Consider the following 72,089-nt stretch of genomic DNA (forward strand, 5'->3'; position numbering starts at 1 on the left):
CACTGAGGACTCATTTGTCATGTTCTTATTGCCAATGTACACCTTTTCATGTTTGTTTCTACTGGTTTATCTTCTTTTGTGAGAAAGCAATTCAACTTTGCACTCATTTTTAATTGGTTACATTTTTTTGTTTTGATTCATAAATACGTTTGGTGTGTCCCCAAAATAGTTTATTATATGTCAGTTGAGCATGTCTTTCCTAGTCTGTTGTTTACCTATTTATATTTGTAATAGTGCCTTCAGAGTATAACAATTTAAAAACTCTTTGGTAACTATTTTTCAGTAGTTATTCTTTGTGGGACTAAAAGAATTAGCACATATATTCAGGGAACTCAGTATTCCATGGTTCTTAGTATTTGTTATCTATCCTTGAAAATTTCTCCTTGGATGCCATTTAATTTTATTGCTATAGTTATTCTTAAGCTATTTCAGATAACATCAAATGAATTGAAAATTTTTGATCTTTTTTAATCTTGTATTGAAGAATTAATTGGAAATTTTTCCTTGAGTACATCAAAGTTTGTTAACTTAGAAAACCTTATTTTTATGATGTGCAAATTGATAAGTTATCATCATAAATATTCATGTAACAAACCAATCTATTTCTAAGAAGTTGGTTCTCAAATTACATGAATAAGATGGAAATAATGTTTTATGAATATAATGATTAATATACACATATATTCATATAGTATGTATATTAGCATAGTTATAGAAATAACAATAGTTAGCAATGTTTAGGATGCTAGTTAGTGTATTGTACATCCAGAAAAGTATTAGAATATTATTTGGATAAATATGTAATTGGTGTTGTATGACACTTTGTGTAATTAACTAGATATGCTGTCTATATGAAAAATATCTGACAAAAAGTTTTCCTTCATATAAGCCTAATGTCAAAGGAACTAGACTCAACTTCATTTGCTATTGTTTCATTCAGTCAGGTATCACTGATTAAGACTATCCTTTTTCCCACAGCGAATCAAGAAGTAATTTAAAATGGAGTTAAAAACAAAAAAAATCTTAATGAATGGTAAATTAAATTGTTTGAGTATCCCTGCAAATAAACCTACATGACTTTCAGTTCTTCTTACTTGTATGTATGCATAGTAGCATCAAATTTTACATTTCTTTCTCATATTGGCTCAATAGTATACAATAAGCTCTAATTATGATGTTATTTTTAAGTTATCATTTAAAATTATGTAAGTATAATGCAGCTCTCATTTATAATTTTGTGGTTTAAAGAAGTAAAAATATGGTCATAGAAATATCAATGTATAGCGTCTTTTCTCTTTTTGTTTTCTTCTTTAATTGCAATGATTAGTATGTCTCTCCAGTGAGCTGAAGACAGTCACAAATAAACTTATAGTGGCTAGTTGTAACTACTTTGGATTATTAAAGGATGAAACTGTGTTAACATATCAAAGAGTGAACACAAGCTCTGTTCCTGGTAATGACAAAGACATATTCTAGAAATAATAAGCTCAGTATGCAATTTTCTTGCCTTCAGGGACCTAGCTCTTTTTTGTTTGTTTGCTTGTTTTGTTTTGTATTTTTGTTTTTTCAGAGTTCCTCTTCATGGCTTTGTAGCCTTTCCTAGAACTCACTCTGTAGCCCAGGCTGGCCTCGAACTCACAGAGATCTGCCTGCGTCTGCCTCTCGAGTGCTGGGATTAAAGATGTGTGCCACCACTGCCCAGCCAGGAACCTAGCAACTGATGAGAACACTTGCAGAGTCCCAAAGCCAAACATTAAGTAGAGCTTGTATAGTCCTTTGGAGAAGGGGAGGAAGAATTGGAGGAGCCAGAGAGGTCAAGGACACCTTAAGAACACTCTCCACAGAATCAACTGACTGGTGGTCAAGTGGACTTACAGAGAACAGGGAGCCTGTATGGGTCTGACCTAGGTCCACGGCATACATGTTATAGTTTTATAGCTTGATGTTCTTGTGGGCTTCTTAACAGTGGGGGATGGAGGTGTCTCTGGCTCTTTTGCCTGCCTTTGGGATGCTTTTCCTCCTACTAGGTTGCCTTGGTTAATGTGAGAAATATTATCCTGGTCTTACTGTAGCATTTACGCTGTATTTGATTGATGTCCCTGGGAGACCAGCTCTTTTCTGAGGGAAAGTGGAGGGTAATGGAGGTGGAAAAAGGAGGTGGTAGGAAAAGACCAAGGGGAAGGGAGAAAGGGGAAACTGCAGTCAGATTGTAATATATGAGAGAAAAATAAATAAAAAAGAAATATTACCTATTTGAATAACATTATATAATAGTAATCCATTAACTTCTAAACATGGCAACCATAACATCCACAAGGATTTGTGACAGCAGCACAATTTTTCAGTTTAGAAAATCAAAGGACATAAACTTAAAGCAATTTGCACATTTTAACCCCCAACTAGTGAGGCAGTCAGTATTGAAATCAGGAAAAAAGACCACAGTTTGCTTTCTTAGCCATTAAGTAATTTGCCATTCATGTGCCAAAAAGAGCAGACTTTAGATACAATAGGGGCAAATTCAAAGGTGTCTAGATCAGTGAAAAAAACTAATTACAGAGATCAGTCAGGAGAAATTGATATTAGAAGCCAGCTAAAAAAATTGAAATCAAGAAGAAATTTATAGGGCCGGGCGGTGGTGATGCATGCCTTTAATCCGGGTACACAGGAGGCAGAGGCAGGCAGATATCTGTGAGTTCAAGGCCAGCCTGATCTAAAGAATGAGTCCCAGAAAATGTGCCAAAGCTACACAGAGAAACTCTGTCTCAAAAAACCAAAAGAAGGAGAAGAAGAAGAAGAAGAAGAAGAAGAAGAAGAAGAAGAAGAAGAAGAAGAAGAAGAAGAAGAAGAAGAAGAAGAACTTTATATGGTTTTATTATTTAAAAAAAAGAAGATTGAGATTTAGTGAGAAACAGATAACACTGAAAGCTGTGAGAAATTTGATTAGTAAATGAATAAATGAACATGGAAAATATTGATTTGGTGGTAAAGTTGCTACCTTATAGTCTGAGATTTGTATTCCGTAAACAGAGAGGTAAGTTCAAAAAACTAAAAATATTCCAAGAAATAAAAGCAAAAGGCATTTCTTTCTAGAAGCTAACTAGTTAATGATTAAAAGTAGTTTACAGTTATGTGGTAAGACATAAGTGGATGTGCTTGTTTGTGTGTGAGTGAATGTGAGCGTATGTGTGTGTGTGTGTTTCAGTTAATGCGATATCATTTGCATCTAGTGTAACAGGTATCTGCCATAATAGAGAATGTATTGAGTATATAGATTTAATAGTTTACAAGAAAACTTTATCTTTATTAAAGAATGGTTCTGAAAATTATATATGGTAATTGGCTCATATTATTACTTATTTGCCAGAAATTGTCAGCAAATAAAATAAAATACATTCTGAGCTAATGAAAGCATATATGGCAATGAGAAATTTTGTTATTCCTTATTTTAGGAATGCCAAAATTTTTATTTTTTAGAAAATAACTTTTTATTTTCTTAGAAATAAAAAATCTATTTCTATTTTCTTAGAAAAAGAACTCAACATTTTAAACTAAAACAATTTCAAGTTTTGAAGATAAAAGTAAAATGACAATGAGTTCATATTGATTAGTTTGTAAGCACATTGTAAGTGCAGTGATTTGTAGTCTGTTACCTACACATGTATTCATGATGAATTTAAAGAATAAGTTCTGTAATGGATGAAATAGTTAGCTAATTAATCAAAGTACAGGAGTGACAGTACTAGACTGCACAGACACCAAAACTTTAATCTTAGAAAAATGAAGCTGACTTTACTAGGCAGAAGATAAAACAGAAATCCTACCAAGGTTGAGGTCGTCTGAATGACTCTCTCCTGGTGTTGTCAAGCCATTTTCACTCATTTATCATCTCAACCTACAGTTAGTCGTACCTTTCTGCTCTCAGTACCCTTTTTGCTTCACTAATACTGGATGAGTAGTGGTTATCATTACAAAAAATAAATAAATTACTACTTCCCAAGTGATGTAAATATAATCTTGATTTTTTTATTTGTATTTGTGATTTCTCATACTCAAAATGGCATTTCATTGTGTGCAAGATGGTTTCCTAAGCCCTTAACCTCTCAGTGTGAATCTGCATTTTTATGTGTCAAGAAGGCATAATAACACTTACTCTTCTCACAAGGGTGTTTTTAAGATTAATTAGCTAAGTGCTTGGGAGATAGAATGGGTTTATAAATGCTAAGTATTCATAATCATTAAGATACCATCTTAAAATAAAATTAAAAAAGTCAAAGTAGAACCAGACTAATTCAGAATTAAAGTGGAAAATGGGGCAAACTCCTTGTTCATTATGGTAAAAGATGTCCTTGGGTTTACTACCTTAGCATTTTCTATTTCTTCACTGTCCGTTCATCCTCAGTCTCCACACATTTAAGTTATGAAGGTAACATCAACAATTTCAATAACACTATTTATTCGTATGTCACCTTCATAATAGTCTTGCATTCTCTGTTTCACAAGAAATAATGAACATTACTCAGGGGTATATGAAATAGCTAAATAGTGCCATGTCAAACATTTCAAGGACTTCACAGTATAGAATCATATTATATTAAGTATAGTTGATAACAATTAAAGTACCTGTCACAAATGCCAAATAACAGCAGTATTATGTGAATCTATGTTAAGGATGGTGAAAAAAATAAAGGAAAGAATATGATTTTATGTACTTCAGCAAAAAAGATGTACATGTGCCATCATAGAATATTGCAGTACCTAATCTAATATAGTGAAATCAAAGTGTTTGGTTAGAGTATATTTTGCATAATGTTGGAGAAACATGATCTGCAAACTTTAATAATTAATTGGACTCTTGATATTATGACATAATAAACTATCACCAAAATAAATGAACTTAAATTGAATTTCCGAATTTAGACAAACCTGATACGATGTCCAGAACAATTGAGTGTTATGATGAATCAGCATTTTAGAAACAACAGAGACTTCAAATTGCAACAGAAAACTAAGTAGTATGTTGACAATATTATCATTTTCTCAGAATAATTGCTTGGAATAATTTAGTATTTGTTGTAAGGTTACAACATTTGTTATGTCTTAATGAGACACAAAAGAAGAAAACCATGCTCAAACATATATTAGCATGACATTAAGTTTCACTTTTATGTACCGCATAGACCAGGAGGTTTGCTAAATATCAGGGAAAACATATTAAATAAGTTGTTTCTGTGGTTTTGAACAATCACTTCTCTGCATGTTCTGGATTCCATTGATCTGTCACCTTCTTTTAGTGATATTATATCTAATTGAGCATAGTAGTATATGGGAAAAGTCTGCTTCTAAGAAACCATTTATTGTAAAAGAAACAGAAGATTAGTTGTTCTATGAACTTATAGAATATCATACACTTTTGTTACACATTATAAGCCTAGACTTAATTAATTTATCAAGCACTCATATCTTGAAAACTTTCCAAACTTTCCTATTATACATTTTTCCCTTGTCACAGACCTGTGAAATGATTCTCACACCTGTACCACCTGCAGAGTGAATTCTCTGGGTTCAAACCTGCATTGCCTACAGAGTCTTTCTTCTGCTAGTACATACAATGGACAACTGGCAACAGTAGTGATCAGTGTACATAACAACAAAAAGTAAAACAAAAAAAAGCAAGAAAAAGAATTTTAAAAAGCCGTGTGAAGAATATTACACATTTCCATGAATTGGCATAAGGCAAGCATGTTGCGAATGGTGGAGTGTCACAGAACTCACATCATCCAAGATACAGGGGTAGTAGGATTATTACATGATCAAGGCTAGCCTGGTCTACATAGCAAGTTCCAAAGAAGCCAAAACTAAACAGTGAGACTTGAATTTTAAAAAATGTAGTAAGTTCTCAGGAAGCATATCCTCGAAATTACAGATGTGCTAATCACTTATGGGAATGGATTGCAGGAGTTCACAGGCAACACCTTCAGCCTTTCCCTGCTGCCTTGGTGCAGCTTTATTTGATCTGCTTATACCTTTTCTAAAATGTGACTCAAATTTCCCAAAGGCTGGATTTCATAAGTTAATGTGGGTCACTGACACTCTCTGACTTACATGTGGAGAACAGGCCAAGGTGACAAAATTTCAACAAAATGATCCACAACAAGGAAGGAATAATACTCCTCATATGTTACCTGAAAATAGAAGAAAAATTCTGACCAGTTTCAAATAAGGAATTAATGTCACCCCAACAAACTGACATTTCAAAATCCAACATGATGCCATATGCCCTAAACTGCAGCTCTGTCTTTATCCACAGCTGACACTGAACTTCAGCAATTATCAATACTACTTTGACACTTAGATCTGACCCCACTTCATCACAGCTACAAAAAACCTAATCGTTCTGGGCATTCAACTAAAACACCAGCATCCTTTGAAGGTTTGTTTTGTTCTTATTCTATTGGTCTTCTAATTTGAAATACTTTTGCAGTCCCAGAATAGTTGCAAATATTCTATGAAGGCTTATAAACTCTTTATATATTTATTTCATATGGAGGGCAAAGAGGTCTTGTGCACACAGATAAGCACTGGAGAAGCCAGGAACGTTAAACACACAGCCTCAATGGAATGAGAAGGGTAGCTATTATTTCTGGAACGTCAGGAATGATGTAGTTTTTCAACCTGGTGATCCTTTGTTGTCTGATGAGACAGGCTCTGCCCCTATTTCCCAGAATTCTTGTTTTTGTTTATCACAGACCCTTTCTCCATAAATCTTGAGGATTGTTTTTAGGCCATAAAACCCACTGTTATGAGTGATGTCACGTCATTACAATAGCCTAAGTGACTTCTGTGTTATCTTAGGACCAGGCCAATCCTGACTCCCACAGTCAGCATGATTACCTCAGCCATTCTCTTTAGACCCTTTTCTTGAGCGTTGTTTCTAAGTCAACAAGAAATCATCTTGTGAATGAAGCCATATGCACTTTGCAAAGAGCTTCAGTGTAAACATGTATTAAATTGTTGTGCACTGGGGACTGAATTAATTATTATCTAAATGCATTTTTTCAAAATTGTACTATACTTAGATATGACTAAAATAAAATTATCTGCCAGACTGTAGAAGTCTTGGTCCAGTGTTGGTTACAGTAAAATCAGGCTCAACCGAGTTTCATTCTTACCTCACTGTGGTCATTTGTCCCTGCCTGATTTAAAGCCTGCAGGGGAATCACCACACTTTCATCCATCAATACATTTAAGTTCTGACCACACATCCTGAAGCAACTTTCTTTGCTGAGGTTGAAATGCTAATTTGGTTTTCGCAATGGTCGCAGTGCTCCTCTGCTCCAAGCTGAGATACACCATTCAGAGGCTGGGCTGAAACTTGAGTGGCTTTCTTTGGTATGTTACTTCAGTCTGGAGCTTTATCTGTGATGATTCTCAGATTTCACAGCGGCCACTCAGGAATCTTCCTAGGATTATATTGAGAAGCTTAAAGAATGTCAATGTCAGACCCTCTCCACTTCGTATTCCTCCCATCCCTCCTCATTCCTGAAATACGGAGATGCTACTCTGTGCTTCCCTTTGTGTAACGCAAAGTGATGATCTTTGTGGGACTACATGCTATAGTCACTATAGTCTCAGTGCTGACAATGATGGATAAGTATGTTTCAGTGCTCCAACCCAGGAAGCTAACAAAGGGCTTTTAATTCTTGCACTATCTTAGGACAGGAAGAGGATTGTGCACAGCTCTCCATTCCACCAGCTTCCAGGACTCTTCCAGAAAGGGGAAGGATATACCTTCCTTCATGGTGTTTGCCTCTATTCTCTAGGAAACCTGCTTCTTGATATTAGAATAGAAAAGGCAAGAAGTTCTTGCAAATTTTACTTTATTTTAAGACAGTCTGCATTTTCTGTCACTCAGGGCTTTTGTCTCGCTACCAGCCAGGCAGAAACAAAACAACAAAAACACTTACAGGTAACCATCTGAGTTTCCCCCAAGGATTTTTTTTTTTTCTAGCTCGTTTTTTTTTTTTTTTTTTTTCACGTTTTAGTTACTTATTACATGGTGCTATTATTTTTATGTATTGCTTTTCTGTTTAGGTAGAAGGATAGCCAACATTAGACTCAATAATGCCTGGAATTGGAAGGGTTTTTTTTAATATCTAATTTGTTATGATAAGGGAAAGAATACAAAGTGATAAAAATATAGAAAAAGTTGCAGCAGAAAAAAATCATATAAAATTAGATAGTAAAGGAATAAACTGGAAACGGCAAACAAAGGAGAGATGCTATGTTTTCTGGAATTGGAGGAAATTCAAGATGTTCACATGGTCTCATTAAAGTAGATCAGTGAAGGAGCATTTTCTAGATTTGTGTTGCAAATTGCTTTTATGTTTATCTTCCTCAGGGCTAGTTGGGGAAGATATGCTGTTTTATAAATTTCACTTTTGGAAGAAAATCAGCTTGGTAAAACATTTAGTCTTAATATAAGTATAGTGTGATATTTGTAAAAAGATACACACATTTGCAAAAATATACAGATTAAATTTTATGCCTCAATTTTTACCTTGTGGGTACATATGTATAGATGCTCTGTGTCTGTAGATCCATGTGTGCAAGCATGTGCATTCACATGTGCATTAGGAGGCCAGAGGTCAGCCTTAGGCATCTCTCGTGTCCTGCTCACGTTTATTATTTGAGACAGGTTCTCTCACTGGCCTCCAACCTGCCCATTAGGAAAAGCTGTCTGGCAAGCTGGTCCCTGGTGCACACCACTACCACTACTAGTTCAGGCCACCATTCTGGCTTTTTTTTTTTTGTTTGGTTTCAGGTACTTGTGCTTGTACCACAAGTACTTTACTGACTAATCAGTTAACTCACACCAAAGTAGTTACTGACTAATCTGTTAACTCATACCAATGCAGCAACTTTTGTTCCATCACTTGCTCAGTCTTTTGAAACAATATTTCACTTTGTAGCCTAAGCTGGCCTTAAAATCATAGTCATGATATCTCATCTTCTGGTGTTTGTTTTTTACATGAATATAACCTTATGCTTGGTCATAAATAAATTTGTTTTGTAAATTAGGTGTATTTGGCTTTGATTAATTTTTTCTTCTATTTGCGGTGCTAGATATAGAAGCCCACCAACAAAGGAATCGTTGGCTCTCTGTTCTGTTTCCAAGATGTGTCTATTAAAAATCAAGCTACCATAATTGCAGTCAACTTTGCTTGAATCTATGCTGCATTTCTTTTGGAGAATGAACTAATATTGAGATAGTCTGATGAGTTAGCAGGCACATACACAAGATTTTAAAGAAGCTCATGTACATAGTTGTATTTGTTTTCCTTCAATGGTCAGAGAATTGTGTTGCTCATCACCGCAGTCAACATTTAGTGTGGTAGACCTCCTTTTATCACCTTTCAAAGTGATCATGTTGCAATATGATCATATTCTATTACTATGAAGGGACACCATGACCAAGACATCTTTTACAAAAGAAAGCATTTAATTAAGAGTTTGCTTATAGTTTCAGATTGTTAGTCCATTATTATCATGACCAGAAGCAGAAAGACATGACAATCTGTATTAGTCACGGCTCTCTAGAGAAACAGAACTGATAAAATGAATTAGATAGATGATAGATAGATAGATGTAGTGGTAACACCCACGCTACCACCACCCGTTCACCATGTTCGAGCAAGGGGCTGTGGATCAAAAAACAGAGACAAGAGCAGCGGGTCATTCACCTCAGCAGAATGCCAAATGCCATTTATTGAAGGATGGAGGAGGCCTTAAATACAGGCTTACAGCACAATGGGAGACCCCCTGAGGGCAGAAGTTCACTACTGATGTTTTACATTCTTGCATGTAAGCTGTATACACCAAATGCAGGATACACAAACAACCTCCAGTGAGCTTTCAGGAGGAAGGAAACTGGCAGGGAATCAGTATAGGGAGGACATCTGGTGTCAAGGTCAGTAAGCAAGACAACAGCTACCAAAAAAAGGGGGGGGGCCAGGGCCCTACAGATAGATAGATAGATGATAGATAGATAGATAGATAGATAGATAGATAGATAGATAGATAGAAAAATAGATAGATAGATAGATGATAGATAGATGATAGATAGATAGATAGATAGATAGATAGATAGATAGATAGATAGATAGATAAGATAGATGATAAATAATTTAGTAGAGTGGAGTATGGGCTATGGTACACATAATCTAACAATGTCTGTCTCCCAAGGGAGAGTCCAAGGATCCAGTAGCTTTTCAGTCCATGAGGCTGGTTGTCTCAGTTGGTATTTAGTATAGGTTAGAATTCCAATGAGGTAGGTTCCAATGCTAGTGAACTGAGAGCAAGGGCAACCAGGAAAATAGAGATTTTTTTGTTCTTGCCTTTATTAAATGGATCTCATTTTTCTGTCTTTAAGCCAATGAGGTGTTTTTAATGTGCAGTATAAAAATACTGGAAAAATCTCAGCGTATGTTTTCCAAATGTGGTATTATATTTATTTCCTGATGCTATTCCATATACTTGTCCTGAAGTTGAACCAAAGGTCTAATGCATGCTAGGAAAGCACTCTAACATGGAAGTACACTCCTCATCTGTTTTTGTTTGTTTGTTTGTGTAAAAGATGTTTTGTTATAATTATTAATGACCATCAATCATAATATGAGTTTTACAATATCATTTTCCATTATAACTAAAAATTGGTTTGGATTTAGATTGCGATTGATTGAAAACTGTGTGATTTTTGTAAATAAATGACATCCTTTGAATGATTTGATCTATAACCAAATATATCTCTGTGTGTGAAGCAATAATTTTCTCACCCATGCTTTATAGATTTTAATGTACATGCAACACAGTCTGATTAAAATATAAAAATATATAGGGGAAATTTTCTTTTGTGTTTAATATTTATAACTTCAATTCCTAGCATATAAAATACAATTAGTTATTTCACTGAAACTTTTATAAGCTTGCTATACATTGTAGAATATTTTTATTTAATTTTATTTTAGTTTTCAGTATTTTATTTTATGTTTTATAAATTTTAATTAAAATACGATAACATTACTTCTTTCTTCCCTTTACTCTCTCCTGCAAACTCCTCTCATGCCCTGTACTCTCAAAATGATAAATTCTTTTGTTTTTTTTTAAATTACTTGTGTGTGTGTACATACAAATATAGAAATACAATATGCTGAGTCTGTTCTTGTTTGCTTGTATATTATTTTATGATGTATATTGCAGAATCAATAAGTGGGCTCATTCTTGGATTTTTTTGTAGCCATTGTCAGATTTCTACATATATTATCAATGATATTTTTATGTAAAAACAGATATGCTCTTTAAAAAGTCTGAAACCCACTGAAAACCCAACCATTTTCTTAGTTTCCAGTGTAGATCAAAATGGCTATCTGAGGGATAAAATTAGGAAACATACATGCTTTCTTATGGTAACTTTCTCTTTTATTTCATCTTAAAAAGCCTCTTCCATAAGATACATTCTACATTGTTATATTCTCCCTACAGTCAAGTTACATTCCATACTGTTGCATTCCCCATAAATTCTCTATATGGCCATATATCTCTTTTGGACAGTTACATCTCATTTATTCATTCTTTCCTCATTCATTCACTCTTACCTTACTCTCATGCTTCTTCTTCTCTCTTATCTCTCTCTTCTTCTTCTTATCTCTCACTCTTTTCTCTCTGCTCATTTTGCTATGTTATACATACACACAAACACACACACACACACACACACACACACACACACACACACACAAACTCACCACTCATTGCTCTTTACATAGTTTCTACATATCCCTTCCTCAACACATACCCACACACATTTATTCTTACACTCTGCACAGCTCTTTTTCTGCAGTTCTCTCCATAGCTTTTCATAGCTCCCCTTCTCATACTCACACATATATTTACATATTCTCTCATTGCTTCTTCTCATCTCACAGCCAAACTTTGGACAACTATATGTTACATTTTCAGGCTCTGACCCATTTTCATAAGCATATGATGTCAGACAGTTTTTTTCAGTCTAAGTATGTCATATTGACTGACCATTGAGTAATGCTTAGCCATGAATGTGCTCTTTCCCAAACAGAGAATGACATTGAAATTCAGGACTTAACAATAACAGTAGTTGGCTAAACTGTGAGTGGTTAGGGTATGTGCAGTCAATTACTGTGGGGGGTTATGTCTCAAATTAAACAACCTGACTATGATTTAGCAATAAACATCTGGGAACTAGTCTTTATGTATTTTCTTCAGGGGCGGCTTTGTCTATTTTGAATTAGTTCTGAAGTTTAAAATTAGTTGTCTTTGAGACTAAGAATACTGTTAATCTCCTGTGTCAATTAAGAAAAATATTCTAGTATATTTTCTGTTCATCAGAACTATACAGCTTAAACAGAAATCATCTTCCTGAGCATCTATAGGTATAAGTGTTCCCAAAGACGTAAAACACTACCAATGGGCTGTGGAAAGAACCCCACAGAAGTATGTGGTGGCATATGAGGAAGTTACAGACAGAAAACAACCATTTTCCACAGGCAGTGACCCCACGGACTTTGCCAAGTGGGGATCTCTTACAGAGAATTATTCATCAGGTAGATCAACTTGTTGAACCCTAGCTGTCCCCTGCTGTATATCCCCATGGCCTCTGGTAAAGCCATTGCTACCAGCAGCTCTCAATGCATACTGATTTCCGTGACGACTTAATTAATTTACAGTTCTACTAACAGTAGAAGTATTTGACCCCTTCTATTTTTACCAGCACTTGTTATTTTTTATTGATTATCCCAAAATAAGCTAGACACAAAATGATAAATATTTCATGTTTACTCTTATATTTAAAGTAACAGTGAAAGAACATATTAATACAGAAAAAAGACCATACAGGAAGATAGCAGAAATGAGAGAGGTTGGGATGGGAATGAGAGAGTACACTGGGTAGGTAGATGAGAATATGATCAAAGTACACTTACACATAAATGAAAATACTTTATAAAGTTAATTCATACTAGTAACTTTTGAAAAATAATAAGAGAAAATAGAGGTTCATTTTACTGTTACAAGCCATTTAAGTATCGTAGCAATGTTTTTGTTTTTGCTTTGAGGATTTAATATTAATATTTTCTTATTTGATTGTGCAGGAAAATTCAAAATATGCATTCATTACATATTCATCTGGCTACTACCCATTAACTGAAGCTACCCTACCTTCTTTAATACTCAGAGATCCTAATTTTAGTCTGCATAAGAAACAAAGATATCTCCTATTTCAAATCTCAGACTCTTACAATTGGCTTTATCGGATTTTGTTTTCACAGGGAAAAAAATGGCAACTCTTAACTGTAACTAACCAAACTGTTTGTATCCAAGAATGTTCTGGGAAACAGAGGAAAAAAATAAAACAAAATGTGTAGAAAAAGATTTTCTATCTTCACCTCCCTGAGCATTCTGCAGGTCAGGTCAAAAGAAGACTATTGCTAAGAGAGGTCTGTTCCCTGGTCTTTTGTTCATCATAGGAGGAGATTTAGAATAACTCTGGCTCCTGCACCCTCTTCCTGTTAGTACAGAGTTCTTAAAAAGCCTTGAAGTGAGCCTATCTCCCCTCCATCCCTAAGGCAAAAGGAGGAGTTTTGTGCAATTACAAAAACAAGAACTAAAGAGGGTAAAGTTAAATATTCTCTTTAAGTGACACTAAAGTAAATGTCAATCCTGTGACATGTTCCCTGCATTCTTTCTGCCTGTCCTCACTGGAATATCTTCCTTGTTTGGAGAGAAACCTTTAAAATAGGACTTCTGAACACACAAATTGCTCCCTACTTCTACTTACTATCTTCTGGCTCTAACCTGGCACCTCCACTACAGTCCCTTAGCAATAATTGTGGCTGATGGAAAAGAGCTAGCCATGTAAGGGAAGCCAGGGCATGCTCACTCAGTTCTTTAGTCTTGAGGGTGAAGAAGAGTTCTCCTCCATTTTGGTTTTTGGTAGCTGACCTATGGATGAAATTTCGACAATGGTAGGAGTTTGTGTAAAACAATATTTTTATACCTTCCTGTTAGCTGTTAATGTTTCTTTTTTTAAAAAAATGGTACATTAATGAAATGGAAGACAGTCATATTCCTTGATGTCAGTTTGTTTGCTGTAGTGAAGTGGCATGCTTTCTGCTGTAAGTATTTCTTACTTTCACCAGAGTTAGGTGTCATGTCAAGTTAGCAAATCTTGCTTGTGGAATCAGTACCATTAGAGGGCTCTCTGAGGAACTGATAAACTCCTATCATGTCCCCAGAGACCACAAAATATATTCATTTTGCACGGTTAAATGTCTCATAAACTTATTTTTCTCCTAGCATAATAATTAAATAGGTAAACTATACATATTTGCTTAGGTAGCAGTCTTTTCAGTTGTGAAATGAAACACTAATGACTATATTCTAAATATAAGAAATTAGGAAAATAATTATCACTATCAATGAGATTTAAAAGCAAAACATGTGGTCCAGCCTCGTATTTATTAAGATCAAAACATGTTTTATTAATATAGGGTGTTATATATTCATTTTGCCTTAAATAAGACACTGTGAAGGCATGACTTAAAATTACTGCCCATGGTTTCAAAAGAGAATCCTCAATAAACTAGATTTATCTCATGGGCCTCATTAGGAAAAAAAATTAAAAATTAATAGTTTAAAAATTATTAATGCAAATACGTCTTTTGGGGCAGAATGTTAATAAGGGTTGCTTATATTTACAAAATGCCCAATTAATACACATAAATCAAAATATAGTTTATAAAATTATAAATGTATAAATCTCCAAATCTGAAGTAGAATCTTTAATTTTGTTACTAATTCTCAAAGTATGAAACATTGAAACAGCAAGCAACCTTTGTGGGACCCCTTATTAAATATGTAACTAATCTAAGTAGAGTATTGATTTCTACTTTGATGCTCTAGTACATATGCACTGTAGAAATTTATTTGGCAGCTGTAACAAATTACAAAATTCCAATGATTAGGAACAGCACAGAACTGCTTACTTGGGAATTCAGTCTGAACAAATCAATCTCATGAGTTAGAACCAAATGGCTCTTCTTCACTTCTCTAATGATATGGGGTTCTGGATTTATACTGCTTTATCTTATGCGTTAAAATATGGAAACCAAAAGATGGAAGAGAATACATAGAAAATGTGTAGAATATTGTTTGCCAGATGAATGGATTAAGCAGTGTAGGTCAGTGGGTAGAGAAAACTTTAACTATGTCCTGTGAATAAATCTAGAACACAATGTACAGCAAAATGTCTACACAAGGCAAGTGGGCAATGTGCAAGTTGGTATTAGTGGTTCTTACCAAGCACCAAAACAAAAGATGATGTTCATATCTGCTGTGGCACGTTCTGTATATTAAATGTGTTGCTCTGATTGGTTAATAAATAAAACCCTGATTGGCCAGTAGTCAGGCAGGAAGTATAGGCAGGACAAGGAGAGAGGAGAATTCTGGGAAGTGGAAGGCTGAGTCAGAGAGACACTGCCAGACGCCACCATGACAAGCATCATGTGAAGATGCCAATGGGCCACGAGCCACATGGCAAAGTATAGATTAATAGAAATGGATTAATTTAAGATAGAAGAACTAGATAGCAAGAAGCCTGCCATGGCTGTACAGTTTGTAAGCAATATAAGTCTCCATGTGTTTACTCGGTTGGGTCAAAGCGGCTGTGGGACTGGCGGGTAAGAGAGATTTGACCTGACTGTGGACCAGGCAGGACTGAAGAAAATTCCAGCTACACACACATCAGCTGATTTGGTCATAGTCAATATTCCACTATGAAAAAGTTTGTGTAATTTAACTATTATATACAAATACTAAAACATGAAATAACCTCCTTCTATCTCACTATAAAAATCTCTGCCATCACATTTAAGGTCAATCTGAATGAAGAAGTTGTAACCACACTTAAGAGATGTTCTCTCTCCCTCACCAGTCATGGAACACCAACAGACTTTAAGATTAGAAGATGCTAATTTTTGGAAGGATATATTTTCAGTCAAGAATATTTAACTGCATGGATTGCATAGTATTGAAAATAAAACCAAGTCTTATTCAGACATGATAGAGTGAATGGATGCCAAAGCTATCACTCCCTAGTTACAATTGAACCTGAGATTCTTAGAAATTAGTAAGTGTTGAAATTTTGCCATTTTTGTCACTATTTTTTATGTAGTGCACATCCTTTACATAAAGTTTTGAGCTCAATTCTCCCTTATGAATTACAATTTTGGTTTAGATCATAACCTTCTAATGGGAAGTAACACAAAATACAGTGCTTTTCTAGGAGTGAATACTTCAGTATGAGGCACAGCATGACATGCTATAAATTTATTTTTATTGTTATTTCATGGATAATGAACCACACATGCCTCTTTGCAAATAAATAGGTATAATATACAACAAGACTGCCATTTCAGAAACAACTCATGCACAATGTTATAAATTGTTTGAAGGGTAGACTTTTTTTTTTCAGTTTCTAACTGTCAAATAATGATAGAGAAGATTTCAATGAGGTGTGGAGAAAATAAGGAAGGAGTGTTATACTGAAAATTATTTACTGCATAAATTAAATTTGTAATTTTCATTTAGTAGTTTAATAAAAGATATATAAGACTGAGTAATTCTAATGTAATGATGCCTTCTGCAAGTGGCAGTTGAGATACGGTGGGACTACGCCTAGAAAGTGCATTTTTAAAATATTTGCTGTGTTTTAGTAGAATTTACTCTGAAATATCATGAGCATATAAGGGTAAGATATGACAGAAATAGGGAAGGTAAGGAAAGCAGACCTTTACCTGCATCAGATTTATTCTTCTCAGGGTAACTGCTCATCTGGAGTGTGTGACTAAAGATGGCTTCTCTAAATAGATGCAATAAGGTGGGTCTTTTCCACAATGTTTCTTAGAAGACAATTATTTCCTATATTTAAAGCTATCAAAATTTCCCATCTGTATGTCAACAGTTTGCATTATGTGGTGGTTTGAATCAGAAGTGTCTTTCAAACCCTGGGAAGATGGAGTACTTGTTTCTTAGTTGGTGGCTCTGTTGGAGAGGTGGTGCACTCATGCTGGAGGAAGTACATCAGTAGAAGGCTTTGAGAGTTCAAAGCCTCACTTTCTTCCAGTTTATGTTTTCTGTTTTGTTCATGGTTAGGATGTGACCTCTCAGTTTCTTGTTCTGGCTACTTGACCCCATATGCCCCCTACCATTAGGAAGGTTACTTCTGCAACCATAAGGAAAAATAGAGCCACTTTGTGTCATGATGTTTTACAGCAATATAAAAGTAACATACAAACTCCTTTTCTTTTTCTGAGATAAGAGAGATTGAACCCCGGAAGTATGCTATGGCAATGCTCTATCACTGAGCCATATTTTCAGCCTTCTTTTAACTTCTGATTTGGAGAAAGAATTTCAATAATTTGCATAGGGTGTCCTTGAACTCACTCTGTAGCTGAGGAAAGCCTGGAACTTGTGATCATCTTCCATCAGCTTCAGGAGTTCTTACATGCTTGTGTTAGTAAGCCCAGCAAATTCTCATTTTCTAAGTTTGTATTTTATTGATAAGAATTGATGTACAGTATTTATTTGTAGATACTTGTTAATCACTATCTTCATAAAAATATTATCTTGGATATTGCTCTATTACTGTGTGCATGGTGTTCTAACTGCCAAGAAGGTATACCCATGAAATAGAACATCCTCAAATTTTCATAAATAAACATGTTTACCATTTAAATATAACCTTTTATCAATGAAGAATTTATGCTCTATACAACCATTGGACTCTGTGTTATAGCTAATCTCCAAATCTGTGTCTCAAAGAAGACCTTCAGACGCAGTAAATTTCATTGTAAAATTTGTGATATACAATGAATTTTTCAGTGTTCTAGGGCAAAAATCATGTGGGTAAGTAAAAACCAAAATACCCATTGAACACTTGTCATGGAAGGCAAGTGACCAAGTGTTTTTACAATAAATTATGCTATGAAAAAAATAAAATCATTTTTTAAGAAACAAAATCAGTTCTTTGGTAATTTATATCTCTAATTCTTGCACTTCAGGGTCTCTATCAAGTAGAATGCCACAATTTTAAGGTAATCTGGGATAAGAGTAAGACACTAAAGAAATATCTTCTTTTATATTTCTTTGATGAAAACCATTCTAAGTCTAGAGGACTGCCTTATTTTTAAATTTTCATCACTTATTGCATATATATCAGTTAAATAATGCATATTCATAAAAATTGAAGGTAATTTTTGAGATATAAATCATGTATCATTCATTTCATCAATTCAAAATATATAATTCCAATATTTATTATATATCCAGTTATACAATTACCAACATACACAATGTGTGTATTTTTTTCATCCCCTACAGAAACCTAGTACCTGATGACATAATCTTATGAATTCTAAGACTTCACAGCACAGAATCTTTTGTATATATAGATGTGAATACTATGAATGAGCTATAAACATGAATCATCCTGTATGTTACCATTCATTTATTGCTTCTGTCATGTAGCATGATGTTCCCATGATCTGTTCTCTAATGTGCATCATTCCTCATTATTAACAAATTAAATTGGCATTGCATGCTTTTATTCATCAATGTTTGGTCTTAGGGACACCTCAAGATATTACATGAAGATATATGAATGGTGCCGATATAAGTATTTGTAGACAAATATTTGTGTTAAAATATGCTTAAAATTCTATCAAATATGTGTGTTTGTTTGTTATGTATTCAGCTATTAATATATGCATGTGACATATATGACAGGTGAATGATTTTAATCATATAAGAAATATATGTTTATTATAGTTGTATTCAATAAAAATGGTCATACAATGAATGGAGAAACCTCACATATTGTTTATTTCACAAGAGCATATAAAACACTGATACTAATTTTCCTCGAACATTGTACAAGGTTTTTCATCAGAAATCATGTGTCTTGATTGTGTCATATCAAAATTTCTATTTGTTCTACAGTCAGATTTATTAATTTTTCTCTAGAAGAGCTTGTCTGTTTTATTTAAATTATATAATTTTTGGCATACTGTTCTTCATATGACTATGTTACAATTCATTTTATTTCTAAAAAGTTATTTATCATATTCTCTCTTGAATATTAAATCAGTTTTAATCTAATTTTTGGGTTAATATATCAAAAATCACCAATATTATTGTTGGATTTGGGCTCTAAGAGGGACTTTCATCTCCAAATGATTTATTAACTAATTACTGAACATTTTCATCCAGATGGCACCTGGCTTACTTATCCCATTTATGCATTTGTAGGACAGTATCTAAAAGACAGAGAGGAGTCATAGATATTTTGCATCTCTTAGTAAATTGGTATGGTTGCTTTACAAAATTTAAGGTACTTCCCTCAATCCATTATTTACAGGTAAATTTGGGAAAATATAGAAGTACTAAAAGAGATAAAGTTGAGTACATGAAGAACTGACTGCCATAAAACTGGTGGTAGAACCAGCAGGAATTTGAATAAGCACTCTGTATTTACAGCCTTGGACAGGAAGTAAAAATGAGCAGAATGGACCAGAACCAATAGTATGAAGATCAGAAATAGGGTGAGTTTTTAAAGCAGTTTAAATAATAACACAACTTATAAAACCAAAATACACAGAAAAATTATGCTCATTTTACTTCTGTTAGATCTTAGAACTGATATAAATTAAACTATGTCCTTGTACATCTAGGCAAACACCCTACCACTGAGTTATACCTTCATCTAAAACTGATTTATGTCCCTACTTTTGTATTCAAAAGAAAGGATGTATGTTTCAAGAATACAGTTGTAATCAAAGATTAAAGAAATATTAGTTTTGTGTCACTAGAACACAATTATAATTCTATATATAAGAAGAAACTTAAGCTTTAATTAAAAGCAAAATTAAAATAATATTTAAAGATAAAGAACATTAAAAATGAGAATTGCTGGCCACCATAAGAATAATCAGTTTTGATAGTGAATGGGAATGGTATTCTGCTGTCTCAAAATGTCCTGCTCTGGCATGGTGATTATTTAGAATTAGAATTAAAAGATTAGGTGCACAAAGAATAATTTGACTTTCATCCTTTTATTAAGCAGAATGTAATCATGCCATTTGAGGTTCTATAGAAACAGTTTAGTGGTTATGAAATCATACTGCTCTTTTACTAGACCCTTGTTCAGTTCCCAGAATTTACACCATGCAACTCATCACATTCTGTATCTCCAACTTGAGCTAATATGATGTTTCTGGCCTCTACCAGCACCTACACACACACACACACACACACACACACACACACTTATTTTAAATGTTACAGAAAAAAATGCCAAGCAAGAAATATTCTTAGCTGTGCAGTAGTGGTGCATACCTTTAATCCTAGCACTCAGGAGGCTGAGGCAGGGAGATCTCTATGATGATTTGTGGTGATATTGTGTTCCCCAAAATATTGTGCACCCTAATAAACTTATCTGGGTTCAGAGACAGAACAGGCCACAGCTAACCTCACCTGGCCAACTTTTCAGCTGATCTTGTTTCCTCAGACTGGAAGCCTCTGTGTCCTCATATCTGAGGACATGGCTCTCAGCTGAACTGTGCTGCTCAAAACCTAAAAGCTTAACCAGCCAAATGCTTAACCAGGCATATGCTTCTAGTTTCTGGTCCTCATGCCTTATATATCTTTCTGCTTTCTACCACCACTCCCTGGGATGAAAGGCTCGCTTTCTGGGATTAAAGGTGTGTGTCACCATGCCTGGCCGTTTCCAATGTGGCCTTGAATTTACAGAGATCCAGAGGGATTTCTACCTCTGGAGTGCTAGGATTAAAGGTGTGAGTGTCACCATTTTCTAGCCTTTGTATCTAGTGGCTGCTCTGTCTCTGATCCCAGATAAGTTTATTAGGGTGCACAATATTTTGGGGAACACAATATCACCACAGTGATTACTGCACTGGAGACCAGTTATCTCTTGTTCTGTTATTTTTTGAGTGTTTAGTAAGACATTTTAAAGTCTAATTGCTTTCAGTAATATTTTATAATCAATAACAATTCTGTGGATCATGGATTGGGACAGAATTCATATGGGTGACTATTCTATTCCACACAGCAAAGGCCAATACTATGCAGTGGTATTAAGCAGGTACTAACAGTTCCTCGAGGACAGAAAATAGTTTCATTGATGTTTTTATGTATTTTGTTGGATTTATCTAGTCCTATCCAGCTTTTTTTCAGTGTTTATGTATAGTTGCTGCTTGGAGATTTGAGAAGACATTATAAAATATTCTGACTCTCGAGGGATATTGCTTTACTTCCTTAGAATCTTGTAGTGAAAGAACTCATGGAACTGTTCATAACTTTCTCCCTTAGAAATCTTGTGTTGCCGGGTGGTGGTGGCACATGCCTTTAATCCCAGCACTCGGAAGGGAGAGGCAGGTGGATCTCTGTAAGTTTGAGGCCAGCCTGGTCTCCAAAGCGAGTTGCAGGAAAGGTGCAAAGCTACACAGAGAAACCTTGTCTTGAAAAAAAAAATTTGTGTAGAACCTATGACAGTATGAGAGCGAGCCATCAAGAGAGAGGCAAGCAGATGTTCAAGTGGGGGATGAGCCCTCCACACACAGCTGTTCTCTATACTTGGACCTGTTTCATTTCACTGTAATGTTCTTAATCTGCTGAAAATAGAAACCCCTTTATTGAGCAGAAAGCAACACTTAGATATATCAGTTTAGCAAAATGAAACTAGTAGGTTTGCCTCTGGCATCTGTGACCTCTCCAGCCATGGGCAGTTAACAGGGTTTAACAGTATGAGGCACAAGTTCCCTCATATTAAGAAAGCTTTAAATCCAATTAGACGGTGAGTGGTTATCCTCAAGGATTTATGGCTACGAATATGGACAAAAATAAGTAACTATTTGGCACATTGTGCACTTGAGTTGGGAACTGCCAAGTTGGAAACATAAATACCTTCTCCCTTGTTCATATCACTGTAGGTTGTAGTTACAGCAAACAGAACTAGCACTTGTATCATTTATACTGTACATATTACTGATACTTTGTCTAGCACTTGTACTGTTTCTACTGTACATATTACTGATACTTTGTCTAGCACTTGTATTGTTTCTACTGTACATATTACTGATACTTTGTCTAGCACTTGTATCTTTTCTACTGTACATATTACTGATACTTTGTCTAGCACTTGTATCATTTCTACTGTACATATTACTGACACTTTCTGTTATTTAATCTCTCAATCAGTTTCTTTTGGAAACTTCTATTTTTTTCTAGATTCTAACTTAAGGCTTTTCCAGAACTTACCGGCAACTTTCTAAGGAATCTTCTATTTTATTTTGCTCTCTTGTCTTAAGTACAACATTGTATCCCCATTTCACCATATCACCAATTTTTTCAGATTATTTGCTAGTTGTTAATGACCTCAAATCCTCATGCCTTGCACTCACTGAGCACTTTTATATAGATCATGCTTCTTCTCAGAACTGGGGCCAGAGCTCTGTGGTGGGACTCTCCTGTTCTATTCACTGTCATTTGCTCTCATCAGCTGTCATTCCTTTGGCAGCCATCTTGCTCCAGACAGTATAAAATGGCTTCCTCTGCATGGCCAGCAATTAGGTGGAGCTCCCAGTAATGAAAACTGAAACATTGTCCTGGTAAATACCCATACAAAGCTAACTTAACATTTCTTTCACTATTTTCTGTTAAATTCCTATATTTACAAAACTTCAAAATATTCAAATTATACTTAGAAAGGGAGGTAACATTATAAAAGCTTTATGACATTTTTTCTGATATCTGTTTACCCACTATAATTAATATATTTATATAACATAAGCAAAATAATTGCAACCTATTTCATTATAGCTCTGGCTTATGGGTAATGGTAGTGATGGCATAATTTAGATTTTTATGAAATTAAAACTATTTTATTTCTATTTAGAGTTTAACTTCTGGAAAAAATGAAACTAAATAATATGGTATTGAAATCAGTAATTTTTTATGAATCTCCACTTGTAGGACGAGAGGACTTGCTCTATTTTCCAGCTCACTGCATTAACCAAGCACTGCTAAGCTCCAGGCATGAAGCAAGGGAGTGCTGAACACTAAATCACCATCAGAGCAGGATGGATATTATCGAATTTCTGGAGGAAGAATAAATTATAGTCTACGATACATGTTATGGTTGAGTTTAAGGAGATGAATTTTAACTATTTTATGAATTGCCTAGGGACATCCAATAAGTTATCTCTAATATTCAATTTTGATTAATTCTTTTTCTGAAATAGTAACTCTTTTAATTTCCAAAAGCCTTTAGTAAAATTGGCTCCAGCATATTTACATGCTACTAGAATCTATTAGAGCAGTCTTTGGGAGTTGAATTTATATTTTCTATTTTCACTTCTTAGTCAGACTTGTTTTCCAGATTTACTTCACACTAACCCTGCCTGATGTAGTGGCACTCACCTATAATCCCAGTATCAGGTAGCTGAGGCAAGAGAACCAGCCTTAGCTACATTGCCAAGCTAGCCCAGTATAAACGATATTATATAAAAATTAAAACACTTTAAATAAATTAAGTATAATAAAGAGTTCATTTCACTCTCAATTTTTAAAAATAAGTTCGAGGAGTCCAATCAATGAGAGAGAGGAGGGATTCTATGAGCAAGGCACATCGCGATCACTATGGGAAAACGTACAGAGACGGCCAGCCAAACTAGTGGAAAAGCATGAACTGTGGACCAATAGCTGAGGAGCCCCCATGGTACTAGACTAGGCCCTCTGGATACATGAGACAGTTGTTTAACTAAAACTGTTTAGGGGGTCCCCAGGCAGTGGGATCGGGACTTGTCCCTAGTGTATGAGCCCGGTTATTGGAGCCCAGGGCCTATGGTGGGACACTTTGTGTAGCATTGGTGCAGGGAAGAGGGGCCTGGATCTGACTCAACTGAATGTACCAGGCTCTGCTGATTCCCCATGGGAGACCTTGCCTTGGAGGAGGTGGGAATGTGGGATGGGTTGGGGAGGGAAGGTTAGGGGGGTGGGAGGAGGGAGGAGAGGGGAATCTGTGGTTGGTATGTAAAATGAATAGAAAATCTCTTAATAATAAAAAAAGAAAAAAATTCTTGATAAAATTTGCTTTGAAAAGCCATTGATGTTATGAGCAACGGATATAGTGTCCATTGAAAGTTATTTATTGAAAATGCAATAAATAATACATTCAATAAAGTATAATGCTAATTATTCAAAATTAAAGAACATATCTAATTCCTCTGTATCAAAGAATATGCTATGATTTTTAAAGGCTTATAATTGGTGCCCCAGAGCCCAAATTCATCAAGGTAGCATTTGTTTTACACAATGCAGAAACTATACACATTAAGTCAGTCTTAGCTATTCCTCACCTTGTGGAGATTTAGCCACAGCTTAGTGATTAATATGTCTGTAGAGAAGTCAATAGGAGGCCTCTATTAAATCTGATTATTACTATATCAGATAAATGGCTCATTTATCAGCCTGTGTGCACCCTGGCTATGTCTGCATGCATGCTGGAGAAAGATAATTACACTATGCTTGGAACAACAAATTGGTCTCTTTTTGCTAGTTTTATAATTAGGGGGAAAATATCTGGTAAGATGGATAAAAGTTCTCAGGTAAAAGAAATTTTATTCTCAAATCCAATAAAAAAAAGCAGCCCAATAAACAGAGTCTGTGAAGCTTATTGTTATATTCCTTCACAAATAAAAAATTACAACATATACATGCGTGTATATACATATATATTTATAATTAACTTACACTAACATGATTGAAATTATTTATGGGTCATTTTAAAATATCATTTATTGAGGGAGTATACAGTACATTGATGCATCATTTGTTCAAACATAGACAGGCTCAATTTAAAGATTTTATAAGAAATTGTTCTGCTTTGAAATTATTTCATTCATAGTTATGTAGGAATATACATACATATATTTCCGTATTTTTCATCTATTGTGAAAACATCTGTACTTTAAAAATACATTTTATTTTTTTAATAAAGGCTATTGCCAATGCTCTTGATTACTCCCTAGAACTTGATTGTGATATTCTATTACTGAAGATACCACATATTTGAGTCATAATAGCTGAAGAAATAAAGTTAATGTAGACCAGAAGTTTCATCCCTATTCATTGTCTTTCAGAGCTCTGGGAGGTGTTATGCACAATACTGGAGGGGAAAATTAATCATCAGTCTTACCCAAATGTGAGTTCTGCAAGCTATAATAATATCTGGCCTGCTAAGACATACTCACTGGCATAATAATGGTAATGGTATCATGAGAGTAAACAACCACTTTTCTGCTTGAATTTAAGACCTGCTCGATAAGATGAAACTCATACCTGGAACTGTTGTCCTTTTTATAAATGGGTGCTGCATTTTAAGCCACAGCTGTCTGAATCAGCTACTGCAACTCCGCTGCTACCCACAGCAGTTTGGCTACAAGCAGTTAGGCCATGCCCCTTCTTATAAACCATTTTTTCATCTGGCTCCTCCCTCCCACTTTCTGTCAGCTAGTTGCTGACTCAGCCTCCTGATTGCAGATGAGTTTTATTTAATCAAATACATCTTTGCATTGTTAAACAAATGTTCTAGAACTTAAACAAAAATAGCACAGCTTAAAATAATATTCTACAACATGGAACCATCACTAAGACCAAGTTCCTGGAGCTACAAAGATTATAAACTCTAAGGGATAGAACTACTATTATGATTTTGCTAAATGGACATAGAATTAAACCAACTTATAATGACTTATACACACAGATTAGTGCATTTCCTGATCCTCATCAGAGAACCTTTTTTCTCCTTACATTAGATGTCACATAGCATAGAAAATTACAACTGGTCAAGGTGCAGAGGATAAGAGATTATCAAATGCTCATACCTAAATAAGACATCTATATTACATCCCCTCTTCTCAAGGATCAACGAATCATTGCAAAAAAATCAGAAAGGTAAGGACCAAAGAGTGATAGATTAACTACAAGGAAATGGAGTCTCCCACACTCAAAAGGGCAGTTGTATATGTGAGCTCATAGAGCTGTAACATTATGCATAAGGCTTGCAAAAGCTCAAGTCAGATAAAAGTCCCACGAATAACTGCACAGTCATTGACACTTGATAGCTCCTAGGAGAGGGAGAGTCAATTTTCTTTTATGGTATTGTCTTAGGTAGGGCTACTGTTGCTATGATGCAACACCATGACCAAAAGCAACTTGGAGAAGAAAGGGTTTATTTGGCTTACATATGTCAATCATAATCCACTAAAGGAACTCAAGGTGGGAATGGAAACAGGGCAAGAAACTTGAGGCAAGAGCTGATGGAGAGGCCATGGAGGAGTACTGCTTGGTGGTTTACTCATCATGGCTTGCTCAGCTTGCTTTCTTTCAAAACACAGGACTACAAGCCCAGGAGTGGATCCGCCCACAAAAGGTTAGCCTCTCCCACATCAATCACTAAATAAGATAATGCTCTACAGGTCTGCCCACAGCTTGGTCTGAATTAGGCATTTTCTCATTTGAGGTGCCCTTTACTCAAACGACCCTAGCTTGTGTTATGTTGACATAACACTAGCCAGCACAAGTTGACCCTTCTCAACTTGACACACCAACACATCACTTTTCAATGAAAACTTTTTCTTTCTCATTTGTTCTCAACATGGCATATTAATATTATTTTATCAAAATATAAGTCATAAATCACTTTAAAATTGCATAGTCTTTACAGATTCAAACACTTTAAAAGAACAGCCTCTTTAAAATATTATCTCTTTGAATAATCCAAATTCTCTTTAAGAATTCAAACTCTCTCTACTGTGGGCTTCTGTAAAATAAAAAATAAGTTAAATACTTTTTCTTACTTCCAGAGGGAAGAAGCATAGCACAGCTACAATCTTAAACTAAACTCCAACTATGTCCAACAACTCAGTGCTTAATGTCTGGGATCCAATCATGCTCTTATGGGCTCCACCAAAGAACATGTGTCACATATCTGATTCTATACTACAGGAGACAGAATATGAAAAGCCCGACGTGTTGCTAGTGGAATCTGACCTGGAGGTATCCGAGAATGAGGACATCAATCCCTCCGGGCCTACCCCACCGGATATTCTACTAAGCCTGCCTTCTGTGGGCCAGGGAGAAAACAACCCTTGTGTCGAGGGCAGACTTTATGGAGCATACATGTCATGTTCTCACTCATCTAACTGTTACTGGATCTTTTAATCCTCCTACTCTATTTGCTGTTTATGATTTTTTTTCCCTCTCCTGTGGTGGTTTCCGTGAAATTAGAAATAATACTGAGATTGTGACAATGGCAGGAGGTAAAGCTGTTCTGCAGGTCATGGGAAAACCCCAGAAGGGTGGTGGTAGAAAACTGTAGGTGGAGTGACATATAGATGGGGTAAAAGACAAGAGTTGCCCAGAACTAGTTAGAAGACAACTTGACGAATTACAGAGAGATGAAGAAGGACTTAAGCTGAGAGGAAGCTGGCAGTCTGGTACCTTAAACCATTGCTTGTATTGCTGTGCTTTCTGAGAAACCTCAAGTAGATGGCCTCTGGGGTGATTACCTCAGATGTTCTGATAATTATTAACCTGCAAAAGAATAAGCTGGTATGCTTTGGCTTTCTTCCTGGAAACTTCTATGTGCAACTAAATGGCACGGGGTACACTTTGCTGATTTACACAGAGAACTTTTGAAACTATTGTGAAGAACCCAATCAGCTGCTGAATTTTCTCATCCCCTATTTCCTTGTATTATTACAATAAAAGACTGGCGTTGAGCCAGATCGAGAGAAGGCAGAGAAGATGCACGTCTCCAGATCTTACCAGACTCGTCAGTTTGCACCAACTCATGTGTCGGAGTCTTTTTTGCGCCTGCCAGACATCCCTGCCCTTCGAGACCCTTGCGGCTGCTGAGGCTGGTCCCCGCCACTATACCCTCTATAACCTACACAGATTGTCTCCTAGTCTCAGGCTGGCTCCACTCCAAGGGGGATGCTATCCTTGGTGGTTGTCCCATAGTACTAGCATCTGTAAAATGATTGCCTGCTGCAACTAATCTGCACTTTCACCAATAGCCTCTCCTGGACTTTCTTCAGAACATCCAGCCCTCCCTGATAGGAACAAGCCTCAGCTGATCTCTATGACCCCTTCATGCCTTCAAAACCAGTACCACTTCAGTAACTTGCAATACCAAGTTTGGCTGCCCTCACAAGGTACAACCTAGGCTGCCTCTGGAACATAGCTTCTTTCTGCTAACTCTGAGGAAACACTTCCCAGAGTATTTCACCTCACTGACCCTGCTCTCTTCTTCATCCAGCTCTCTCTGCTAATTTCTTAAACTAGTTCTCTACTAATTTCTCAGCTATAGTTGACCAGCATCAATTATTTCAGAGTTTAGAAATTATTGCAGTTGTGTATCTTGTTAATAGCAGCTGATTCTTCATCACTAGCTAACCAGAACTACAGATTCTTAATTCAAGATAAGCAACAACCTCAAAAGGATCTTTAACTGACAGTCAGCCTCCTTCTGCAACTTCACAATCCAGGGCTCCAAATTCTGCATTTGTCTCAATATTCTTTTCTTCCAAGCTTCCACAAAACAGTCCATGAAGATTTGAATATTCAACGGCTTTTTTAGTCTAAAATTCCAAATTCCTTAAACAATCTCCCGCCGAAAAGAACATGCATCTGCCTGTCACAGCAGTACACCCCTATGCAGGTACCAACCCAATATAGGCAGGAAAAAAAATGGCATTTTCCTTAGGAAAATGAAGGTATGATACACTCTTTAGAGAAAAAATAAAATAAAATAAAGACAAAGGCCTGCTGCGATGCTTGCTGGAGATGGAGGAAATACAGAAAGGGTAATACAGGAAGGTGGTTACAAATATATTCTAAGTCTGTGTGACCGTTACAGAAAGAAGAATTATGATTGTCATGAGTGTTTCTGTCATATTTTCTTAAGAATATGTTTGTGTAGTTATTTGTGTTTTTATTCTTCAGTTTCTTCATCCTATATTGTCAATGTCTCTCAAGGGGTATTGCCACCTATTATAAACTATATAATATTGTTGCAATTGTACAGTGGATACTTATATCATATTAGGGGTAATGATCACCTTCTTATTGTTTTTATATGGAAATTAAGGATGACATAAGAAAATATATTTGGGTGTCAAGTTTACCAAAATAACTCTGATGGATATTTTCTGTTATCAACTTGATTACCCCTGGAATTAATTTAAAACTCAGGAAGCTAAAGCACACATTTAGTGGAATTTTCTGGATTGGATCATTTTAGGTAGGGAACCCCAACTTTAATCCAGATACTTTGATGTCAGAAGACCCAACCTATCTTTTAGCCACACCTTCACAGGACAGCCTAAATAAAGGACATGAATGAAAGAAGCTTTTGCTTCCTACATGCAAACGCTCGTTGTCACTGGCAAGTTAATATACCCTGCTGCTGAGACATTTGTTCACTGCTTAGAGTCAATTTCTATGCTATGATATATACTGAAGACTAGATGAGACATCCAGCCTCAGAGATTAAACTGCCTTTTGATTATCGGAATTCAGAAGAAGCCATTGTTGATAGACCACAGCCTCTGTGCCACTCTCATAAATCCTGTAAGCACATTTTCATTCTGTCAATTCTCTTACCCGAAAAACCCTGACTAACAGAGGTCTGATGCTTGCTATGTCAATTACGCTGCACACAGCCAAGAGTATACAGATAACAGAAATTGTACTTGATAATTTTGTTTTTATTTTCAAAAATAAAAGACAGTTCTATCTGGGAGGAGCTGATCATAGAGATAATATGATCAAAACACATTCCATATAATTATCAAAGAGTTAACAAATTAAAGCTGTCTCTTTACTCACTTATGTCATAAAACAGGATACTGTGCTAAATATTTGTTTAAAATGATGAATGTACTTGGTGTTCATGTATCATAGAAGTAACTGAAGTACAGACAAATGACGATTTCATCTTGTGTGACGATTCATTGACTCCGTCTGTAGTGAGCACTATATTTCCTTGTTCATTTCTCTTAGTGAGTTACTACCCAGGCACTATTTTTTTTTTACATTTTTCAAATTAAAGAAAATAAAATATGGAAAACATGCTAAAGTGAAAATGTGATTGCATTAGATATTGGAATCCTAAGAGAACAAAGAGCTGACATTTCACCATAAACAGCAAATTCTGTATGACATAATAAGAATATAATCTAACTGAACCCCATGTAATACATTTTTACAACAGCTGATCATACATTGCCTTTATAGACACTGCTTAAACTCAAAATACTACTACCCAAATTGCTAATATATACTTTACAAATCAGTGTTCTTAAAATATATTAATAATTCAAAGAAACAATTTTAAAAAAAGCAAACTGTCTTACGGAATTCAAACTTTCCTAAAAAAATGAATGGATATCTTACTTTAAAATTATTCTTTATTTACATCAATATATCCCTTATTTTTTCTGACATGCAAAACTGCACAGTTCATGTAGCTTTCAGATTTGCATTTCCTTTATATATTCAATATTTTAAATCTCAGCAAAAATTATTTCAAGACTTTAGTTCATTTTACTTGTATGACTATATATATTTAATCTTTAAAAATAGATTTACTATACATTCTCAATATGATTATAGTTTTCCTTCTCCAGCTCCTCACCCCTGATCCTCTGCAACTACCTATCCACCCTAATCCACAACATTTCTTTTTCTAACTCAGTAGGAAACAGCCATTTAAAAATAATTAAATAAAAAATGATAAAATAAATTGGAATATGACATAACAGAAGAAAGAGCCAAAGAAATGCACAAGAAATGCATACAGACATACCACACACACATTTGTACACCCAGAAACACACAGAAGGTCCATAAAAACAAAATCAAAGAAACAAATACACAAAACAACTGAATAGATGCCATTGAGTCTATTCTGTGTTGGCTGTCTACTGTTGGGCATGAGGCCTACTCCTATGTGTGACTTGTGTACCCAGTGATACTCCATTATAGAACACTATTTCTTTCCTCTTCAATAGTGGCCAAATGGAAGTAACATCTGGGTTAGGAATGGAGGCTGTGTCCACTTCCCTTCTCAGTTCAGGGGTCTCAGCATGCTTACACCTGAGCAGATCCTGTGCATGCTGCCACGGTCTCTGTGAGTTCATCTGTACATCTGCACTGTTGTGTCTAGAAGGCCTTGTTTCTTTTGTGTGTCCCATCACTCCTGGCTCTTACAATATTTCTGCTTTTTCTTCTGTTGGGTCCCCTGATTCCTGAACAGAGGGATTTAATAGAGACATACCATTTAGGACTAACATTCCAAGAGTTCTCATTCTGCAAGTGTATTCCTTTATATATTTAGGTATGCCATGAAATATCAGTTATCTCTAATCAATGAATGGATCAGGAATTAAAATGGATGACAATGGCTTTTAATGAGAGAACATTCATAACTGTATTTTATCCCAGTTAAATTCTATAAATATATTATATATGCCTAGGTCTTACAAGTGTAGATAAATAGCTGCTTATGCGTATAGCACTTGACATTTTGAAGCCAGAATACTAAAACTATCCTTTCTCTGACTCAGAGTTATAATGACAACAATTACAAGCTTTGTGTTATGTATTTTGTTATTCATATAGTTTACATTTTAGGTATTACACATGAAAGTCAAAAATTCTGAAAAAAATTATTAAATGCCCAGTTTTCTCATGCAAATTTTAATATGCAGAAATGTATTATGAGTGATATGATGTTGAAATTGAATCTATGAACAATTTATCTCATACAGTTCTCTTATTCACAAGGATAATTTTCTTTTTCAGACACTTCAATTTCTTTACAACTGTATTTCAATTTTAATCTAAATTGTATAATTTTACTTGTATAAATTCTTAGTACCTTTTCTCCTTTTTTCCATAGTAGACCATCTTATATAACCTAGAATAAATATCTCATTTTTTTGTCATAAAGAGCTGATTATAGTTTTTATCAAGTCGGTAGTCTCATTTTAAATAATGTTACAAGCAAGCAGCCTGCAGTTTTTGGTTTTTTTTTTTCAAAGTTGTATCACTATACTTATTTTGGACTCAAATAAATATTTATACAACTTATCACAGAGAAAACTATTCATTAAATCACTACAATTTAAACATGTTAAATAACCTTAGGAAATATTCCTTAGAGGTTAGTGGCATTTCCAGAACATCTTTTCATTTGTAATTTATAGGAAATACCCTGAATTTTTGTTAATAAGTATCAGAGTTGTGATTATTTTCGACATTGTGTCTCCTTGTTACATTACAGTGGATTTCTGAAACTGAAAGTTCTTGTGATAAGACTTCTGTACTGTGTGACACTGTATTGATAGTCCAGTTTTATAAACCATAATTCTAAAGAAATTATTTGGAGTATTTCAACTTATAAGTTGATAAATTTTGGAGAAGTGTCATAATTTCAGTGTGTGTGTTTGAGAGAGATGCAATTGTGTTTGCTGACATAAACAACAAAGGCAATGGAGGACATAAAGAACACAATTAAAATATCCACACATGGGCACACTGTGTTTTTCTGACTTTGATTCAAGAAGTGTAAAACATTTCTTTTATTTCAGCTTCTACTTAGTACCCAGAATCATCAATAAAACTAATGGATAAATTTAATGTGAAGTAACAATAGACGTCAACGGCATTGGCATCATTAGATCCACATTGCAACGATTGAAGAGAGACGTTACACTGGGGGAAGAAGAAATGTGTCAAGGCTATGCTTATTACAGTTCCAATTAATAAAAATTAAAATTAATTTGAAAAAAGATATATTGAACTGATAGTGGAACAAAAGAGGTCCCCTGCTCTAAACAACAACCTACAAAAGTCTTTTTCCAGGTTCAGACACGAGGAAACATAAAGGCCACTATAGCCATTGTAGAAAGGGAACAGCTGCTTCTCAAGCTGAATCAGAAACTGGAAGAAAGCATTATCTACCTACATTGTGCTCTATTTTACCCATGTAACATATAGGAGTTATACATTGAGTGGGCTTTCACCAAGGTCCCAGAATGCTCCAGAAGACAAGAAATGTATGGGAGGGGTATTCCTAGCAAGGAGGTAATGAATGAACATTGTGTGATGGTGTTAGGTGAAGCCTAAGTTATAGTAGAGATAACAACGTATGGGAGATTGCAGGACAGTGTGATGCCTGTAGAAGAAAGCTACAGGAACAGATAGGAGCAAGGAGCTATAGGTAGTTCAAAGAGAGGAGCTGGAGGATGAAGGATGCTCCAGGCTACTACTAAAGCACAGATCATGACACAGTCAGCTTCAGATTATGGGCATGTAGGTTTTGCTGTTTGCTCCACTGTGTTTTCTGCTTTTAGATTGGGGGTGTTTGGGGGCTGGAGAGATGGCTCTGAGTTTAAGAGCACTGGCTGTTCTTCCAGAGGTCCTGAGTTCTATGGCCTCTCTAGGAGGATGCTTTTGTTAGAGCCACATCCCAAGTAGGGAGAACAGAACTGCATATACATTAAAGTCTGTCCTTAGAAGTATAGTCACTTGTACAAGGTATTCTTTTAATAAAATATGAGTGTAATCCAAGAGTTTCATCAAAGAGTGAGAAATTTGCTTTATTATCTGATATGGAAATGATGATGTCTTTCATTTGGCAAAAAACTTATGATTTAAACTTTATAGATAAAAAATACCACAAAAAATCAAGTACATTTAGGCAAAATACCCATATCCAACAAATAGAATTAAAGAACACTTATCTTTAAAGAACACTAATGCATTCATTAATTCAAATAATTATTTCTTAAGTATTAAGTTACTGGGAAACCCCTAAAGTTTATTTACGAATGCTACATAGTGCTGCATAGCCCGACCCTGCATTAAAAATAGGGGAAAAGAGCAGTGGTGGTTCAGTTTTTTTTGTTTGTTTGTTTTCTTCGAGACAGGGTTTCACTGTGTAGCTTGGAGCCTGTCCTGGAACTCACTCTGTAGACTAGGCTGGCTCTGCTTCTCAAGTGTTGGGATTAATGGCGTGGGCACCACTGCCAGCGTGGTTCACTTCTTTAATCCCAGCACTTGGGAGGCAGAGGCAGGTGGATCTTCATGTTTGAAGCCAGCCTGGGCTACACAGAGAAACTTTGTCTTGGAAAAAAAAAAATAGGGACAAAAATAAAAGTAAATCAAGGAAGACTGAAAGAACGAATCGTCTAAAGAATGCAGTTCTGAACACTTGTAGTATCAACAAAAAGGATGTAGCAGTATGTTTATAATCTTTAAAAAGATTTAAAATGATTATTTAAGACATACACTGGTTCTTGAAAAGAATGATAGAACTTCCTATAACAATGGATCCTGCATCTCTATGAGTTAGCTGTTTATCATCACTAGAAATGTGGAATTCTACCCAAAATGAAAGAAGTCGATATTTATTTTTGCGATTAAAACTAATTTTATTTTCATTGACATTACTTTGGCTCTATTTTATGAGTAATTACTGTATTACATTATTGAAAGAAATAGCCCTGAAGAAAAAAAATGTATATTCTTTTTTCATTTTAAATTTGAATCTTCTATTAGATAGTGTCCAGTTACAGAATATATTTTATATTTCATTTACTAATATTATACATTTATTTTGCTGTCATATATATTAAAGTCATTCTTCATTGTGAGAATTCTGTGGTCATTTTAATGATATGGAGCTAACAGCTGTGTAGCTGCCAATAATAATATATAAAAATCAAAGGCTCAGAATCCCTTCTTGTGGTCCAGCCCTCATTTACAGCTCCATGTGATGACTGAGCACACACACCTTGTCTATTCTTCTTCAGTCACAGTGCTTTTGTTATTTTTTTGCAGGTACAAAAATTAAAAGGGGACAAAAACTTTTATTGTATGGAAAATAAAATTATTTTCATTTAATACTTTCTAATCATGGTTTCCCTTCCCTCATCTTCTTCCAAATACTCCTACCTTCCATCCTCCAAAATTTGTGCCTTCTTTGTCTCTCTCTTAAGAGAATATATGGGCAAACAAAAAGTATAAAAAGAAGAATTAGTCATAATCAACAGACTAACACAGAAAATAAAGAAGAAATACATACATATACTAACACACACATATAAACACAACCATATCTATAAAAAATTTAGAAACCATAATATGCATTTTGATTGCTGTAGGTGTAACTAATCAAAAGAAAATTAAACAATAATTTGAACATTCCAGACTCATATCATCTTCAAGACATTCATACTCATGCTTACTTTTTTTTTTTGGTTTTTCAAGACAGGGTTTCTCTGTGTAGCTTTGTGCCTTTCCTGGGACTCACTTGGTAGCGCAGGCTGGCCTCGAACTCACAGAGATGCACCTGGCTCTGCCTCCCGAGTGCTGGGATTAAAGGCGTGCACCACCACCGCCTGGCTTTACTCATGCTTACTTTTAATAATAATAAAATATAGTTGAATTTAGTGAATTTCTCAAAGCAAACATCTCCTTAATGCTACACAAGAGTACATGAATAAGAACTGTAAATATTAAGTTACTGATAAAAATATTTCATAATTCTGTCAAAATAATTTTTTAAATCTTCTTTGTTTCAGAAAATGCAGGGCATTGAAGAAGCAAAGATACTGCCTCTTGTTTGAAGAACAAGAAGGGAGAAGTAAAAGTCACATAACAAATGGATTCTATAAATACAAACATAAATTGAAGGAAGATCAAAATCTAAGAACAGTATAGACTGTCATATAATTGCTTTACTTTTTATTTCAGAAACTCTACGCCAGGAACTAGAGCTGCAACTGAGTAAGAATAGGTGAAACCAAAGAATCAATTGTATCAGAAAAGGCAATGGTGAGATCTCATCTACTTTTACACTCAAATCAGTAATCAAGGTTATGCTAAGCATCTGAAAATCAAAAGATACATTGGGTTGAGAAGGAAGAGGACATATAGAAACCCCAAGAGATAAAAATGAGGCATGCTGGTGGCAATTAAATAATATTTTAGACAGCAATGGAACATATCAGTCATTTTGAAACTTTGAAGTCATAAAAACAGCTTTTTAATTTCTGTATTAAAATTTAAACTTTATCTCAAGGTTAAGAAAGACATACTGAATTATTATAGATAAGGAAGCATATATAGCAATTAATAAGTATAATTTTTGTCCTGGCTCTGATGGTTTTTGATATATTGTGCTCTTAGAGGAGGGTATGAACAGCTTCTAAGTAGATTAACTAATGATAATTTCTAATATAGTATAAAATGGAATGAAGCACACATAGATTTGAGAGGCTTAAGTTGCTAGGTCCCAAAGATTTGGAAAGTTTCTGTAAGTGCTCTAGGAGAAATAAAATCAAACATATTCCTACTTTTGTAATTTGGACACATTATGATAACCTTCATGAAAAAAAAAATGAACTGTGAAGAAAAATGAAGTTTTAGGATTTAGGGAGAAGAAAGTAATAAATTTAGACTTATAAACTAACCTGAGATCATGGGTTATCTATGCATAAGTGTACAATATATGCACATTTAAATGAAGTCTGAAAAGGTAAGAAAAACAGAGTAAGGTTTCTATTATAATAAAAAGCCAGTTATGTAGCTGGAAGTTTTCCTGTGTCCTGCCCGGACCACAACAGCTTATAAAATAATCATTCAGAGGCTTAATATTAATTACAAACTGTTCGGTCTGTGGCTCAGGCTTCTTGCTAGCTAGCTCTTTCATCTTAAATTAACCCATTTCTATTAATCTATGTTTTGCAACAAGATTTTGTGTTGTTATCTGTGTTTGTTACATCTTGTTCCCACAGCAGCTCTCTGCATCTCCTCTGACTCTGCCTTCTTCTCTTCTCTCTGCTTGGATTCCCTGCCTGGCTCTATTCTGCCTTGCCATAGGTCATAGTAGCTTCTTTACAAACCAATAGTAGCAACACATATTCACAGCATACAGAAGGACCATCCCACAGCATTTCCCCTTTTCTGTCTAATGAAGCAAGAAGGTTTTCATTTTAACATAGTAAAATTACATATATCAAAAGAGCTATCAAGCAAGAATTATAGTTACAATATCCAGTCTATTTGTATGTAGCAAAATTAAAAAAAATACTCTATCATCTATCCTATTTTTGTGAATCTATAAAGTTTTATAAATAATATACCTTTTATCATAACTAAGAGAAATTATAATGATGTAGTCTTCAACTCCATCAAAAATCTCAGAAACATTTAATATTATCTAAGTAAACAGGAAGTACATTGCAGGCAAATTCCAAAACTCTAGAAATGACGGAGACATCTGGCTGCTTAGACAGTTACTGAAAGTTCCTCTGTAATTTTGGGGCATCCGTCTTCAGCCTATAGGCCTAGAGTCTCTGGCATACTTTTCAGTGAAACAGGAAATTTCAAGGACTGCTCCTCCTATATTGACAAAGTTCCTCAGTTGCTTGGCTCTGTGTCCTGTGGAATGTCTGGCAGTTTCTTCCGTGAAGCAGAAACCCTGAAGGATCATCCTGTCTTGTTTTGGCAAAGTTCAGTTGTCACTTTCCTATGGGACCTGCATATCTAGTTTATACAGCATACTGCCAAGCAGTCCAGGCAAGAGCATTTTCTTGCTAAATATTTGGCAAGAATTTCCACATAAACCCTGAGAAAGCTTAAAAGGGGGTTCTAGAACACATAATCAGAGTCAAAAACAGCTTCCCAGTGGGAATTTTGGAACTTGCTTGCAGGATGGAGCCAGGCAGGAAAATCCAAAAGAGGTAGTGAGGAGGGGTAAAGAGAGTGGGGAAGATACCAAACCACCATCCAAGGAACAACACTTAATGTGACGCAGGTAAAGCATCACATGGTGGTACATAGATTAATAATTATGGGTTGAGTTAAGTTATAAGAACTAGCTCTTAAGAAGCTTGAGCCATAGGCCATATAATTTGCAATTAATACTGAGCCTCTGAGTGATTATTTTATAAGCAGCTGTGGACCACGGGTGGGAGAGATTCTTCCTGATGATGTGGCTGGGCAGGACTGGAGAAACTTCTGGCTATACCCAGTGAGACAAGCTCCCAAGAAATTTGTGTAGGGGGTTAGGTCTTTGTCAGCCAGAGTTCTAGCCAGTAAAGAACTGCAACCAAAATTGATCTGTGCCTGACCTTGGTTCTACAAACAAATACTTGGGAATTTGTTCTAGTGCATTCATTTGTAGGGGTAACTAGTCGATTTTGAATTTGTTCTGAGGTCTAAAGTCAGCTAATTGTGTCTAGCTTGTTTTAGAATTGAAGAGAAATTGCTGTTTTCTTTATGTAAGTCTGAATTAATAGTATAAAACAGGCTTAATTGTCTTATAGTCCTTATGGAACAGTAGATCTAATTATGAAACATATTCTTATATATTTTCTACCCATTCAAATTACGCAGCTTCAGAAGAAATCATCTTCTTGATCATCCACAGATATATGTGTGCCCAGCAGATGGAGTATATTCATGAGATAAACGTGGAGGCAGTGGAGGGAAATATCCATAGCTGTCTTAAGGAAGAATTGTGGTAGCATGTAAATTACAGACAGAAACAACTAGAATTCATAGTAGCCTGTGGTCCTGTAAACCTTACTTGACGAATTTCTTCCATCGGAAAGTTATTCATCTGGTGGGTTGACCTTATGAATATCAGCAGTCATCCACTGAATATTCTTCTGGCCTCTAATAAAGCCATTGCTGCCAGCAGCTATCAACAAAATGGAATATTACCCAGCTGATAAAAATCATTTAATTTGCAGGTAAATAGAGTAAGAAAAAAATCATCCTGAGTGAGGTAACCCAGACCTAAAATATAAATATGACCATGGACCAGGAGGAAATCAAATACTACTGTTGTTCTAAAGAACAGTAGTAAAATGTAGCAGTAAAATTACTCCGAATGTTATTCACTATAATGATAGATTAGTACCATGCTCAGCCATCATCAGAGAAGCTTCCTACAATAAGAAATATTGACAAATATAGACTCAGAGCCAGAAAACATTTAGAGAGGGAGAGATCTTGGAACACTCAACCCTAAATAAAATGTGTCCACCAAATCCCTCCTGCCAGGGCTCAGGCAACTCTGCAGAAGAGAAAGCAGAAAGATTATGGATGAAGAACACTAAGTAAACAAGACCTTCAAAACACAGCAATACCCACAGATGTATGAATTCACAGAAACTGTGGCAGCATGTGCAGGACCCACACTGGTCTGTACCACATGGAGTTTCAGCATTTCTAGAAGGGGACACAAGCTTCCATCCCTAACATAGAATCTCTCTCTGATTGATAACTACTCACAGATGAAAAAGTAGTTTTAAACCGTGAAATCCCACTGAGGAAACAGAATGTTCTTAAGGACAGGTAGGCCCCATGCCCATCTGTGGATGACTAGCACAAAACAAACACACAATAGCATCTTTACAATATGTTCTTTCATATTGTTTTGTCAGTTCAAAAACAATATGAAAGAACATACAGGTCCTTTGTGTATACATTATGGCTTCTGCTTTTGTGTTTTTATGGGATACCTCTGTGTGAGAATTTGTGTGTCTAAATCTATATGTGATTTTTGTGCATTAGCTTTGTCTCTTTTACCTCCATTTTTGTCTTATTCTAACTTGTTTGGTTTTGTTTAATCTTACTTTATTATTATTCCTTAGATGCCTATTTTTTGTTTTGTTTTGTTTTGTTTGTTTGTTTGTTTGTTTGTTTTTGAAAGAGAAACAGAAAGGGTGTGGATCTGGATGGAATGGGAGGGATGGTGGGGAGAAACTGGGAGGATTTAGGGGAGGTGAATCATAATCAGAACATATTGTATGAAACAAATCAATTTTCAAAAAAGAAATATACATACATATATATATAATTTAAGTAAATACATGTAATTTTGTGTATCTGTAGGTTATCAGAGTTCACTATTATCATTGAAATTCTGTTAGTTAACTAATGAAAATGTCATAAAAGGTAGAGAATGAGATCTATAAAATTTGTAAAATACTATATGAAACATAAGAAATTGCATTTTAATAACACCAAGAAAGCTGACAAAACATTAAACATAAAAAGAAATTGAACATAGAAAACTGATATCATGGAAAAATGTGAGAAGATATTTGTTGAAAGTACAAATGGGCAATAGAACCAAACAGAAATAATAGAACATTAAAATTGATGACTATTCTTTTCAAAGCTAGCAATAGAAAAAAAAAAAACATGATTCAGTTTAAATTTGGAGAGAAAGCCTGAGTGGTAAGTATAGCATGGAAAAAAAAGTAAACTGTATGTTTATCTGTGAAGGAAAATGAAGGGTTGTACTGAGAGAAGCTTAAAGAAAATCTTTGATGATGGAAAATGGAAACTGATTTTACTGACTTATAGTAGTACCTTTGTATTTTTTATAGTTTTCTAATATTTGTTATTAATTTATAAATTAGTCAAAGTATGAAAGAATGGTCACAACTTTGCTTCATTTCAAATATATGATATACTAACCAGGAACATTTTGTAAATTGTGGCTCCTGGCAATTTTTCAAAATATGTTTCATGAAAGAGTATTTATACATAATATCTATTTACAATGAAAACACACATTAGAATATGTTATTTGTTAAGTTCAAAAGAGGATATGCTCTTCCTTTTGGATTTCATTAGTTCATTGATCATCTAAATTCTAGTATTGTAATTTTGTACAAAATATTTGCCTAATTTTGAACTATAATTTTCATACTCACTTTTCAATATTCTTTATTCATGATGACGATACTATTTTATAGTTTTCACATTGTATGATACATTTCATAAGTTGGAATTATTAAACATTTTGTTTATCTTTTATATTATGTAGAATTTTAATAACATAAAAGTCAATCATATAAATTTCCTTTTTTTCTAATGTTTCTAACCTGTTTCTCAAAAATATTTTTGGGGAATTTCAAATGTTTTTTAACAGTAAATTCCCTAGTTCGATCTTACAGCTCTCAAAAAGATGAAAATAATTATTCTCAATTTTAAAATGTCTCCATATTAAAGTAAAAATTTAACTAGTGCCGGACTGACTATTTCTTTTTGATAGATCCCAAAATCTATCAATCTACTATGTTGCTGTCTGTATTCCTTGTTGTATCAATTGTCAGTGTTGTGACTCCTCATCTTTCAATTTTAAGAGTTATCTAAAAATCCCACATCTTTGTAGCAAGATTCTTGTTATTCTTGATAATACTTTCATTGACAAAAAGCTTGTAGTCAACTCATTTACTTAAAATTAACAGATATTTTCAACATAGAGGCTCTCATGTGATTCCTGGCTATAAAATGTACTTGCTAATTAATATTTGACAACCCTGCCTATGGTGCCTAGGCCCTCTCCTAGTCACTCCATTTCGGCATTTAATATACTATCTTCATGCTTCCATATGAAGATAAATAAGAATGGGACTTGATCTGCCAAATATTAAAGGTCAATTATGTTCTTACAAAATTCTGAGTTAAATATTCTTTGTGAAATATTTGCTGGGTGGAAGGATAATATGCACAGACACTCTTCCTTTAGAGTCCATGAGCATACATTCTAAGACTAATACGTGAACATGAAAGTATTTAAACTCTTTATATAAAGTAGCATTGTATTTGCGTATAACTAAAACACTTCTGATAAATCTGAAAATTATGTCTAAGACTTAATGCAATATAAATACTGTATTATTTTTGCTATAATCTATTGCTTCAGGAAAAATTAAAAAAAATTGCACATACTCAGTAATACTTTAGTCTGTGGTTGAGTGAATCCATGGATAGTTAATCTAAAGATATGCTGGGCAGGTAGTATGTGAATTTCTGAAATAAATAAGCTAAATAGATTTGAGACATAAGACATTTACAAGAATAGCTAAAAAACAAGATAAGCTAGGAAGCAAAAATAGAAGTTGATGGTTAAAAAATAAACCCACATCTACAGGAATTATAAAATGTTTTGTTTCCAACAAACACCAAGGGAAGTCAATGAAACATGGTGTAAGGCGAGAACATGTTTTGAGAATGCAGTGAAGCACAGCTGCAGACAAATAGAAAAAGGCAGCAACAGACAGAAGAGTCGGACAAACAGCCACGGGGGCAAAGCCTTCCAGTTAAATCTAAATCTAAGAAAATGGGAAAGAGCACAGTGTGAAAATAGTGTGTACAATTTCATATCTACAGTAAATCTTATGCTTTACCATAGAGGAATGGCTGTTTTGTTTACATCTAATAAATATATATAGTAATTAATGTATTCAAATATTATTAGGTATTTATACATGCATTTATTCCTAAAAGCAACATAGTAATATGCACATAGACAGATATCATTTGTAATAAAAAAGTACAGAAACTTTCAGTCTTTAAATAAGATTGTTAAATGCAGCACTTCAGTGAACTTGACTCTTAATGAATTAGATAAGCAAATCAATAAATTATCTCTGTGTACTATCATTGCTCACATATTAAAATTATCTACAAGTTAAACTGAAAATGTTTGTTGACCTTAATTCTTAACTCATTATAAAATCATTACTTATTTTCTACAAAATATTTGTCCTAGATTTTCAGGAAAATAAAAAGATCATATATAAACAAAAAAATTATACAAGACTAGATATATCTCACAATTCTGTGAATCCTCTCTTTCCTATACTTTGTTGTGTATAGTAATTAAAATATGGTAATATATTTTATCTAGTCTAGTAAAAATTTTATCTTAATAGAATAAATGGAGAAATGAATGACAATCCATAAAAATAATAATCACAATGTCATATTATTTTATACTACATTTGTGATAAGAATTTTCCTGGAGAAATGCAACTTATCTTTACTCACACCAATTGGGGAATCAATGATAGATCAAGGTCCACAAAAGTCTAACTTTGGGAACCAATGAGTTTTATTGGGATTACTTCCAGAAATATAGTTGGGAGGTTACTTACAGGAACAGGAATGACTCAAAGACACCTTCATCACTGAAGCCACCCCAACTCAACTGACATTTCACAAAAGCTGGGAACCTAGAACACTAGTGCACAGTGTGAAGGCAGCTCAAGAGCATAAAGAGTGTTATTTCCAAGTGATTTGGTTGATCTAAACCTCTTGCACCTGGCTTGGCTGGTTTCTGTTTCCTCTGGGCAGCTTGTCTGGTCTTTGTATTTTTGAAGCTTAGCTTTTCTTAGTCTTCTTTGCAGCTTAGATTGTTTACTCTAGGATAGAGGTATTTAGTGAATCTTGTCAGTTTCAGGAACTTCCTAAAGCATTTTGAGTATTTGCATAATGGCTTAACATGCCTCCTCAAAGGATGGTTTCAATCTCTTAAGAAAAGGATGCAAAAAAAGTAGCTAAATAATTATGGTTGCTATTACTCATCAAAGTAGTTGGAAACATTAATATCAGTCCCTTTATTTGCACTATCTATTGAAATTTGATATTTTAGCATAATTATACCAATAAATATGAGAACTAAACTTTGGAATCAATAATTTCCCTAAAGTCACACAGTTTGGAATTGAAAGAACGTCACTATTCTACCTGTGTCAAGGACTGCTAACAGAGAAACCCAAAAGAGACCAAGTGGGAAATACCAACCTCTGAGTGTAAAACAAGGTCTTGTCTGATCTTTGTGTCAAGGAAATCTCAGTCCTTTCAACCTCTGATCCATAACTGAGTCCTCACAGGTTGTCTGCCTGAAGTGGCAGACACAGAGCCACATTCTATTCCAAGTTCTACTTTCCAACTTGATTCAGAAGTTAGCCTACTTACAAAGTTAGCAATAGCAAATAATTGGGTCATTTATAAGATATCTCATTCATGTTATCAGCAACAATAAACACAGTGAAGCCCTATATACTCCAAACTTAGTTTCATAGAAATGAAACCTCATATTATCCATCAAAGAAATGTATAAAAGATACATATCTCACTTATATGTTCAACCCTTAAAAACAGAAGAGAACAAAATGGAAAGTAAGAAAATGGTAACCAGAAGGTAAGGGGAAAGTAGACGGAGAGTGGTTGAAAAAAATTTCAATATTCCAATTTAAAAAGGCATATTTAAAAAACTATTACCCCCAAAATCATCAGTTTATAAGGTCTGTACACATTAATTACATATTCCATAATATGTACATATGTTTATAATTTTCATTTGTTTTAAAAAGATAAACAAGTAATTATAAAGTCCTAAATGCAATTATGGAAATGGACAAAAAAATTAATAAATGTCAAAATGAAAACAAATTAAGGCTCACCAAAGGACAGATTGATCACTTATATTCAACCTTCTAAAAACTCAAAAGATTAAATTTTATCTACAAATGACAGTCAATAAGGTGAAAAAACAAATTAAATTTGGGAGAAAATATTTATAAATAACATACCTGACAAAATTCTTATATCTGGAATGTATGAAGAATACTCATTTCTGTAATAGTGAGTAGACCAATAGACAACAATCAAATAGTCCCCATGTATATCACTGAAGGAGATATATAGCTGAAAATTAAACATGAAACTATATTTCATACCTAAAGTGCTTAAAAAAATACAAATGGAGACAACAAAATGACATCATGTACACTTCATTTTTATAACAGAAATAAGAGGAAAGCAAAGATGTTAAAAAACATAAAGAAGATGAACCCCTTATATGTTCATATAGGATATTACCAATAAAGTTATTGTTAAGAAAACTGGCTTCCCACAAAGAGAACAATACAAAAAATTAATGAAACAAAGAGTTAGTTCTTTGAGAAAATCAACAAGATAGACAAGCTCATATCCAAACTAACCAAAAGACAGAGAGAGAGCATCCAAATCAACAAAATCAGAAATGAAAAGGGGGACATAACAACAGACATTGAGGAAATCCAGAGAATCATCAGGTCATACTTCAAAAACCTCTATTCCACAAAACTGGAAAACCTAAAAGAAATGGATAATTTTCTGGATAGGTACCATATACCTAAATTAAATCAAGACCAGATAAACTATTTAAATAGTCCAATAACTCCTAACGAAATAGAAACAGTCATTAAAAGTCTCCCAACCAAAAAAAGCCCAGGACCAGATGGTTTCAGTGCAGAATTCTACCAGATCTTCAAAGAAGAATTAATACCAATACTCTCTAAATTGTTCCATACAATAGAAACAAAAGGAACATTACCAAACTCCTTCTATGAGGTTACAATTACCCTGATTCCTAAACCAAACAAGGATACAACAAAGAAAGAGAACTACAGACCGATCTCCCTCATGAACACTGATGCAAAAATACTCAATAAAATACTGGCAAACAGACTCCAAGAACACATCAAAACAATTATCCACCACGATCAAGTAGGATTCATTCCAGGGATGCAAGGATGGTTCAACATACGAAAGTCTGTCAGTGTAATACACCATATAAACAAACTCAAAGAAAAAAACCACATGATCATCTCACTAGATACAGAAAAGGCATTTGACAAAATCCAACACCCCTTCATGATAAAGGTCGTGGAGAGATCAGGAATACAGGGAACATACCTAAACATAATAAAGGCAATTTACAGCAAGCCAACAGCCAACATCAAGTTAAATGGAGAGAAACTCAAAGCAATTCCACTAAAATCAGGAACGAGGCAAGGCTGTCTGCTCTCCCCATACTTATTCAATATAGTACTTGAAGTTCTAGCCAGAGCAATAAGACAACATAAGGAGATTAAGGGGATATAAATTGGAAAGGAAGAAGCCAAGCTTTCCCTATTTGCAGATGACATGATAGTATAATTGAGCAACCCCAAAGATTCCACCAAGGAACTGATACAACTTATAAACACCTTCAGCAACATAGCAGGATACAAGATCAACTCAAAAAAATCAGTAGCCCTCCTATATACAATGGACAAAGAAGCGGAGAAGGAAATCAGAGATACATGACCCTTTACTATAGCCACAAATGACATAAAATACCTTGAGGTAACACTAACCAAGCAAGTGAAGGACCTATATGACAAGAACTTTAAGTCCCTGAAAAAAAAATGAAGAAGATGTCAGAAAATGGAAAGATCTCCCATGCTCATGGATAGGCAGGACTAACATAGTAAAAATGGCAATCTTACCAAAAGCAATCTACAGATTCAATGCAATTCCCATCAAAATACCAACACAATTCTTCACAGACCTGGAAAGAATAATACTCAACTTCATATGGAAAAACAAAAAACCCAGGATAGCCAAAAGAATCCTATACAATAACACAACCTCTGGAGGCATCACGATCCCTGACTTCAAGCTGTACTATAGAGCTACAGTAATAAAAACAGCTTGGTACTGGCATAAAAACCGACATGTGGACCAATGGAATCGAATTGAAGACCCTGACATTAATCCGCACACCTATGAACATATAATTTTTGACAAAGAAGCCAAAAGTGCACAATGGAAAAAAAAAAACATCTTCAACAAATGGTGCTGGCATAACTGGATATCAACATGTAGAAGGCTGCAAATAGATCCATATCTATCACCGTGCACAAAACTTAAGTCCAAGTGGATCAAGGACCTCAACATAAATCCAGCTACTCTGAACCTGCTAGAAGAGAAAGTAGGAAGTAGTCTTGAACGCATTGGCATAGGAGACCACTTCCTAAATAGAACACCAGTAGCACAGACACTGAGAGAAACAATCAACCAATGAGACCTCTTGAAACTGAGAAGCTTTCGTAGGGCAAAAAATACGTCATCAAGGCAAAGCGACAGCCTACAGAATGGGAAAAGATCTTCACCAACCCCACATCTGACAGAGGACTGATATCCAGAATATATAAGGAACTCAAGAAATTAGACATCAAAATGCCCAAGAATCCAGTTAAGAAATGGGCTATAGAACTAAACAGAGAATTCTCAACAGAGGAAACTCAAATGGCTGAAAGACATTTAAGGAATTGCTCAACATCCCTAATCATCAGGGAAATGCAAATCAAAACAACTCTGAGATACCACCTTATGCCTGTCAGAATGGCTAAGATCAAAAACACTGAAGACACATTATGCTGGAGAGGATGTGGAGCTAGGGGAACTCTCCTCCACTGCTGGTGGGAATGCAAGCTTGTACAACCACTTTGGAAATCAATATGGTGCTTTCTTAGAAAATTGGGAATCCATCTCCCCCAAGATCCAGCTATATCACTCTTGGGCATATACCCAAAGAATGCTCAACCACACCACAAGAGCACTTGTTCAGCTATGTTCATATCAGCATTGTTTGTAATAGCCAGAACATGGAAACAACCTAGATGCCCTTCAACTGAAGAATGGATAAACAAAATGTGGTACATATACACAATGGAATACTACTCAGCACAGAAAAACAATGACATCATGAGGTTTGCAGACAAATGGATGGATCTAGAAAAAAATCATCCTGAGTGCGGTAACCCAGACTCAGAAAGACAAACATGGTACGTACTCACTCATAACAGGATACTAGATGTGGAACAAGGATGACTGGACTGCCACTCACATCACCAGGGAGGCTACCTGGAAAACAGGACCCCAAGAAAGACACAGGGATCGCCCAATGACAGAGAAATGGAATGAGATCTACATGAACAGCCTGGACATGAGTGGGGGTAGTGAAGGGCGAGGGGTGAGGTTCGAGGGAAAGAGAGCTAGGGGGCGTGGGAGATCCCAGCTGGATCAACAACAGAGAGGGAGAACAAGGAATAGGAGACCATGGTAAATGAAGACCACATGAGGATAGGAAGAAGCAAAGTGCTAGAGAGGCCCACAGAAATCCACAAAGATACCCCCACAATAGACTGCTGGCAATCGTCGAGAGACAGCCGGAACTGACCTACTCTGGTGATGGGATGGCCAAACACTCTAATTGTCAGGCTAGAAACCTCATCCAACTACTGAGGGATCTGGATGCAGAGATCCATGACTAGGCCCCGGGTGGAGCTCTGGGAGTCCAATTAGCGAGAATGAGGAGGGTTTATATGAGCAAGAATTGTTGAGACCAAGGTTGGATAAAGCACAGGGACAAATAGCCAAATGAAGGGAAACACATGAAATATGAACCAATGGCTGAGGGGTCACCAACTGGATCAGGCCCTCTGAGTGAGTGAGACAGTTGATTGGCCTAATCTGTTTGGGAGGCATCCAGGCAGTGGGACTGGGTCCTGTGCTCATTGCATGAGTTGGCTGTTTGAAACCTGGGGCCTATGCAGGGTCGCTTGGCTCGGCCTGGGAGGAGGGGACTGGACCTACCTGGATTGAGTCTACCAGGTTGATCTCAGTCTGTGGGGAAGGCTTTGCCCTGGAGGAGATGGGAATGGGGGCAGGCTGGGGGGGGGGGAATGTGAGGGGCGTGGGAGGGGGGAGAACAAGGGAATCCGTGGCTGATATGTAGAACTGAATTGTATTGCAAAATAAAAATTTTAAAAAAAAATCAGAATATAGAAATAAGCAAAAAAAAAAAAAAAAGATACTCAGACTTGAAAGAAATACCAGGCTGAGAATTAATTCTGCATGGAATATTTCAACCTTATCTTACTGAATTGACTCATATCTTTGGCAGACCTGAAATCTTTTATATTGTGAATTTCTTCTGGTTAAATTGTAGGCCACTGGCATCTGAAAGGTCAACTGGATCCAGGTGAAGCTGTAGAGGTTTTTGGACCTTGTATCTTATTAGTATATGTGGTCAGCTCAGACTGTAGGTGGAGAGACCGTATGTTTCCAGTTGCCTATGTGCAAGAACGAAGGTTGAATTAAAGACTATGCTTGTGTCAAAAAAAAAACAAAAAAAAAAGAAAACTGGCTTCCCAAACATGTAAACATGTTAGTCCTCCAGAAAAATAATCCCTGGGATGTACTGGAAAAAGTTGATGCTGTTCTATGAATCACAAATCTGTATCTTTTAGGCTTCTAATTCATTAATGAAGAATTATATTGATGGATATTCCTCCTACAAATTAACTAAGTATAAATATTCACAATATCTTCACAATATTTTTCTTCCACATTACTTGATTAGAATTCAAGAAATACTGTATATCACATACCTAGTAATATTTATAAAGATTAATATATAATTGTGCAGTTGTATATAAAAATGGCAATAGTTTTCTTAAAAGCAATGGATATTTTATCCCAAGGAAGCATACACTCCAATGTTCACAGGGGCTTTAAGTGGTGTGGTCCAACACTTATAAAATAGGAAATATGTGTCAACAGATAAATGCATAACCAAAATGAAGAACATAAATACCTCTTGGCCAGAACTCAAATAATTCCAGAAATCAATACTAAAATATTAGTTGGATAAACATTCTGGAAAGAATGTTGACCGGAAAAAAAGTCAATTCTAATGTATAATAATTTATAATAGTTGTATGCCTCTTTTTATAGAACATTGGTAAGATAACAAAGATCGAGAAATGGAGTACAGATAAGTGGTTTCTATAGATTAAAACTAGAGAATGGGCCGGGCGGTGGTGGCGCACGCCTTTAATCCCAGCACTAGGGAGGCAGAGCCAGGCGGATCTCTGTGAGTTGGAGGCCAGCCTGGGCTACCAAGTGAGTTCCAGGAAAGGCGCAAAGCTACACAGAGAAACCCTGTCTCGAAAAAAAAAAAAAAAAAAACCCCAAAAAAAAAACAACAACAACAACAAAAAAAAAAACTAGAGAATGGTGAAACCTGGTGTGGTGACACATACCCACATTCCTACAGACAGTGACTTAGGAGCAGGAAGATAAGAGGCCTGGAAATAGGACTCACTCTAAAAGAAATACAGAGACATATACAAATGTGTGCACACACAGACAGCCCCCCCAAAACACATTCTGAGGGGGTAGCAATTTTCTTTGACTTAAAAAAAAATATTCCATCATGGGGTTCCTCTTTCAGAGTTAGTTTTTCAAAAGGCAAGTAAAATGTTACATAATCAGGGAAAATCTGTAAGACTCAGGAAATTCTAAAGAGAGGCTTATTTAAAACCCAGGAAATACAGAATTCAGAAGTTCTCATAACTCCCTATAATTGACCAGGTGTACTAGAATCCTGCTTTCCAAGCTTGACAAGCATTAAGAATTGCATAAAGACACTGTCAGAGCAGCTAAGACGCCTGGAGGAGGCCTAGAGTAACTAGGCCTAGAGTAACTAGGTCTGAAAGAGGTACTTCCTAAACTGTGGTATCTCTGAAACTTGTGCAGTGAACTCTAGGACTCCAGATTTCATGATTGGTCAACAACGCTCAGGTGGGTTTTCAAGGTTTTATTGCTTTTTAGTTATTCCTGTTCCTGCAATTAAGCTACATCGACATTCATAAATGTAACCACAATAAACTCATTGGTTCAAGTTGGATTTTAGTGGTATTATTGCTTTCATGTATCATCAAGTAGAACCTATTGCTACCTGAACAGGGACCAGTAGAATCAAATATAAGCTTGGAAGAAGTGTTTCTTATGGCCCCTGAATGATATGTGACTGAGACCTATCACTGTAAGGGTAAATCATCCAATGGGAAAATCTTGATAAGGCTATGTTTTCCTATATAGTATGGGATAGTGAGTTTCTTACTTTTTCCTTATTTTATGGGTACAAGATTGCATGCAAATTCATTTAGAAAATGAATTTGGGTGAGGAATACCAGAAAAATTCCAGTGAGACTGTTTTAATATATTAGTATGGAGTAATATGCAGGGTAGACGAGAGAAGTCCACTGAGTGAGTACAGAGATACTATCAAAGGCTAAAGTTTGCAATAAATTTTACAGCCATGAGAGTAATTCCCAAGTGCATACAGTACCTGCCGACTACCATTGAGCTTATTTGGACCCAACTGTCTATAGTAATAAATACAGCCAATCGTAAGAAGACTGCTCAGTGGAAATGTGTAGAAGAGGATGATATGGAAATAGTGCTTTGACATTTCTTTCAGTTGGTGTGATATATAAGGAATAAGAGCACAAGTTAAACCTGTATTAAAGAGCTCTCACTGGGATCCTAAACCTCAGAACCCAGAAAGAAGTTGGAGAATAAAGAGAAAATAAATGAGATAAGAGTGAGAATAAATAAACCTAAGGATAAAAATGTGGTGATTGGTGCCCAGTTCATTTGGGAAGATATGACTGTTAAATGGAGAGTTGTTAAATGTATCAGTTTATCAAGAACCTTCTGACTGGGATGAGGCTTTGGAGACAATGGTAAATTCCATGGCAGAATATGATCTTTGCAAAGTAGAAGCTTTAAGTGGACTTGAGCAAGTTAGACCAACATGTAAACAGGGCGTTTAAATCACTCAAACAACAATAATAATAAAATAAGTTGTTTTTTTTTTTTTTTTAGGATGTCAAGCAAAGCAGAATCTCTCTGTCACTCTGACTAAAATGGCAAGCATGAATAGATTTATATCCAAACAGAAGCCGTAAAGTTATTAAAGTACAACATGCAGTGCTGGTAAGCCTTTGGGAGGCTAACACCTGACTAGCAGTTTACCATAGTGTAAAGCAAAAACAAACAACTACACACAAAACTAGAAAAGTGTAGGAGATCCCTCCTGAGTTTTCAACCCCAGGAAGGAAGAAAATCTTCAAGAGCAAGAACCTCCCTAGCCCCTTCCCTAATAGGATGGCCTGAGGTTAGTGTAGCTAAGAATCATACAATGTGATTAAAAGTCCCATGTTAAATTGTGGGTTTATTGGTCTTTTATTAAAGTTTACTTACTTACTTAATTAATTAATTAAAGTTAATGTGGACTTAGGTAGATCTAGAGATTGTGTGTGTCTCTATTCCTGTAGCCCCTAGAAGTATCAGAAGCCATAAACATTAACTTGTGAACATGAAGATAGAGTGAAACATGTAAAACTGATTAAGTTTAAAGTAAGAATGGGTGTCTTTCTCCCCTGAGTATGCTCTGTACATTTCTTCACCTTGGCTGGATACTATTTGGCCAGCTAGGGCCCTCTCGGTAGCCAAGTATGCCTTATCAGGAAATATAAGTTATTTGTAGCTCCAATGTCATGTCAGCTTGGAGTCTTCTAGTATGAAGGTAGCCTAAAGGAGCTGGACACAAGTGTAAATAATAATAATAATAATAATAATAATAATAATAATAATAATAATAATAAATAACAGGTATAAGTATAGGCCAAGTGAGCAGCTGCTCTTTCCTTTGGGCTGATTTTCAACCAACAGTATCATCTGCTCTAACTGTGCTTATTATAAGTGGGCAGATTCACAGGGTCCTCCATCAGAACACTGCACTAAAACATAAAGGAAAACCAGGATAAATGACTGTAAACTATAAACAACTAACCAACACACAACAACAAAAGAAAACCAAGTCATATGGTGTGTGCCCCCATTCAGGCTGCTGTGCCCAGTACTACTCTGACTGCTTTAGAATAGACTTCAGCTCTGAAGAATTGCTTGGAGAACTGACTTATCCAGATGCATCCTATCCACTGGGTGCAACTCAGACAGCTATAAAGGGCTGATCATACTGTAGACTGTTCACCAGAGAGTTCCCTGGAAGCTGAAAACTGGTTTCATGAGCCTGAATTGTAGTTCAATATCCTGTTATTCTTAGGCTAGTGTGCTTCTATTGTTATTAAATATTGATATCTATTCCACATCTTGTAAATATGTTTATATGTGAACACTGGACTACTTGATGGTTATATGATGATGACTACTCCTGTTGGGAAATTGTACAACTCACTAAACTTCATATTTTGAAAATGTTAATAATTTCTTAATTTGTATTATATAATGTTAAGTAAAAGTACTTTAGGTGTTGAACTAGTAAAATATTTCTAACATAACTTATTGACAAAAGTAAAAACAGAATACAAATGACAGTATTTATATTTGCATCAGTGTTATATGTCATTTACATTATAGTTTCTATGCCTTATGGAGTCACTTTAGTTTCTAATTGCTAAACGTGTATCTAGGCAAGAGTCAATGTGGGTAAGGGCAGGAAACTGTGAAGAGTGGACAAAAAAGGAGGCTTTAAGGAGAGGCTAAAAAGATAATAGAACACCTGTGATATAAAAATGGAAGAGTGAAACTGCAGGTGAAAAAGTACAGTGGAGAAATGGGAGCTGGGAAATGAGAAATACATAGAGAAGGGAGAGTCAACAATGAGAAGGATATATGAAAGCAATAAGAAATTCTGTTACTTTGTCAGTACATTTTAAAACTTATAGAAAGATGTAAAATGGCAAGCTAAGGGGATACATTAATTTTTATTCAAACTAAAACTTACTTGTAAGTTAACCTTCTTTGGTGGATTGAGCTGATTTAATTTAATTTTTATTCTATTTGCATTCAGTATTTTAAAAGAAAAACATCTTTATAGAAAGTTTAATTGCTGGAGTCACACTGCTTGAAACTATCTTGGGTAATGACCACATATAAAAATAGAGATTATATTCACACTAGGCATGCAATTTGCAACTTTTGAAGCAGAAAGATTTTACCCATAGCTATTGTAAAAAATGAAAGAGAAACTTTAAGTCTCAACTTCAGAAAAATTTAGAAGGCAGTTTTTGGGTCAACTATCCTAAATGGTAGATTATCACCTTTAATGATAGTTTCAAATGGTGTTCATGGTAATTTCAACACACAGTTGCTTCATTTGGATTTTCAAATTAAGGCTGATGATTATATAACAACTTTTTTTCTTAACAATTTAGCTTTACTTCAATTTCTACCTTTTTCATTTCAGATGTACTTATATAACAATAAAAAATAACCATATACAAAACAGTTTAGAATTGATTATCAATTTGATTATCAGTATTTTTTAATGAGCAGATGCTTTTTGTGATTAAACTATAGCAACCTTCTAAAAATATCATGCTTAGAAAAACATTATTGGATATCAAAGCTAAGAAACAAGTAGCTTCCAAAATTTAAAACTTAATTAAAATAATTTTTATTGTTTAGTCTAACAAATAATTAATATTCCTTCTAAAATGTGGTCATTCTATATAATCACATACATATAATATCTATTCATATACTTTCAGTAATTGCTATAATGTTTAGATGTTTCATATAAATACTCTTTATTTTTACTATTTACATACGTTGCTGAACTTATATGAAGTACTACAAATATAATTAAATGATCTTTGAGTTACTGATTATTTTGTGTGAGAGCCCCAATAAGTCCATTACTTTCTAAGAGTTATTACTTAAATTCAGCATCTATGAAATGTCAACTCTTGTTTGCTTCTGTTGAATACCGGAAAACTTGCAGTTATATTAGGAAAAGGAAAGATATCTTCACTTCTAAAATTCCATAGAAGATATGCAAAAATAGGTTTGTGCCCAGTAATACTTCCACTGAGTTTGATCCAAGTACAGTTTTATATGAACAATTTGATATCTATAAGAATCTCTCTCTGCTCAACAAAAAATTGGTTCTCTGAGCACGAATAAGATTGTATCATCCACTGATACCACAGGGCAATGTTTGTACTGCAATGTTCTCACAGGTAACAGGAAAAAAAAACATTATTCTGATGTCATGATCCAGAATTATAGAGACATTGGTTACTAAGAAAATAGTAAAAATATTTATCATAGAAGATCTGTTCTGATGATTTGATAAGGTGAGAAAATGATTTAATGGTTTTTAAAACACATAAAACATAATTTTTCATGATTATGACAGCCACATAATAGTGTGTCTATTAATATAGTGATTAAAATATTCATATTGAAAGCATGGTCTTGCTCAGTGCCATGATGGACTGAGTGGAACAAAGAGACATGCATGCAGACCTGTGGCGATCTGCCCTGGACTGCAAGGAGAAAACATGGGCCTGCCTGGCCCCTTGCAGTGCTGAACAGAGAGGCACGGTTATGGTGAGCATGGTGAGCAAATGTATGGTGTGGAGAGAAAGACAGAAGGGTTCATGTCATGTGCACAGGGGCATATCAGAAGAGATGAAAGTAGTGAGGAGTAGACTGAGGTAGGTGGCTTGATTGCCAGCCAGGGCCATGGTGAAGTTTGAGCTGGGCTGCTCTTGAGTCCATGCCTCGGTTAATGGCCCTGATAGAGCTGTGGTCTGTGTTGATGTTCATGGCTCCTGACACCACCAAAGGCTGAGAGGATAGGGCTATACAGAGTTGGCCCCACATCCTCACTGGCTGCTGAGCTAGGTAGAACTAGTCCTGACCCTTACAAGCTGAAGCACTCAGGAAAGCGGGCCTTGCTCCTGGCCTGGGCAGCAGAGTAGAGTTGGCCCTGTTGGCAGGGGCATGGGTGAGCTGACCCTGAAGGTGTGAGAGTTGGATATCTGGACATATCCCTACTGTCTGACATATTATGTGCATCATGAATCACAGTCCTAAATTTTTTTCTTAAATTTTATTTTATAATTAATTTACTTTTACATATCAACCACGGATTCCGACCCCCAGGCTCCTCCCCCCCAATCCACCCCATTCCCATCTCCTCCAAGGCAAGGTCTCTCCTGGGGATTCAGCTCAGCCAGGGAGATTCAGTTGAGGCAGGTCCAGACCCCTTCTTCTTTCACCCAGGCTGAGCAAAGTGTCCCGGCATAGGGCCCAGGTTCCAAAAAGCCAGCCCATGCACCAAGGACAAGTCCCAGCTCCACTGCCTGGGGGCCTCCCAAACAGTTTGAGCTAATCAACTGTCTCACTTATCCAGAGGGCCTACTCCAGTTCCATGGGGGCTCCTCAGCCATTGGTTCACAGTTCATGCATTTCCACTAGTTTGGCTATTTGTCCCTGCACTTTTTCCAATCATGGTCTCAATATCTCTCACTCATACAGTCCCTCCTCTCTTGCCGATTGGATTCCTGGAGCTCTGAAGAAGCAAAGTTACCCAGGAGGAATAGACGCCAGGAAATAATCAAATTGAGAGCTGAAATCAATAAAATAGAAACAAAGAGAATAATACGAAGAATTAATGAAACAAAGAGTTGGTTCTTTGAGAAAATCAACAAGATAGACAAGCCCTTATCCAAACTAACCAAAAGGCAGAGAGAGAGCATACAAATTAGCAAAAGCAGAAATGAAAAGGGAGACATAACAACTAACATTGAGGAAATCCAGAGAATCATCAAGTCATAGTTCAAAAACCTCTACTCCACAAAACCGGAAAATTGGATAAAACGGATATATTTCTGGATAGGTACCACATACCTAAGTTAAATCAAAACCAGATAAACCATTTAAATAGACCAATAACCCCTAAGGAAATAGAAACAGTAATTAAAACTCCCAACTAAAAAAAGCCTAGGACCAGATGGTTTCAACACAGAATTCTACCAGAACTTCAAAGAAGAGTTAATACCAATACTCTTTAAATTGTTCCACACAATAGAAACAGAAGGAATGTTACCAAACTCGTTCTATGAGGCTACAATTACCCTGATTCCCAAGCCAAACAAAGAAGCAACAAAGAAAGAGAACTACAGACCGATCTCCCTCATGAACACTGATGCAAAAATACTCAATAAAATACTGGCAAACAGACTCCAAGAACACATCAAAACAATTATCCACCATGACCAAGTAGGCTTCATCCCAGGGATGCAAGGGTGGTTCAACATTCAAAAGTCTATCAATGTAATACATCATATAAACAAACTGAAAGAAAAAAAAAACTATGATCATCTCATTAGACACTAAAAAGGCATTTGACAAAATCCAACACCCCTTGGAATTGTTTTTGCTTCTTTTCTTTATATGGCTGTTGTTTTTTTTTTTAGTTTGGAGAACCATTCTTATATAATCTTTCAAAGAACTTGATCATGCCATTAACTTGGGATTCATGTCCCTCATCTATGCCTATAACTCAAAAGCTTTTTTTTAATGGTGCCTCAATTTTCTGTGTGTTCTTTTCCTTTTCTTAAAGAAATTTTTATAAATTTTTCAAATTCTTTGTTTTATTTAGTCTAGATCCTCTACTTTATCTTTGAGTTTAGAAATTCTATATTTTCCTCCATATATGACTTTCCTTTGAGTTTTCTAGTTGAATTATTTTAATAACTCAATTCCTGTTTCAGTTGCTTCTTAAATTTTAGTCCTCTTCAATGTTTCTCCTTGTTGAATCCATTGTCAAATTTTGTATTTTCTTCATCATTTACATTAGCTTTATTTTTGTACTTTCTTAGATAACACTCAAGTAATTATTCATGCCTGTTTAGTTATTTTTCTTTATTTCACTAAACCTTTTCTTTTTTTGTCTTCTTTCAACACCTTGAACTTTTGATGAAGTTCATGATTGTTGTTTTAAATTCTGTGACCTGGGGTTAATCTAGATAATTCTCAGTAGAAAATATTCAATGGGATAAGTATTTCTTGGAAGGAAAATATTGCCCTCATCTTTCATATACCATTATTTTTGTGACAAGAATTGAATATGTGATTTCTTTTTTTGTTGTTGTAAGTCAGATATAGACCAAGCAGCTTGGGGCAGAAGACATTATTTGAAAATGGCTTGGACCTACAGGTTACAAATGGCTCTCTGGGAATGAAGTCAGGTGGAAAGTGGAGATACTGTGTTATTTAGGATGTGTCTTTTGGTCCAAGCCAGGAGGAATGTGGCAGAGATTTGCTAGGTGGAAGTTTGGATAGACTATGGAAGAAGCCTGTGAGTTGGGGAGTAAGTAAACCAGAACCTGCCTAAGGCCTAGAGATTGGTTGAGGCACAAGCATAGCTGTCCTGACTATGGATGTAAAACATGGAAGTTGGAAAAAAATTGTTGATGTGGAACATCAGGAGACTCACTGGACTAGACCCTAGAGGAGAATATAGGAGATATAGCTGGCTGGAGTGCAATTTCTTCAAAATCTTAAAGAAACTTCTGTTGAAATTAAAAATGAAAATGTCTCTCTATATAATTACAGATATATGCAGAATAAATGTAATTCAGTGATAAAATCTAATAATATTTATAATAATTTATATTGCTTCTGCTAGTAGAAGTCTATAGGAAGTCATTTTAGAAATACTCATCTGAGGTAAATGTTTAATTTTCTCAGTAGTTATTGTATATATATATATACATATATATGTATATATAAAGATAGTATATTTTAATTTTGTTATTTGTAGACTGTAGATATCGATTGATTAGTTTTGGTTTTCATTGTTGTGAAAAGGCACCAATAACTCTCCCACCTAACCTCTTTCCACTTAGATACTGGCTATTTAGCACTTTATTAATCCAGTGAGAGCAATATATCTTCACAGTGTGCAATAAGATTATTCTACAACCATCATAAAGACAGAAACTAAACAGAGAGATAACTGAACTGACAGACATTAGGGCTCAAATGGACTTAATAGATATCTACAGAACATTGCATCCCATAACAAAAGAATCTACCTTCTCAGTACCACAAGGAACCTTCTTAAAAATTGACCATATACTCTGCCACAAAGCAAGTCTCAACAAATACAAAAAAATTGAAATAACCCCTTCTCTTATCAAACCGCTAAGGATAAAAGCTGGATTTCAACAACAACAAAAAGTCTACAAACTAATGGAAACTGAACAACTCTCTACTAAGTTATCACTAGGTCATGGAAGAAATAAATGAAGACACTAAAGACTTCCTAGAATTCAATGGAAATGAATCCACAACATACCCAAACTTATGGGACACAATGAAAGCAGTGCTAAGAAGAAAGTTCATAGCACTAAGGGCCTGTATAAAGAATTTGAAGAAATCTCATACTAATAACTTAACAGCACACCTGAAAGCTCTAGAACAAAACTAAGTAAACTCCCCCAAGAGGAGTAGATGACAGGAAATATCAAGCTGAGGGCTAAATCAGTAACATAGAAACAAAGAGAACAGTATAAAGAATCAATAAAACAAAGAGTTGATTCTTAAAGAAAATCAACAAAATCGATAAAGCCTTATCCAAACTAACTAGAGAGAGAATATCCAAATCAACAAAATCAGAAAAGAAAAGGGGGCACATAACAACAGACTCTGAGGAAATACAGAGAATCAATAGGTCATACTTCAAAAAACTTGTAATCCACAAAATTGGAAAATCTGAAAGAAATGGACAAATTTACTGATAGATTCCACTTGCATAAGTTGAATCAAGACCAGACAAACAATTTAAATAGATTGATAACCCCTAAGAAAATAGAAGCAGTCATTAAAAGTCTCCCAAATAAAGACAGGCCAGGGCCAAAGGGTTTTAGGGCATAATTCTACCAGACTTTCAAAGAAGCATTAATGCCAACACTCCTTAGATTATTCCACAAAATAGAAACAGAAGGAACATTGCCAATTTTTCTATGACATCACAGTCACCCTGATACCCATACCATTCAAAGTATCAACAAAGAAAGAGAATTACAGATCAATCATGAACATTGATACAAAAATAATAAAATAGTGCCAAACTGAATTCAAGAGTCAAACAACATATCAAAAAATCATCTACCATGACCAAGTAGGCTTCATCTCAGAGATGCTGGGATGGTTCAACATATGAAAATCTGCCAATGTAATCCACCATATAAACAAATTAAAAGAAAAAACCACATGATCATCTCCTTAGATGTTGAAAAAGCCTTTGACAAAATCCTTTCAAGATAAAAGTCTTGGAGAGATCAGGAATACAAGAGACATACTTAAACACAATAAAAACAGTATACAGCAAGCCAATTGCCAGCATCAAATTAAATTGAGAGAAACTCAAAACAATTTCACTAAAATCAGGAACAAGACAAGGTTGTCCACTCTCTCCCATACCTAGTCAATATAGTAATAGATGTTCTAGCTAAAATAATAAGACAATGAAAGGAGATCAAGGAGATACAAATTGGAAAGGGAAAAGTCAAAGTACCATTATTTGCAGATGTTATGACAGTATACACCAGCTACTGCAAAAGCTCTACCAGGGAACTCCTACAGCTGGTAAAAACCTTTAGTGAAGTGGCTGGATACAAGGTCAATTCAAAAAATTAGTAGCCCTCCTATATACAAATCATAAATGGGCTGAGGAAGAAATCAGAGAATCAACACCCTTTACAATAACCTCAAATAATATAAAATATCTTGGTGTAACTCTAATTGAGAGAGTGAAAGACCTGTATGACAAGAACTTCAAGTTTTTGAAGACAGAAATTGAAGAAGATATAAGATGAAAAGATCTTCCATGCTCATGGATCAGTAGGATAGTAAAAATGGCCATATTAATAAAAACAGTCTACAGATTCAATGCAATCCCCATTAAAATCCCAACACAATTCTTACAGATCTTGAAAGAATAATACGTAACTTCCTATGGAAAAGCAAAAAATCCAGGATAGCTAAAGCAACCCTGTGCAATAAAAGAATTTCAAGATGTATCACCATCCCTGATTTCAACGTCTATTACAGAGCTATTGTAATATAAAGCTCCTATTGGTATATAAACAGGTAGGTGGATCAATAGAATCAAATCTAAGCCCCAGATGTAAAACCATACACCTATGGACACCTGATTTTCAACAAGGAAGCAAAACTTAAGCAATCAAAACAGGAAACTGAAACGTTTCTGTAAGGCAAAGGAACAGTCAATAGGAAAAAAAGTGGCAGCCTACAGCATGGGAAAAGATTTTCACCAACCCCACATCTGACAGAGGTCTAATCTCCAAAATACATAAATAACTCATTATACTAGATATCAACAAACAAAATGGTCCAATTTAAAAATGGGGCACAGATCTAAACACAGAATTTTTAACAGAAGAATTTCAAATGACTGAGAAACACTTGAGATGTTGAACATGCTTAGCCATCAGAAAAATGCAAATCAAAACAACTCTGAAATTCTGTCTTATACCTGTCAGAATGGCTAATTTAAACAAAAACAACACACATACAAGTGACAGCTTATGTTGAAGAGGATTTGGAGCAAGGCGACCACTCCTCTATTGCTGGTGGGAGTGCAAGCTTGTACAGCATCTTTGGAAGTCAGTGTGGCAGTTTCTCAGAAAACAGGACATCAACCTACTACAAGACCCAGCTGTAGTGCTCTTGGACGCATACCCAAAGGATAAGGATATTCAATTATACCACAAGGATACTTGCTCAACTATATTCATAGCAGCTTTATTTGTAAAAGCCAGAACCTGGAAACAACCTAGATGTCCCTCAACTGAGGAATGGATAAAGAAAATGTGGTAATATACACAATGGAGTATTACTCAACTGTTAAAAACAAAGACACCAGGAAATTTGAAGGCAAATGGATAGAAATAGAAATAGAATGAGGTAACCAATACCCAGGAAGACACACATGGTATGTACTAATTCATAAGTGGATATTATATGTAAAATAAAGGATAACTATGCTACAATCCACAGACCCAGACAGACTAGTTGACAAGAAAGGTTCATGTGGGGACACCCAGATCTCCCTGGGGAGGGGAAATAGAGAAGATTTTTGTGAGTGAACTGAGGGTAGGTAGGAATTTGAACATTATTGATGAGGTTTGGGAGGGTTATGGAAGATGAGAGTGCTGAGCGAGACTGTTGGGGTGGGCATTTTAGAATCTGATGGAAGTCTGGTGCAGGGAAATATCCCAGGAGTCCATGGGGAGGACCTAGCTTAGACTCCTAGTGATAGTGGATAAGTAGCCTAAACTGGCTGTCTCCTGTGGCTATATTGGTGTCTGGACCAATTGTCGTTAGAAAGGAGCCATCCAGCAACTGATGGAGGCAGACACAGACCCACATGTAAACATTAGGCGGAGTTTGGGAATCCTGCAGAGGAGGAGGAGAAAGGAGAGTAGGAGCCAGAATTGTCAAGAACACCATGGGAAGGCTCACACAACTGACTGGGTTTATAGGGGCTCGCAGAGACTGAACTCACAACCAGGGAGTCTGCATAGGACTAACGTAGCATTCTGCATACAGTTGTGTAGCTTGGCTCTCTTTTGGCACCCATAACAGTAGGAACTGGGGTGGAGCTGTCTCTGACTCTTTTACTGGCTTTTGGGACCTTCCTCCTCACACTGGGCCACCTTGCTCAGCCTTAATACATGGGGAGGTGCTTAGTCTTACTGCAACTTGATATGCCATCTTTTATTGATACTCATGTGAGAGCTGCCTTTTGCTGGATGGAGGCGGGAGAGGGTTAGGAGATGGGAGTCTGGGGGATAATAGGGAAGAGGGACTGGGAGGAGAGGATGGGGTGAAGGCAGCATCTGGGATATAAACAAATGGATGAATCAAAAAAGTAGAAAAAATGGATTATGGAACCATGTTAACTGTGAACATCATTTGTTTTACTTATGTATGTTATAACAAAAGTGCCTGAACCTCAAATATTATCAGTTTTTGGACAGAATAATGAGGAAGACTTACAGGCTGTAACCAGCTGCTTCTTTATATTTTCAAACTTTGGCAAAATAAATATGAACTCTTCTACAGTTTGAAATGAAAAGTTGTATAATAAACCTAACTCAGTAGTAGTTTGGGTTCTTTTCTCAACCTAGAAGGACGTTAAATAGCCTTCAAAGAATGCTAAGTTGCTTCACAGCAAATGCACTTTTTTCAAATTTCTTACTCCGTCATTTGCCTGAATGTATTTTTCTAATAAAGTACATGAAATGGTGCTTTCCATATTATCAGATGTAAGTTGAAATGAAACTGTATGCATTTGCAAAATAAAGGCTTTTCTATGAATAAAAAACAACAACAAAAAAGATCTTTTCTTTTTTTAACGTTCTTTTTATCTATTCTTTGTGTCTTTTACATCATGCATCTCAATCCCATTCATTTCCTTGTCCCTTCTTATCTGCCTTCTGCCCTTGCAACCTCCCCCTACAAAATAAAATAAAATAAAAATTAAGAGAATAAAAGAATAAAAAGAAAGGAAAATTCAATCTCATCATGGAAACTGAGTATGACACGCTGAGTTACACAATAAACCCTTTTATCCATATTTCTTTACTTACAAATCTTCATTGCATAGAGACATAGGTCTGGTTCCAGGTCTCTGGTTTCTACTAAACTCTCAATGCTGGGGCTTTATGGGACTCTTCTTAGATATCCTGTTGTTATACTGGTTTGTGGAGATCCTGCAGCTTTGAGTCTGCAGGGCTGGTCCATTCACATGCTCCAGTAGACCATAAATGGGGTGGATGTTATGGTGGGCCAACTCAAAACCATGATTCTGAGCCAGTTGCAGTGTTTGTCAGCCCACCAGTTCCCCACTTTCTCACCACCAGGGAGAGTTCTCCAGCACTGCACTGGCTAGTCGACCCCTTGCAGAGATGAGCAAGGGTCAGGGCCATTTCTCCTGCTTTTATGCTCTAGAGTTGGTTCTCCCACACTTAACATCAGTAGGGCCAGTTGTACTGTGTTGTTCAGATGAAGTGCAGGGGCCACTCTCCCAAGTGCTGTAGCTGATTAGGGCCAGAGACAATTCTCCCATTCTTATGACTAGATATTATAACTGTAATTCTTGTTGGATAACTGTTTTGTTATATGTAATTTTACTAGGTTAAAGTTTTAACCTTCCTTTTTGATTAGAGAGAAAAGGAGAAGTGCTGTGGGATGTCTTTCTGTATGCTGGGTGAATATGTGTTGCTCTGACTGGTTGATAAATAAAACACTGATTGGTCAGTAGACAGGCAGGAAGCATAGGCAGGGCGAGCAGACTAGGAGAATGCTGGGAAGAAGAAGGGCACAGTCAGGGTCACCAGCCAGACACAGAGGAAGCAAGATGACAAGGCAGAACTGAGAAAAGGTACCAAGCAATGTGGCTAAATATAGATAAGAATTATGGGTTAATTTAAGTGTAAGAGCTAGTCAGTAATAAGCCTGAGCTAATGGCTGAGCAGTTATAATTAATATAAGCTTCTGAGTGATTACTTTATAAGTGGGCCACAGGAACGCAGGGGCTTGGCAGGGTGAGAAACCTTCTGACTACACTGATGACTCTAGCTTGTGCCAATTTGACATATAAAACCACTCAGTACAGATGTGGTGAGGACGTGAGTGAAAAATAAATAAAAAGAAAAATGCTGAATTTTATTTATTAGACTGAAGTATTGAGGATCACGTGTCAATAGATTTATTCTTACTATAATTTTTTAGCTTAAAAATATTAAATACTACTAGAAAGGCAGAAAAATTCTAGATTTTGTTGATTGTCATGGCTGAATAATGATGTCTAGTCTATTCCTTTACTTGGCTACTACAAATTCTGCTTCAGCAAACATGGGGTATACAGGTATCTCCATAGCAATCTTATATGAGAATCCTTTCAGCATATATTTGTAGTAGTATAGCTGGGTCTTGCAGCACTATGGTTTTTCTTTTGCAAGGAATCTCCATGAGAATGAATGTGAAAATAAATTCATTTTGCATTTCTCTGATTGCTAAAGATGTTGAAAGTTTTACACATTAAATGTAGTCATTTATGAGCTTTCCTTTAAGAAGGATCTGTTCAGTAATTTTGCCCTTTAAAGGTCAGATTATTTGATTCTTTAGTTTAGCTTTGTGGTTCATTATATAATCAAGATATTAATCAAATTTAACATAAACATCTGGCAAATAATTTCCCATGATGTAAAATGTTGCTTTTCCATAGAAATTGTTTCAAGATCAACAGATTATTTTAAATCTCTCTCTCTCTCTCTCTCTCTCTCTCTCTCTCTCTCTCTCTCTCTCTCTCACACACACACACACACACACACACACACACATACACACACAAATGCATACAGGAGTGACTGGGCTATATCTTATTTTAGATTAAAGCACTTTCCATGTGCTATGACATTGCAACTATTCTCCATCTGTGTAATGACTTAAGTGATTAAACATCTTTCCAATATTTTTTAAAATACCTGTATATCCTGGAATTGGGATTACTGCACTTGCTAGACCACATCTAATGCAATAATAGACATATCATTGTTTCAAATGTTCTTTGTAATTGCTAATAATTGTTAAAAACATCTTTTGCTTCCACTGTGATGTTTTATTTTCATGGCAGTCATCTATTTCGTTTGTTTTATATATTTATGAATGGTGCATAAGTTATTCACAATCTCAGAGCTATATGAATTTAAAGTGATACCCATTTGGCATATAGTATCATGGTTTTATTTTTTCATTCAATTAATATGTCTTAAAATTTTCATTAATTTAATACCATAGTAACTTTAGTTACTATGTTGGAAAAAGTTAAATTTTACGACATAGTTATTAATTTATGATATTCTCTTGCCTAATTCTGAAATGATGGTGTAAGCAATGAATGAATATGCAGTACAAATACTACTTCAGGATTATGTGTGCATTTCTCCATATGTGTATATATACATATAAACTCTCATTATATATACATATTTCCATCATATCTATTTATATAGATTATATATAGATAATTATATATTACATAATATTTATTTGGTATATAAATTGTGATAATTTATTATCATTGTTACAATTATATTTACTTATGAAATATTGCATTGATAAGATTTCATTCAATTATTATTATATTTGATAGCAGTTTAAGATTTATTTAATTTTGTTTCATGTGTTTAAGCATTTGTTTACATGTGCATCTCTCTACTATGTGTTTCCTAGTGCCTGCAGAAAGTAGAAAATATTTCAGTCTCTTAGAACTGGAATTACTGATGGTTATGAGCCACTATATGTATGTTGGTAACTGAATCTGGGTCTTTGGCAAGAGCATCAATTGCTCTTAAACACTAGACAATCCCTTCTGTCTTTTGATAGTAATTTATATATGCCACATAATTATCCTGCATTAAAATTTAAATATATTCCTATGATTAATCATTTAAATAATGTTCTCATTAATTGATAACATATGGAAGTATTGACATATTGAACTTCCTTGAATAACTATATTTTGAGAGAATCACTTACATTATCAAAGCATTATCTCTTCTCTTCAGATTCCCACCTGTGTTGATTCTTCTTTGTATTTGATACATAATTTATGATCACTGAATGTCTGTATTACATTTATATTTACTTACTTATAGAATATTTCATTAATTTGTTTTTTCTAAACACTAAAAATACCATTGGAATTATTAAAGCCAATAAACATTGCTAATTTTGCAGTAGATCATCACCTCTCATTTTTCCTATTTAATTGTGTATTTTGATACCTATCATATTTATAACAAAACATAGTTTTTGTTCAAATTATATTTTCCTATAATAGCCAATTATATCATCTGAACTTTTGAATGGCTTTTATATGAATTTTCCCTTAAATATTAGTTGTTTTCATATACATTAGTTTACTTTATTTGCCTTAGCTTAGTGGAGTTAATTTTATTATTTTTTTGACATTTTATCTTTTAAATTTTTGTATGCAGTCTATCTCCTATGTATGTGTAAATGGAAATGACTACAAGAAATAAATAATGACAATCTAAAATGGGAGTCTATGGATACTATCATTATTGACATTACTTAGGTATTTTTTTTTAATTTTTAATTCCAAACATAAAAAATTTAAATTTGGAAAGGAAATTTTTTCAAAAATAATTTATTCATGCAATGTACAATTCCTCTTTTTCTCAATATTCTTATAGTTTATAGTTCTCCAAATATTGCTTACACTGTCAAAAATAAAATAAAAATGTATGTTTGCAGATGAGCTCATATAAATTCTTAAACAAATACATTCATGGGACACTGCATGGAGGTCCAGCTCCAGTACAGAACCTAAGTGTTAGGGTTAAGTGTTAGGGTCTGAGAGAAGCCGCCAAGAAAGACCATCAGTCACGTATGCAATCAACAAGAGCATTTATTATTTCCAACATGTTGTAGTAGCAAATAAGGACCCCTGAAAGGAGGTTCCAATTTCCTTTTAAGCAAAGTTAGGGGAATTCCAGGGAGAAGGGATTAATCTGGTGCTGATTGGTGGAGGAAAGATTAGTCTGGGAACTGATCGGTGAGGTGCTCTAGTGGTTAAGGACCTTCCAGCTACAGGGTAGGAAAAGCTATCATTAGCTAGCAGAAAGCTGGAGGGCTCCTGCTGAGCCAGCAGAAGGCTGAGTGGCTCCTGCTGTTTGGTTGCCCCTGAGTTGTGATCTTCCTGAGAACTACTTGCTCAGCTCCAGTCAGGTCCAGTAAACCAAAACTAAGGAAACCTGTCATGGCTCTGGTCTGACTCCCCAGCCCTCTCACTAAGATTTTTCGGAAAAAAATATGAGGAAGTTTCACAAACGGATTGAGAATTAAAACTGTGCATGTTGTCATAACTAATGTTGAACAGAATTAGCTACAAGTGGTTAGGAAACATTGTGCTGCTACTGGGACCCTTTTCCTTGTATTTGGTTGCCATGTCTAGCATTGATATAGGGTACTTAGTACTTAGTCTTACTGTATTTTGTTATGCTGTGCTCAGTTGGTGTCCCTATTAGACCTGTTCTTTTCTCAAGGGAAGTTGTTGAGGAGTTGAAGTGGGGGAGAAAGAGTCTTGGTGGTAACGATTGGGAGGAGTGGAGGGAGGGGAAACTGAGGTCAGAATGTACTGTGTGAGAGAAGAATAAATGTTTAAAAATTTTAAAAAAGAAAAAGAAAACATTGCACTGCCCAAGAGAATCCAGCTTGCTCCTCCATCTTGATTTTGCTGGAGTGCCTGAATTAAAGCTCACAACATTTTTTCTGCTATTGTTTTTCCTAATAAAGTCATACTTGCTTCCAAGCTTCCTATTTGCCGTTCCTTTCCTCCTCCCTGTCCCTCTCTCCTTTTCTTTTCAAGCTGTTGTGATCTATAGCTCAAATTTAGTATCCTTCTCATGCATCTTTCTTATAGAATGTGGTGCCTTGCTGCAGGCAGCTTGGCCCATTTCCCCAAAATACCCACACAGTAACGTTCCTCTCAGGACTGATTATTCCCATCCCTTCTTTGTCAAATCTAACCCTTAAACTCAAGGTGGAATTAACTCTAGTGTTCAAATGAAATGTGGGAACCAGAACACAAATGGAAGAATAATGAATTAATGCAGATTTAAAGACTAGAAAGGATACAGATGGTACATACTTCAAATAGATTAATTTCTTTTTAACTTGCCACTTTAATCATTGCAATTAGCATATATAAAATAATAATTTTGCATTTCAGGTGATTTGTGATGCTTTATCCTATCATTGTTGAGTGTTAGAACTGTTACTCATACTCATATCTTTTTAATAGTGAACCAATTTTCAGTTCAACACTCTTAGCAATGTTAGTTTAGATTCATCATACCTGTCAATCACTAGCAAGATCAAAAGAGTAACAGTGGTATCAGATTGAATTTTCTTTTGAAATACACATAAAACATTGTTTTTAAATTGATCTTTTGATGAAAAGTATTACTTTTTTAATAATTGTTTTTTGACATTGATGGTATTAAATAGTACACAAAGAACTCTTTAAGAGGCTAACAAAATAAATTGACTTTAGTAAAATTTGATTACATATTAATACTTTTGGATAATTAAAAGAAGGTAATTAGTTAGTACATACACACATACTGTATAAAACATATTATATATATTACTTAACTGATTTTCATGAAGTTCCAGAAATTAGAAAAAGAAAGTTAGATTATTATCAGAAGAGAAACAATGTAACTGCTTGCAGACTACCCTGGGAGAAGTACAGTAGAAACTAAAGCAAGAACAGAGGAGAAAAACACTACTGCATTGCATTTGTTCAGTGTTTACTCTGAGGATAACAAGTTTTTACTGATGCCCCATCTAGAGAAAAACAAAACAAACAAACAAAAAACCTCATCTACAAAAAATAAACACCTGTCTTCTCCAAGGATGATGATAGTGGAGAGAAAGTTAATATTAAAATTTATGGCCAAGACTAAATAAAACACTGGTTTTGGAAAGGATATTTTGAAAATGTGCTCTTAATTAACAAGAGAGACCTTGTTTTTTTCTATCAGAACACAATCAGATGGAATGTGCTGCTTCGAACACTCTGTGAAGGATGCGATAGTGACACCTGGGACTGTTACATTAGTAAACGTATCTTTCTTTCTCAGTATTGCTTCATTCATGAGTTTCCTTGTTTTTCTTTTAATTTTTATTAGTTCATTTATTTTTTCCAGCCAAATCACAAATTCCCTCCTCTTCTCCAAGTCCTTTTTCCCTTCTTCCCCTTTCCACTCTCAATATCCACTCCTTCTCCTATCTTTTCAGAGAATGGCAAGCTGCCAATGTATGTCAGCTAGCCATGACCTACCAAGTTGTAGTAAGTCCAGGCACCTCCTCTCCTAGTAAGAATGGACAAGGTAACAACCAAGTAGGAGGAAAGAGTCCCAAAAGCAGGCAACAGAGTCAGAGACAGCCCCTACTCCCCTTGATAGATGTCCCACAAGAAGACCAAGCTACACAACTGTAACATATGTACAGAGGCCCTTAGACAGTTCCAAGCAAGCTCTCTGGTTGGCAGTTCAGTTTCTGTGAGCCCCTATGAGCTGAGGTTAGTTGATTCTGTGGATTTTCTTTTGATATCCCTGACCCCTTTGGCTCCCACAATCCTTCCTTTCCCTCTTCCACAGGATTCCCTGTACTGTTCCTAATGTTTGGCTGTGGGTCTTTGCATCTGTTTCCATCAGTTGCTGGCTGAAGCCTCTCTGATGACAACTGGATCAGCCACAATCTCATAGTATATGAGAACATCATTAGGAATCATTTCTTCGATTTTTTTTTTGCCAGTCATATTTGGTTCTTTCCTAGGTCTCTGGGCTGTCCAGCCTCTGTGTACTTGTCCTCCAGGCAGTGTCAGAGATGGGGCTCACTCACATGATATGCGTCTCAAGCTTGACCAGTCATTGGTTGGCCTCTCCCACAATCTCTGCACCAACTTTACCCCTGCACATATTGTATGCAGGAAGATTGTAGGCCAAAGGTTATATGTCTGTGTTAGGATCCTAATCACCTCACTGGAAGTCTTGCCTGGTACAGGAGATGGCTGGTTCAGACTTCATATTCCCCATTACCATTAGTCTTAGTTAGAGTCACCCTCATAGACTCCTGGAAGTTTCCACTGCACTAGGTTTCTAGCTCATCCCGGGGATGCTCCCTGATTCCAGTTGTCTCTTCCAGTACTTTCTCCTTCCATCCTCCACCTGGCTGATCCTTCTGTTCCCATGACCACCCCCCATCCAGATTCCTCCCCTGTTCACCCATGATGTCTATTCTATTTCTCCTGCACAGTGAGATTCACGTGTCCTCCCTGAGCCCTCCTTGCTATTTGGCTTCTTTGAATCTGTGGATTCTATTATGGTTATTCTCATCTTTACTGCTAACATCCACTTATAAGTTATCACATACTATGTTATTCTGAGTAGGGATTATATCACTCAGGATGATCTTTCTGGTTCCATCCATCTTCTCTGGTTCCATTCCAATGGCATCATGATGTTATTGTTTTGAACAGCTTAGTAATACTCCATAGTGCAATGTACAACATTTTCTCTATCCCAGTGCTTGTATAGATGGGTCTTGATGTAGATCAATTCCAAATTTTCTGAGAAACCATCATATCGATTTCCAAAAAGGGATATACAAGTTTGCCCTCCAACTAGCAATGGAAGAGTGTTCCCCCTTGCTCCACGTCCATGCCAGCATGAACTGTCACTTGTGTTTTTGATATCAGCTATTTTGACAAGTGTGAGATGGAATATCAGAGTCATTTTGATTTACATTTCACTGATGGTCAAGGATATTGAACATTTCTTTAAGTATTGCTTGGCCATTTGAGATACTTTTGTTGAGAAATCTTTCTTTATATCTGTACCCTATTTTTAATTGGTTTATTTGGCTTGTTGGTGTTGACTTTCTTGAGTTCTTTATATATTTTAGAAATCACCTTCTGTCAAATGTGGCATTTTCCCACAGATCTTTTCCCGTTATGTATCTTGCCATTTTGTCCTCTTGACAGTGTTCTTTGCCTTACAGAAGCTTTTCTGTTTCATGAGGTCCCATTTATTAATTGTTGATGTTAGTTCTGTCCAGGAAGTTTTCTCCTTTGCCAACGCATTCAAGACTATTCCCCACTTCTCTTCCACCAGGTTCTGTACGTCTGGCTTTATTTTGAGGTCTTTGATCCTTTGACTTGAGATTTGTCCAGTTACAGATATCGTTATATTTGCACTCTTCTACGTGTTGGCTTCCAGTTAGACCAGCAACATTTGTTGAAGGTGCTTTCTTTATTCCATTTCATCTTTCTCATTTCTTTATCAAAAATCAAGTATCCACATGCATGTGGATTTACATATGGGTCTTTGATTTGGTTCCACTGATGAACATGTCTTTTTATTCCAATATCATGTGGTTTTATTACTACAGCTTTGTAGTACAGCTTAAAATCAGGGATAGTGATACAGCCATAAGTTCTTTTATTGTACAGGATTGTTTTAGCTAGCCTGGGTTTTTGTTTTTCCATATGAAGTTGAATATTGCTCTTTCAAGTTCTATAGAGAATTTTGCTGGGAATTGCATTAAACCTATAGATTGCTTTTGGTAAGACAACCATGTTTACTAATGTCATTCCAACCAATCCATGATCATGGGAGATCTTTCCATATTCTGCTATCTTCTTCCGTTTCTTTCTTCAAAGGCTTGAAGTTCTTGCCATACTGGTCTTTCAATAGCTTGGTTAGAGTTATATGAAGATATTTTATATTATTTGTGACCATTGTGATGGTTGATTTTTTTTATGAAGAAATTTTTTTATTCATTTTATATACCAATCAAAGATTCCCCTCTTCCCTCCTCCTACCCCTCTAGGCTCCCTCTCTCAACCCACCCCCAATTCCCTCCTACAA

The sequence above is a fragment of the Peromyscus eremicus genome, chromosome 11 (genome assembly GCF_949786415.1).
Source record: "Peromyscus eremicus chromosome 11, PerEre_H2_v1, whole genome shotgun sequence".
NCBI classification, from domain to species: Eukaryota; Metazoa; Chordata; class Mammalia; order Rodentia; family Cricetidae; genus Peromyscus; species Peromyscus eremicus.